This window comes from Dendrobium catenatum, unplaced genomic scaffold, assembly GCF_001605985.2.
Source record: "Dendrobium catenatum unplaced genomic scaffold, ASM160598v2 fragScaff_scaffold_191, whole genome shotgun sequence".
Taxonomy (NCBI): Eukaryota; Viridiplantae; Streptophyta; class Magnoliopsida; order Asparagales; family Orchidaceae; genus Dendrobium; species Dendrobium catenatum.
Window position 1 is genome coordinate 1 of NW_021318653.1, and position 64410 is coordinate 64410.

Genomic DNA, 64410 nt, shown 5'->3' on the forward strand with positions numbered 1-64410 from the left:
TTGTACGAACTAGGTTCATCCAGACGAACAGTTATCATAAGGTCGGTTCCAAAAACTTCAGAACTAACTCACAAAACTGTCTTAAGTCGGTTTGATCGTCTGTACGAAATTGCGATCGTCTGGACGAAATTCATCCAGAGAGCAAATTGTCCTGATGTTAATTAATTTCGTTTGGGATGAAATTCTTACAGAGAGCAAATCGTCCCGACGATAATTAATTTCGTCATGTACGAACATGACTTAGAAAATTTTCCTTGGGCAGTTTCTGTTCGTTCCATGTGCTCTTATTGAGATATAACTGACTGATCGTCCAGTACGATCCTATATCGTCCCGTACGATCAGTACAAATTTTTTATGTTCTCCTTAAGTTTGTGTGTATGTTTTTATTCACTTAATTACAATCACTCCCTCTCATTTCAAATGATAATTTTAAGCTTCAAAAACCAAAAGTATTTCTTGCTGAATTTGATTTGAAGACTTCGTGTTTGAGAGTTTGATTCACCTGAAATGTTAGTACACACAAGAGCAAATACAAATCTTCTAAAATTTTTAGGAGATAACTACACATTTGAACAATAATATTCAGAATCATCAAAACTATACAAGTTGCAAGAATATAAAACATGCAAATAGCAACTATCTTAACAATGTGTTTATTTTGGATCCATAACTTTAAAAATGTGTGACTCTTAAAGTATTTAGAATTTTTTGTGATGTGTTCATATTTACACAAGGGTTTGTTAGCCACTGATTTTGCCTAAATTTAGTCACTATAATTCCTAAAACAAATTATCAAAGCTACATATGCATTTAGCTTTCATGATTAATTTTTAAAACTATAGGGGCTTTGATGAGCCAAATTTAGTGGGTTTGAAGCACATGTACTCGTGTACCCATTTTTCAAATCTCTATATTTGGAGGCCATTTGCTCTATCATTCAGTATAAGCAAGATTTATGTGCATAAATGACCTAGGATCTTTAAAAATTTATAATAAATGAATTTTAAATCTAAAATTAACATTTAATATGTCAAAATGCTCGAAATCAAAAGCTTAATAAAAGGAAAAATAAAAGCCTCTTAAAATTCACCGAAACTTAAAATAATAATTTAATAATTCAGAAAATCCAAGAATTAATTATAAGAAATAATTACAAATATATAAAAAAATACCAAATATATTTCAAACACTTGATATCATCCTTAGGAGTCATTTTTGACCTTTAGGGAAGATTGCAAGAGGTTTGGAGCTCATTTGATACAAATATATGAAAAGCATCCTAATTAAATAAATTTAATAAATCACCAAACTTTAAAAACTTATAACTAATTCTAGAAAAATCAAAATCCAGCAAGCTCAATAAAATTTTACTCATATATAGATGAAATATGTACATAAAATATAAAAATTCTAAAATTCACTATAAATCAAAAAGCCAAAAAGTTGGTCAAACTTCTTACATAAAAATGCCTTAAACTTATAAAATACATGACTAATTCAAAAAAAAGTTATAATTAGATCTAATATTTATGAAAAATATAAATACTCCAGAAATCACTCGAAATAAAATAGTCAATAATTTGATCGAATTTAATTCATTTAAATAACCTAAAGTTATAATAAAATTCATAACAAATTGTTGAAAAATTTAAACTAGTAAACTCAAAGGCATTAAACATATAATTAAATCTACTATTTATGAAAAATATTAAAATTCTAGAAATTATATTAAATTAAAAAGTTAAGAAACGGACCCCAAAATAAATCATAAAATTAATGAATTAAATCAGGTAACAATAGTAAAAATAAATATCCAACACTTTGTTATTGAAATTTTTAAACTTGACTGCCTCGTGCTATGGGGCTATGCATGTGTCCTAAGGAGGCCTTGATCCTCATGCTTGTTATAATAATGCAACAAGTGAATTTGGTAGAATATAAAAATATAAATTTAATAAATCAAACTAAATTTAATCAAAAATTATTAATAAAATACTTAGACGTTACAGCTTCTATACACTCGTGATTGATTTCTTTTAGAAGGGCAAAGGTGTTTTTGATTGAGATGTTTAAAGGATTAAAATAATTAATTAAAATGAATGACTATGCTATTTATCTACCCCACTTTTGGAGAACTAGTAGTATTACAAATATGAGCCTAGGATTTGCTAATCAATAGCTTCTAGTACTTAGAAGTTATTAAGTGTTATATTTTATAAAATTTAAAATTAATAATTACAACAATTAAAATTCTCTTTTTAAAATAAAATTTAAAATATTTAAAGACCACCCCTTATAGTTTCTAAACAAACTAAATCAATTATAGATAATTTTAAACTAATAAAACCCATGACATATCCCAGCTACACATAACATTCTACACACATTTCGATGGTTTGCTAAAATAACTTACTTTAGCCTAAACTACACCAATGATTTGATTTGGTTTGCTTGGAGTACCTTGCTTAGAGGGTACTCATATTTGTATATTTATTTTTTGTACTTTTTATATCATATTTACTTTATGCACTTTGTATATCATATTTACTTTCTATTGGTACACAAGTGATCATAGCAAAAATTCATAGTTGTGCAACTTTATTTCAATTATTATTGCTTGTAGACAGATCAATGCTCTTGTTTATCTGCTCATTATTGTCGATTGCATAACTTTAAATCATCATTTCAACTTTTCTTTAATGACATGTCAATGGGCCCCCTCTGTAAATCAAGTTGTCGTCATACCTGACGTACTCACAACATCTCAATCATCGCTATTGTAGGTGCTATCTACACTTGTGCCCATAGGAGTTCGTTGTACTTATGATATACTCACTATTGTTATCCATATGTGCATTGTATCATCTGTCCTTGCTCATAAGGAATGATTATGTTAACTACAATCTCCCTAATGTACTTGCAGAAGAGTAATTGTACTTACATCATGTCCACCTTCATCATTCTCAAGTGGTGTGATGTATTTATTTGTAGTGACGGGTCTTGAATTATCATTTGTAAAAGACACCATTTCAACTTGTAAGTTGATTGTCGCTTGTATTAAAGCTTTCTTTGATGAAAGTAGGAGATGCCCGTGCATTTTACAGTCAGTTGCTGTCACTTATAAGTACAATATACTTAATAGTATGGGAACTATTGTAGGAGTTTATTGCATTTACATCTTGTATAAACTAGCATCATTCATTGTGTGCTTATATATTCAAGTATTGATGATCGATCTTTGTTTGTGATTGTTTAGATGCTGTGAGTTGATTATTATTCATTGCTTGAATGCACCGAGGTCCTATTCGTCACGAGTCCCCTTCTATTGACTTGATGTTTTGATATTTAATTGAATAATCAAAATTAACATTTGACATTTATGTTTTGACCATTTTTGTGCATTTTAATATTTAGGGTTATATTCCCCGCTGTTCAGTTCAAGTAATATTTCATGTTGTTCGTATAAGTCATTTGCACATTTGGCTTAAATTATGTACATTTTTGCTCAAGTACATGTCCTTTGTATTGCTGCTCAAGTTAGGTCATTATGTTGTTCAAGTTCTGTGTACTTCAGTCTGACATTCGGCAGCATCCCGACATATCCCCTATTTGGGAGAAATATAGGGAGTCATAGCCCGCCCGCCACATGAAGAAAGACGTACACGATCAATGTTTAAAGACACCACGACCCTAGTATTCAATCCCACCACGCCAAGAAAGGTATGGATGGGTCTTCAGAGGTACATGTTCTATTTTATTCAAATTCCTTATTGTTCATGTCTTGTGCATTTTACTTTGAATTTCAGCAGCATCAAGGCATATTCCCCATTTGGAGGAAATATAGGGAGTCATAGCCTGCCCGCCACATCAAGAAAGACGTGCACGGTCGGTGTTTAAAGACACTACGACTGTAGTCTTCAATCCCGGCCACCATGTTAAAAAAAGGCGTGCATGAGTCTTCAGAGCAATCTGTTTAAAATGCACAGTGATTTCCCCGCATACGGGTGCTTAAAAATTTGCCCCGCCGTGATAAAAAAAGCGCACACAAGGCTTGCCTGCTTTGTCGTAAGCATTGCACCAAGTTTTCTCCCACCATGCTAAGAAAAGAATACAAAGGGGGTCCCTTGGCGGTGCAAACATTGAAAATGGGACTTTAGTTAGGGATTACCTACCTCGTCGCGAGCATCATAACGAACTTCCTCCCACTGTGCTAAGAAAAGCGCACATAAGTGTTTGTTTGCCGCGCTACAAGTGTTGAAAATGAGTTTTCAGAGTTTGGAGAGGTTATACTTGTGTGGCGAGGATGATGGTGGTGTTGACACAATGATCGAGGCAAGAGGAGCATTTTTATTTCTTTTTCTTTTTCTTTTAACTAACTTTAATTAATTATAATTAATTAAAATATAATTAATTAATTATAACTCAAATTAATTAATTATGATTAGCATCAATTAATTATAATTAAAATAATTAATTTATAGTTAATATAATTAATTATAATTAGTTATAATTAAATTTAATTCATTATAACTAATTATGATTATTATTAATTAATTAAAATTGTAAATAATTAATAATTAATTAATTAAAATTACAAATAATTAATTATGATTAAGTAACTAAATTATACCTAATTATCATTATTATTAATTAAGTATAATCAAAGATAATTAATTTTAATTAATTAAGATAAAAAATAATAGAAAAAGAAAATACAAGATTTGAACACGATTTATGCAGGATTTGCTTCCGCATATAACAGAAGATGAGAAATCATAATGATCCAAAAAAAAAAAAAACAATTAAATGGTAGTCCCAAAAAGAATGATGAATCTGATGAACTCTCAATATATCGTAGACGATGTCAAATCAATCTTCATACTTTTCTTCGCCAAAGAATATGAAACTCTATTAATAAAAAACAAAAGTATGCTGAACATGCAATAGTATATCGAGCCTTCAAATTCATACTTCTCCCTACTTAATAATGATATGATTTCATAACTTGTGTTTCTAATGCTCCAGAGAATTATATATCCAGTGGAGTATAATCCAATAGGGAAAAGACATGAAACTTGCTATTTGCTCATAGTTAACAGTTTTGACTTTTTTTTCCTTTTCAATTTTCTTAGAAATATATTAGAAACTTGCTATTTGCTCATAGTTAACAGTTTTGACTTTTTTTTCCTTTTCAATTTTTTTAGAAATATATTACTTGCATCACGAATGGTTAAAGCAACTGAACCAATCACGTGCAAGCCTATCTTTGTGAGGGAAATCGGGGGGAGGGGGGGGGAGACTCAAACAAAATTATACAGGATTCAAAAGTATTATGAGCAGAACTTAGACTAAATCCTCTCAAAAGATTTAAGCACTGCTAAATCTCACGGTCCAATGAGATTTTGTGCTTCCCTTGTCTCTAATATTCCTTTCCTTTATGCTACACAGAGAACAGTGAAGACTTCATGAATGAAACTTCACATTTCAGATGCCACCATGCTTCTTTAATGGAGATGGCAGGTTACTTTTATCTTTTGTGATGACGGAGAATCAAGGAATCTAATTATCCAAAATTTAAAGGAAGAAATAATAAAATCTACCTTCACAACAACTGGATTTAATGCTACTCCTGATCTATAAGTTGTTAGAGACTTTTATGTGACCTACGGATTTGGGTGGACGAAGGTGCAAATCCGGTGGTGATTTCAAATCCTACAAACATGTGTGACCGCCGCTCAGCCTCTCCTTTCGTCCGGGAGAGGTTGAATCCTCTCCTAGATGGAGATCAGTGAATTCCCTCCGCTTCAGAATACTTCTATTATGGGGCCAATCCCGGCTGATACAACTGATGCCTCCTTCGCGAAGAATCTAGCAAACTCTTCCTATGCTCGAGAAGATTTTCCAGTATCCTTTGTTTGCCCGAGTCAGAAACTCACTTTTAAAGAAGACGGTCTCTCAGAGGGACTCTCTCTTTGGTCATTATCGCTAGTTAGATATTCATTATGGCCAAGGCCTTATTATGAGAAACTTCTAGCAGCAATGAAAAAGGTTTGGAACTTGAAAGGTTCACTTTCTTTACTATCTATGGCGGATGGGTTTTTCTTAATCAAGTTTACAAATCAAGAAGATTATGATTTGGTTTGATCTGGGGGGCCTTGGTTTTTTACTGGGGAAACCATTCATTCTTCAAAAATGGTCTCCTAAATTCCAACCTAAGAGGGATGAACTTTCTTCCATCTCTCTATGGATTAAAATTGTAGATCTTCCTCTAGCCCTTTGAACTTCGAAAGGAATTTCAAAAATTGCGAGTTACATTGATATACCAATTTCTGTTGATCCTCTCACAGCTAAAAGAGCGAGATTAACTTTTGCTAAGGTTTGCGTTCTTATCTCTAAAGAGTCGACATTACCGTATGAAATTCTGATAAATATAGAAGGCGAAGATTTCACACTTAAAGTTATTTATGATTGGAAGCCCACTCCTTGTGAAGGATGTGGATCTCTGGTTCATCCATATTCCTTATGCAAATCCAATCCTAATCCCATCCCTATTGTTTACCCTTCTCCTAAATCCAGGGACAGAGGAAGAAGTGCTAGCCAAAAACCTAGAAGTCAAAATCCAGATCATGCAAAACTCCCCTCTCCACACCGGACAAATTTGGAAGGTATTAACTCAGCCAATAATACCTTGCCTAATATAGCTCCACCAGTTGAAAAGGAAAAATCTATTATGGTCACTAATAATTGCATATCTAAAGTTGCAATTATTCCTAATCTCAACTTTCCTACTGAGGAAGCATCATCCTCAAGTCATCCTTCTCTTCCTCCTGTGATCCCTCCGTCCACTGTCAAGCTTTCCAATAAATTTGCTGCTCTACAATCGGATGATCCTTTAAATCAAGATATGGAGGAGAACACCTCTAAAGTTAATTCAAATGACAATACAAATGAATATTCCTCCCTCTCCAAATCCATCTGTTGAAAAAGCCCAATCTTCTCCTATTTTTATGCAAACTAGGACCAAATCTACCAGGAAGGCAAAAATTTCCAAAAACTAATGTTTTTTCAATTATAGCTTGTTGGAATTTTAGGGGTTTCAATAAACCTAAGAAGGTGATAGCTAGCAACGGTGATAAGAGGACTGTAGTTGGATGGCTTGTAATTTAGCAACAATGACCAGAGATATCATAGTGATTCATAGTGGTCCGAGGATTATAGTTGATGAGTGACAAAGGTCGAAGGGATCAAAGTTGGGCGATTGAGATTTGAGGGACCATAGCTGATGTATGACGAAAGCTAAAAGGGCCATAGTTGATTGGTGATGGAGGTTGGAAGGACCGTAGCAAGATGATAAAGGTCGGAGGGACCATTTTTGAGCGATGGAGGTCAAAGGGACACTAATTGTCGAGTGACAAAGGTTAGAAGGATTATGGCTGGTGATAGAGGTTATGGTGTTTTTTTTTTTTTGCGGGGGTGGGGGGGGGGGGGGGGGGGGGGGGGGGTGCTCATTACTGAGTGATAAAGTTTGGAGGGACCATAGTTAACTGATGGAGGCCAGGCGGAGTCCCGGGGGCTAGGGTGCCCTAACGGAGGTCCGACGGCAACAACGGTTGGGTGGAAATCTGGTGACTATTGGCCAATGAATATCTGACAATGGTGGTCGGGCGGTGAGGATATGTTGCCAATAGTGCCTGGGTGGAGTGCTCTAGGATTCTTTAAGCCTCATATATGTCTTGAATATTTAGCCCAAAGTCCTAACCTCCAAAAGTCCCGTTCACGGAGGTAGGTGGGTTCTATTATAGATTTAAGAGTGATATAACTCACAATGGTAAAGATTTAGAGCAAATTCAGAGTGCTCCATCAAGTGTTTTATATTTATTCCTTGATCATAGAGTGTTTCTTCGGCATTTATGTGCCTTAATTAAGTTGAGTAAGCTATCATAAGCTTGTTGGATTTGTTTTATCAAGCTGCACGACTCGACAACAAATATGCTATATTTGGAGATCATTTGATCATCAAATGAATGTCTTGAAGCTTTCATATATGCTTCAAGCCTTTGATTTGGTCTCATTTGAGCTAGGATTTGATCGATTTTGATACTGTTGTTTCATATTGTCCAGATATTCACTGTGACTATAAATTTACTAAAATTAAAATTCAAATGATCTAAAATTTAATCTTGAAAATTACCAACTTGAATATATGTTAAAATCCGTGTCCAACCAAAATTGTTTTTTTGGTGAGTATCAAAAGTCTATATAAGTAGCTATTTAATGCTTAAAAGCAAATTTTATCCGTTGAAAAATAAGGTAGGTTAAACTGCTTCTAAATTTTATTGGTGGTTTAGAGAGATACGAGGGTTGAGAGGGAGAAGGTTAAGAAAGCAATGCCTCTGGGAAAATATTACTGCGATTACTGCGACAAACACTTTCAGGACACGCCAGCAGCTCGGAAGCGCCACCTCTCTGGTGTCCAACACCAGCGCAATCGAGCCCTATGGTTCGACTCTGTCAAAGGTATCCTTTTCGATCTAGGGTAGACTCCACCTTTTCTCCCAATCTCGAAATTCACAAACGGTTAGATTATAATTGGCTAACCTTTGATTGGATCTGGGACAATGGCAGAAACACAGGGAGGCATTCTTCTTCATCACGATGGGAGTGTAGCTTTGGGAATCTGCCACCATTTTGTCCGCTTGGTAAGGCTCTGGAATTTTCCCCGTTGGGCTCTATAAGTGAGATTTTGAAATGAATGGAAACCTAGCTAATTCGAACTGTCATTCGACAATAGCAAATAAGTAATTGTGGATTGGGCCTGGTTGGTGCTGGCGAATTCTCTCGTTTTTTTTTTTTTTCTTTTTTTACGAATTCTTTCTGCTTATGTTTTGTCCAATTAATTAACCAGTGTCCTGAGCTTGAATAAAAGTAGCTTCTCTCGCAAGTGCCTTTAACCTTTTTAAGTTTCAATGATTTACATGATCATCTATAGCCTCTTGATAGATTTGTTGTCATTACCTCTCACTTTATAACATCTGTTGTACAAAAGACCGTTTCCTTTTTTTGTGCGTTGAACAAAATGCGAATAGTTATTTGCAAAAAACTCCTTACAATTTAGTATTGTTGTGGACTAGAATATAAGCGGCTATAGACTTAGAAAGTTTTCGTCGAATCCAGTCGCTGATTTCGCCGTTCGCTGCTTTCACCATTCGCTCGCGCCTTTAGCCGAATACATATCGCAGGCTTCTCCGCAGAATCCAGTCGGTGATTCCGCCGAGTTCGTCCGAAGGAGGTGGAGAGGATTAGAGATATGCATTTGAGGGAGCTCGCCAAGAGGATACAAATGATTCTAGTAAAGGTAAGCGATGGGGTAGGAGAGTAAGTGCTTTTAATGCAGTGGGTTGGTTGTTTTATGTTGCCGTTTTGAGCCCTGTTTTGTCGGGATTTTTTGGGTTTAATGATGAATTATGTTAGATCGTCGGGAAAATGCATCGGGATTAATAATCCTAACCCATCAGTATGCGTTGCACTATTTTGAGGTTTTTGGGTTATGTTAATTTGTTCGGGATGAGTAGGGAAATTAGTATTTCAAATGAGAGTGGGTGAAAAGAATTAACTAAAATTTAGAGGGGTTATAGGGTTTTCTTCTTTTAAATTTAGAGGGGTAAAAGCCATCTCGAGCTTTCTCTTGATTCCACCGCAGTTTGAATTGTCTCTATCAAGTGAATCTTCTTGTTATGTGACCTGATTTGCCGTCTCAATCTATTGCATGTGATCAATTAGACCATTGAGCGAGCCTTACGCCATGCTTATATTCTGATAATTGTTTCGGATTCTCGCCTGCTTGAATATAGACGAATAAAACATGCACATGATGCAAAATGAGGTGAGATTAGAATGAATAGTACATCAAAGGTTGGTTAATTTAGTGATTAGAAATGCTACGTTTATATATATCAACAAAGTGTCCATAAAAAAAGTGTCGGTAGATTTGTTCATCAGTTTAAGGGGCTGCATCTTGTCTATTTTAGGCATAGTTTAATTAGAATTAGCTTAGATGCAGAGCTTATTTTGATATGGTTGTTGGGGCTTTGGCTATTAATTTTTTTTTTTTAATTTGAAGCTTGTGCATGTGATATGTGTATAAATTTGACTTAATCAGTTCAAATGTCAAAAGTTTTTCAATATAATTTTGATATTTAAATTATGCTTTTTTAAATCCTCTTTTAGCTCTATTATTGATTAAATTATATTATTTTGATCAATTATTTCAAAAATAATCAAACAAATGAATAATGTATATGATGGGATAAGATTTATCAATTGTCATATTTCAATTGATTTAAGATAGAAGTTTGTAGATGACACATTGCTAACAATTTGGATATGAAGTATGAATATATACATGAATGTTTATAAGTGATTAGTTTGTAACATAAAGGCCTCATTGGAAGGATTTTTTATGTAGCCTGTTGATGTAGGCAAGGAATGGGTCAAAATAAGTTGAGTTGAAAATTTTATAAGTTCTACTTGAATCAGCTCATTAATGAGCCTCTTCTTATGTTTCAAGCTCATAAATGCTTTCCTCTACTATATATCAGCTCATTAATGTTTAGTAGAGAGCCTTTTTAGCTCATAAATTGAGGTTCATTTCCCCATTTGTTATCCCTTTGGTTCCTGTGAATGGCTTTTGGGTTTTCTATGCCATGGCTCCTTGGTTTCCCTAGTTGGTTGCTGGTTTTTCGTGCTGGGTGGCCTTTCCCGTGCCTTGGTGCTTCGGTTCCGTGCGGGCCTCCTTGGCTTTTGCGTCTGCCTCTTCGGATTCCGCCTGGGCTGTTTTCCCGTGGCTTATGGGGGGGGGGGCTTTTATGTGGCTTTGGTGCTTCGTTTCCTAGAGTTGGCTATTGGCTTTTCATATTCCCTATTTAAATAAGCTTTTAAATTAATGTTGAGGGGTTGTTTGTATTCCTTCTCTCTTGCCTATATATAGAGTTGTTTTGGGATGTTTAGAAAATGTTATTTGAATGATTTTTGGAAATGTAAACCTGCGGGTTTTGTTGGAAAAGCTTGCGAGCTTTGTCCACTTCTTCTCTTCTTCTCGGCTTCTAATCTCTTTCATCTCTCCGCAAGTGATCACCTCACCTGTATCCCTCTTCTCAAAAGTAAGCAAGTTTAGGGTGTCTTATTAGAGTTTTTGTTTGTAAGTCGTTCAATTTTAAGAGTTGTAAGTCTTTATTTATAAAAATATTCGTTTATATGAAATGTAAGAGTTTGTTCTAAAATTTCTAAGTTATCTATTCTTTTTGGGTATTTTGTGTCTTCTTTTATATAGGAAGTTATTTTTCCTTTGTGATTACATTACCTGTAGGGTTATTTATGAGATAAACTCAATATTTTATTGAAAAATTTGTTACAAAAAATTTTATTGACATATGAAGTATTTGAATTTGTTTGCTTTTAGGTGATCATAAAATGTCAGATTCAGTTTAATCTTTAAAAAAAGATCTAACATGTAAATATGCTATTCTGACAAATGAATCCGAAAACACCAGTGTGACATGCAATTTTTGTAGTAAAATAACAAAAGGAGGAATTACACGCTACAAACAACACCTTGCTGTGGGTTTTAGGAATGCAAGGCAGTACTCTAAGTATAGCTGTCAATGGCGCAAAATAGCGCGCACCATGGCGCACGGCGCGGCGCACCTTCGGCGCCATGTTTATGGCGAGGCGCATGTGTTTAAAATAGCGCGCGCTATTTGCGCCACATATGAGCCATGGCCCATTGCGCACGGCGCAAAATAGCGTGCCAAATTGTTTTTAAATTGGGAGATTTACATACATACCACTTAATACTATTTTATTTACATATTTAACACTTAAAACTTTAATATTACATAAATACTACCCATAGTTCATTTTCATACCAAGTATGAGTGGTAGAAATGAAATATATGAGTGGTAGGAAAGAAATATAAGTGGTATATTTGATATTAAAATAATATAGGATGGTATGCATGTAATATTAAAATTTTAGGTGTTAGATATGTAAATAGGATGTTATAAAGTGGTATGTACGTAAATTTCCCTTTTAAATTTTCGTATACTTATGAATATTTTTTATATTTAAAAACATATCTATATTTGAAGATAAACGACTATTCATTGCCCTAATTTCAAGAAATATTTTCTGTTTGCTGCATCCGCCGAACACATCCCGCAGTCCCTAAGTCGAGGTCGCTGAATCTATCCCGAAGTCGAAGGTTTTTTGTTTTCTATTTGCTGCATTCGCTACTTCCGTCGAATCCAGCCGAATATGTTCTGAAGTTGAAGTCGTTGTTTCCGCCGAATCGTCCCGCAGAGCAGTGCTTCAGCCGAATATGTTCTGAAGTTGAAGTCGTCTGTTCCAATAAAAAATCTTACCAGCTGACTCTGATTTGCAACCTCCGTCTGTTCCGCACAGCTCTATTGTTTTGCACGGCTATTTCTTACAAGAATTTAGAACTTAACAGGTATGCTCGGTACCTTTAGGTACACGCTCGGTACACACTCGGTATTGCTAAGTACATGCATGATACCGCTCGGTACCGCTATGTAAATGCTCGGTACCGCTCGGTACAGCTCGGTACAACTAGGTACCAGCTCGGTACAACTAGGTACACGCTCAGTATATACTCGGTATTACTAAGTACATGCATGATACCGCTCGGTACCGCTATGTAAATGCTCGGTACCGCTCGGTACAGCTCGGTACCGCTAGTTACATGCTTTGTACCGCTCGGTACAGCTCGGTACAATTAGGTCGAACCTCGCCAGGGGGCAGCGCCCCCTTGGACCCCCGGCAGCCCCCATATTATGTTTCTTGGACAATATTATGTTCCTTTTATCTAAATTTGTTTGCTTTTAGGTGATCATAAAATGTCAGATTCAGTTCAATCTTTAAAAAAAGATCCAGCGTGGAAATATGCTATACTAACAAATAAATCCGACAACAACAGTGTGACATACATTTTTTTTGGTAAAATAACAAAATGAGGAATTACACGCCACAAACAACACCTCGTTGGGGGTTTTAGAAATGCAAGGCCACTCTAACTGTCCCGAGCATGTGAAGTCTGAAATTAAGGCATCCATATTGAAAAAAAAGATTTAAATGAACAGTTTAATGACATATCAGATGTCAACCTTGCTGAAGAAGAAGGAGAAGACTTTGATGTGATGACAGATGATATTTTAGTTTCTAAACCATCCAAAATGTTGCGGACAAATAAATCTTAATCAATTTTCTTGTTAATTGTCCAAGAGGTAGTGCATTCATAGAATCAATTGATGCTAGTTCTTTCTCCAAGAATGCTGTGAAAATGTTTGAACTTTTTTGCAAGTATATCGAGGTTATTGGACCACATAATGTGATCCAAGTAGTCACTGATAATGCATCCGAAAATGTTCTTGCAGGTTTGTCACAACTTTTATTCTAAAGTTATGTTATTTCATGAAGAATTTGTGTACATCTTAACTTAAATTATAATGACATAGCAGGAAAATTATTGATGGACAAATATCCTCACATTTATTGGACTCCTTGTGCTGCTCACTGTTTGGATTTATTAATGGAGGACATTTTCAAAATTCAAAAGCTAAGACGATGCTTTGAGAAAGCAGTGGCAGTACACAGTTTTATATATTCTAGGCCTCGCTTACTTGAGTTAATGAGAAGGTGCACAAATCAAAGAGCACTTGTCAAACCCGCAAAGACTCTTTGTGCAACAGCTTTGTTAACTTTACAACGTTTTCATCAACAACAACTGAACTTGAAGAAAATGTTTACTTGTGAGGAATTTATCTTGGGTCCTTATGCGAAAGAGGCTAAAGCAAAATAATCCGAACATACAATCTTACAGCAATCATTTTGGAACACTATAGTGTATGCCTTAAAAATAGCTGGTCCTTTATTAAAGGTTCTTAGATTGGTTGATGGAGAGAAGAAGCCCCCAATGGCTTACATATATGAAGCAATTGATAGAGCAAAAGAGGCAATTGCTGCAAGCTTCAATAACAGTGATAAGTATGATCAAATTTTTAAAATGATTGATAGAAGATGGGAAGTGCAATTACATCGGCCTCTACATGCAGCGGGACATTTTTTAAATCCTGAATATTTCTTCAATAACCCTGATATTGCCAAGGATAAGGAAATAGCTGATGGTCTTTATCAATGTATTGGAAGATTATCTCAAGATGTAGCTGAAGAAGATAAAATCAGTAATGAATTAAGTTTATACATTAGGGGTGAATGACTTTTTGGTATTCCTCCAGCTGTAAGACAAAGAACTACCCGATCTCCAGGTATCATTATTTACAAAAAATTAAGACTGATTTGTTATATAATATTGAAAAAAAATTCATTTCTTCCAGCTGATTGGTGGTTGTCATATGGACAAGGAGCTCCCAATTTACAAAGCTTTGCTATCAAAGTCCTAAGTTTAACATGTAGTTCATCTGGATGCGAATGCAATTGGAGTATTTTTGAACATGTAAGTATTTTATAATGTATGTTTTGATTTTTTATATATGTTCATAATATAGTAATGTAATAATATTTTAATTGCAGCTTCATAGCAAACGAAGAAGCAAATTGGATCATGGTCGCTTAAAGATTTAGTTTATATGAAATATAATAGAGCACTGATTCGGAGATTCAATCATCGTGATGTCATTGATCCTATTTCTTTGACTGAGATAGATGATGCAAATGAATGGTTAACAGGAAAATTAGATGATGAGTCTGATGAAGAAAATGACTTTATTGCTGGAGAGGAAGATTTAACTTGGACAAGTGTTGCTAAAGCTACTGGTGTTTATGATAAAAGTTATAATATTCGGAAAAGATCTAAAGGGAAAGAAAAAGAATCTTCAATTAGGCATGATATTGCTATTGAGAATGATGATGAGGAGGGTGATGAAGAGGATTATGAAGTAGGAGACATTGTTGAAGAAGATAATGAAGCTTTTTTAACATTTGCTGATGATGATGATTCCCAAGAAGAGTAGATTAAATTCATATTTGATCTTTTAAAAAAAGATTGTAATATTTGAATTATAAGATAGTTGGATGTTACTTAGTCGAATTTATATATGTTATGGTTGTCTTTTATTATTATGATAGCTTGTTTTTCATTTTTAATAATATTTCATATTCATGTTTATTATTTTATATTTTTTATATAGCTTGCGCCATGCTCAAAATAGCGCACGCCGCGCCGTGCGCTATGCGCCATGGCTCCAAATGGACCTTTGCGCCATAGTGCGCCATTCGCCCTTAATAGGTAACTGTCCCGAGCACGTGAAGTTCGAAATTAAGACATCCATGTTGATGGACAAATATTCTCACATTTATTAGGCTCTTTGTGCTGCTCACTATTTGGATTTAATAATGGAGGACATTTTTAAAATTCAAAAGCTAAGGTGATGCGTTGAAAAAGTGGTGGCAATACACAATTTTATATATATTCTAGACCTCACTTGCTTGAGTTAATGAGAAGGTGCATAAATCAAAGAGCACTTGTCAAACCCGCAAAGACTCATTTTGTAACAACTTTCTTAACTTTACAACGTTTTCATCAACAACAAATGAACTTGAAGAGAATGTTTACATATGAGGAGTTTATTTTGGGTCGTTATGCGAAAGAGGCTAAAGTAAAACATTCTCAACATACAATCTTACAACAATTATTTTGGAACACTATAGTGTATGCCTTAAAAATAGCTGATCCTTTATTAAAGGTTCTTAGATTGGTTGATGGAGAGAAGAAACTCCCAATGACTTATATATATGAAGCAATGGATAAAGCAAAAGAGGGAATTGCTGCAAGCTTCAATAACAGTGATAAATGATTAAGTTTTTAAAATTATTGATAGAAGATGGGAAGTGCAATTACACCGGCCTCTACATGCAGCGAGCTATTTTTTAAATCCTGAATATTTCTTCAATAACTCTGATATTAACAAGGATAAGGAAATAGCTGATGGTATTTACCAATGTATTGAAATATTATCTCAATATGTAGCTGAAGAAGATAAAATCAGTAATGAATTAAGTTTATACATTAGAGGTGAATGACTATTTGATACAGACAAAGAATTACCCGATCTCTATGTATCGTTATTTACAAAAACATTTAGACTGATTTGCATGTATATAGTATTGAAAAAAAATCCATTTCTTATAGTTGGTTGGTGGTTGACATATGGACAAGGAGCTCCTAATTTACAAAGCTTTGCTATCAAAGTCTTAAGTCTAACATGTAGTTCATTCGAATGCGGACACAATTGGAGTATTTTTGAAAATGTAATATTTATGTAGTTTATAATTTGTGTTTCTTTTTTATATATTCATAATATAGTAATATAATAATATTTTTTTGCAGCTTCATAGCAAACGAAGAAGCAACTTGGATCATGGTCGCTTAAAGGATTTAGTTTATGTGAAATATAATAGAGCACTGATTTGGAGATTCAATCATCGTGATGTGATTGATCTTATTTCTTTAACTGAGATAGATGACGCAAATGAGTGGATAATACGAAAACTACATGATGAGTCTGATGAAGAAAATGACTTTATTGCTAGAGAGGAATATTTAACTTGGACAAGTATTGTTAAGGTTTCTACTGTTTATGATAAAAGATATAATATTCGGGAAAGATCTAAAGGGAAAGAGAAAGAATTTTCAATTAGGTATGATGTTGCTATTGAAAATGAGGATGAGGAGGGTGATGAAGAGGCTTATGAAGTAGGAGACAATGCTGATGAAGATAATGAAGCTTTTTTAACATTTGCTGATGATGATGATTCCCAAGAAGGGTAGATTAAATTCTTTTTTGACCTTTAAAAAAATATTATAATATTTTAATTATGAGATATTTGGATGTTTCTTAATCGAACTTATATATGTTATGGTTGTCTTGCATTATTATGATAGTTTGTCTTTCATTTTTAATGATATTTCATATTTTTGCTTATTATTTTATAATTCTTATTTAATTTGAGCCATGTTTAAAAAGGTGCGCCCCGCGCCGTGCTCTATGCGCCATGCTCCAAAGGGACCTTTGTGCCTTGGTGCGCCATTCACCGTTAACAGATATGGGCTGACTCGTCCTTAGAATTTAGGATGATCATATTACAATGGTTTACTTTCAGATTGAAGTCCAGTTACAAATAAGTTGTGTATTCGAGTTGAATTCAGAGTCACTTAGAATTCTGGCGTCACTTGGAAATCGGGTGGAGTTTCGACGTCACAGGAAAGTTGGGCGGAATTTCGGTGTTGAACGTCAGACAGAATTCTGGTGTCACTTGGGCAGAATTCCGGCGTCACTTGGGTGTCGGGCAGAATTCTGGCGTCACTTGGGCTTCGGGCAGAATTCCGACGGTGGTCGAGGAGTTTCTTCCCTCCCATAGCTGTTAACGGCGAATGGCGCACCATGGCGCAAAGGTCCCTTTGGAGCTATTGTGCATAGCGCACGGCGCGGCGCACGTCATTTTGAACATAGCGCAAACTATATAAAAATTATAAAATAATAAGCATGAATATGAAATATTATTAAAAATGAAAGACAACCATAACATATTTAAGTTCGACTAATTAACATTCAAATACCTCATAATTCAAATATTACAATCTTTTTTTTAAAGAACAAATAAAAATTTAATCTACTCTTTTTGACGATCATCGTCATCAACAAATGTTAAAAAAGCTTCATTATCTTCATCAACATTGTCTCCTACTTCATTATCCTCTTTATTACCCTCCTCATCCTCATTCTCAATTGCAACATCATGCCTAATTGAAGATTCATTCTCTTTTCCTTTAGATCTTTCCCGAATATTATAGCTTTTATCATAATCACCAGTAGCCTTAGCAACACTTATCCAAGTTAAATCTTCCTCTCCAGTAATAATATCATTTTCTTCATCAGACTCATCATCTAATTTTTCTGTTAGCCATTCATTTGTATCATCTATCTAAGTCAAAGAAATAGGATCGATGACATAACGATGATTGAATCTCCAAATCACTGCTCTATTATATTTCTCATAAACTAAATCTTTTAAGCGACCATGATCCAATTTGCTTTTTCGTTTGTTATGAAGTTGCAATTAAAATATTAATTCCATTAATATATTATAAACATATATAAAAAATCAACACATATATTTTCAAAAATACTCCAATTACGTTCGCATCCAGATGAACTACATATTAGACTTAGGACTTTGATAGCAAAGCTTTGTAAATTGGGAGCTCCTTGTTCATATGCCAACCACCAATCAGTTGGAAGAAATGATTTTTTTTTTCAATATTACATAGCAAATCAGTCTTAATTTATTTGTAAATAATGATACCTGGAGATCGGGTAGTTCTTTGTCTTACAGCTAGAGGAATACCAAATAGTCATTCACCCCTAATGTATAAACTTAATTCATTATTGATTTTATGTTCTTCAGCTACATCTTGAGATAATCTTCTAATACATTGGTAAAGACCATCATCTATTTCCTTTTCCTTGGCAATATAAGGGTTATTGAAGAAATATTCAGGGTTTAAAACATGTCCCGCTGCATGTAGAGGCTGGTGTAATTGCACTTCCCATTTTCTATCAATTATTTTAAAAATTTGATCATACTTATCACTGTTATTGAAGCTTGCAGCAATTGTCTCTTTTGTTCTATCAATTGCTTCATATATGTAAGCCATTGGGGGCTTCTTCTCTCCATCAACTAATTTAAGAACCTTTAATAAAGGACCAACTATTTTTAAGGCATACACTATAGTGTTCCAAAATGATTACTATAAGATTGTATGTTGAGATTGTTTTGCTTTAGCCTCTTTTGCATAAGAACCCAAGATAAATTTCTCACAAGTAAACATTTTCTTCAAGTTCAGTTGTTGTTGATGAAAACATTGTAAAGTTAAGAAAGCTGCTGCAAAATGAGTCTTTGCGGGTTTGACAAGTGCTCTTTGATTTGTGCACCTTCTTATTAACTCAATTAAGCGAGACATAGAATATATAAAACTGTGTACTGCCACTGTTTTCTCAAAGCATCGCCTTAGCTTTTGAATTTTGAAAATGTTCTCCATTATTAAATCCAAACAGTGAGCAACACAAGGAGTCCAATAAATATGAGGATATTTGTCCATCAATAATTTTCCTGTTATGTAATTATAATTTAAGTTAAGATATATATAAATTCTTTATGAAATAACACAACTTTAGAATAAAAGTTGTGACAAACCTCCAAGAACATTTTCGAATGCATTATCAGTGACCACTTGGATCACATTATGTGGTCCAATAACCTCGATGTACTTGCAAAAAAATTCAAACATTTTCACAGCATTTTTGGAGAAAGAACTAACATCAATTGATTCTATGATTGCGCTACCTCTTGGGCAATTAACAAGAAAATTGATTAAGCTCTTCCCATTCCTCGACGTCCATCCATCTGCCATTAGAGAACAACCATATCGTACACAATCTTCTTGATGGCGTCGTAATAGCTCATGTGTATATCCAACCTCTTTCTTCAAACAAGTAACTCATACCTCATGATAACTAGGAGGTTTCATATCGGGTCCAAACTGCCCAAGTGCCTCCACCATAGTAGGGAAACTATCATAGTTCACAGCATTAAATGGAATCCTAGCATCGTACATCCATCTACTGAACACTTGAATAGCCCTTCCCCTCATTTCTTTTTTAGCTGCATCCATTTCTTTGCTAAACTGACCTTTTTATGGTTTATTACATCTTCAGGATTTGGTGTAAGGAAAGTATCTAATGGACCTTTAAGTCGTAATATTTTCAAGATAGATGTAGATGTCGATCCTTGACTAGATGTGTTAGATTTATTTGTCCGCAATATTTTGGATGGTTTAGCAACTAAAATATCATCTGTCATCACATCAAAGTCTTCTTCTTCTTCAGTAAGGTTGACATTGATATGTCATTAAACTGTTCCTTTAAATCCTTTTTTTTCAACATGAATGCCTTAATTTCAGATTTCACGTGCTTGGGGCAGTTAGAGCAAGGCCTTGCATTCCTAAAACCCCCAACGAGGTGTTGTTTGTGGCGTGTAATTCCTCATTTTGTTATTTTACCACAAAAAATGCATGTCACACTATTATTGTCAGATTCATTTATTAGTATAGCATATTTCCATGCTGCATCTTTTTTTAAAGATTGAATTGAATCTGACATTTTATGATCACCTAAAAGCAAACAAATTTAGATGAAAGAAACATAATATTATCCAAGAAACATAATATACGGGCTACCGGGGGTCCAAGGGGGCGCTGCCCCCTCTCGGGGTTCGACCTAGTAATTTTGAAGTTTGTTTGTATGGAAAGATACCGAACGGTATAGAGCGTGTACCTAGCTGTACCGAGCAGTATCGAGTATGTATCGAGGGGTACCGAGATGTACCGAGCAGTACCAAGCATGTAACTAGCGGTACCGAGCATGTACCGAGCATTTACATAGCGATACCGAGCGGTATCATGCATGTACCTAGCGGTACCGGGCGTGAACCTAGCGGTACCGAGTATGTACCGAGCATTTACATAGCAGTATCGAGCGGTATCATGCATGTACCTAGCGGTACCGAGCGTGTACCTAGCAGTACCGAGCGTGTACCTAGCGGTACTGAGCAAGTGCATAGCGGTACCGAGCGGTATCCAACATATACATAGCTGCACCGAGCATGTACCTAGCGGTACCGAGCATACCTGTTAAGTTGTAAATTTTTGTAAGAAATAGCCGTGCAAAACAACAGAGCTTTGTGGAACAGACGGAGGTTGCAAATCAGAGTCAGATAGTAAGATTTTTTATTTGAACAGATGGAGGAGGGGGCAGATTTGGCGGAAGCACTGCTCTGCAGGATGATTCAGGGGAAACAATGACTTCAACTTCGGGATAGATTCGGCTGGATTCGGCAGAAGCAGCGAATGCAGCAAACTGAAAACAGAAAACCTTCGACTTCGAGACAGATTCAGCAACTTCGACTTAGGGATTGCAGGATGTGTTCGGCAGATGCAGCAAACAGAAAATCTTTCATGAAATTAGGGCAATGAATAGTCGTTTATCTTAAAATATAGATATATTTTTAAATATAAAAAATATTCATAAGTATACTGAAATTTAAAAATAGTTTGGAGCGCTATTTTGTGCCGTGCGCAATGCGCCATGGCTCACATGTGGCACAAATAGCGTGCGCTATTTTAAACACATGCGCCTTGCCATGAACATGGCGCCGTAGGTGCGCCGTGCGCCATGGCACGCACTATTTTGCGCCATTGATAGCTATGTTCCCTCCTATCATTCTCTTCTTCTTGCTTGGGTCCCCTCTTAAGAGAAATGAGGGGCAATTTATATTTTTTTGAGGATGGTATGACCCGTAAATAGGAGGATCAAGGGCAAAGGTGGAGTGGTTCAGATGGACGATCGATAATGAATCCCTTGATCGTGGACTATTTGTCAGACATTTGAAGGTCTTAACGATATCGGAATTCGACGATCTTGGGCTCGTTGGATTCGTCTCGTCGAGTCGCTCGATTCAACTATAAACATGTCATGTTTAGAAATCGTTTGGTAATCCAAATTGTAGTGTGACATATCTAGTGTGACATGTCTCGTCAAGTCGCTCAATTACCGCTTGATCGGTAGTGTGACATATCTATGTATTCTTATTATGCTTGAAAGCATTTTGTAAATTTTGGTTAAGATTATTGAGGGTGATTTAAGTCATATTATTCTCTTGCTATCTTCTGATTGTAGTAAGCTTTGGGCTCTATTATGATTTAATTTCAATGCTTTATGTCGACTAGAGTTAAATATTTAATGTTTGGCATTCTGTGCAGAGGAAGCCACCATAAGTTTTCTTCAACTCAAATTTGTAGTGGACTATTGTCCTAAGCTTGCTTCAATTTTAATACCTGAGGTAAGCTCCAAGTAGAGTTTGGATTTTGGCTTCTTTTAGGGTGGTTTTCTTACTTCTTCTTAAAGCAGTTTTTTAGTATAAATATTAAAAATTTTGTACTAAAAAACTGCTTTAAAAAGCAGTTAAAAAGTAGTACGAAATGAAGCTTTAGGTTTTGTTTCCGATGGCTTTCTTACTGCTTCTTAAAGTAATTCTTTGGTACAAAATTTTATGTAGTAAGAAGCTGTTTTAGAAAGCAATAAGAAATTTGTCCCAAAGAAAGACTTAAATTTTGTTTGGGATTATTTTTTTATTGCTTCTTAAAGCATTTTTTCAGTATAAATGTAAAAATTAAAAATTTTAAACTGAAAAGTTGTTTTAAGAAGCAATAAGAAAATCGTCCCAAATGAAGTCCTAGTCATCATAATTAATTAGTTAAGCTCAGGCTCAAATTAGAGGTGTCAAAATAAATTATTACAACAAAACCAATTTTACTTTACTTTGTTTCTACCTAACCAAACAAGAGAAATAATTCTCTTATGTTTATTTTGCAGATAATCAAACACTCTCAAAGTATTCATAGTGCACTACATCACTTTAAATTGCATTTACTTTACACTGCATTTTCTTTTCAGGCAACCAAACAACCCCTATATTTAATTTACTTTGCATTTCTTTTTCATCCAACTAAACATAAAAAATTTCAAGACCTCTGCATTTGTAATATTTTACACCTTTAGAACTTCTAACCCAAAAACCCCTTAGCATTGTTTTTTTAGGAAACCAAATGACCTCTAAATCATGGTATCACTACTCAAGTAATGCCTAATTCATATACTAGAGGCATATAACAAAAATCTAGCGGTAATCTAGAATTTATGATAGATTCTCATAGTAGTAATATGATTTTAACAAGCTAAAGAATTTAAGACAAGGTTTTATGAAATGAATGATTTACTTGTAATGGTTTGCAAAATAGGGGCATAGTATTCTTCTTGTTTGTGAAGTATTAGAATCAACCGGTTTAACTTAATATATTTATGTTATATTTGTACTAGGATATGAGGTGTAACCACTCCATTGGTTCACTTGTTCTTGAACCGTACAGTCACAGGTCTATATATTAGGACGGTACAGGACATTGTATGATAGGCTGGATAATAAGACCTCTCTAATTCTTTATCTTTATTTTCCTGTATCTCCCTGTTTCCTTAGTTTCCTCATGGTATCAGAATAGGTCTCCGGTCTTGTTCGATGGCTCATTTCGCCACCTCTACCGTCGAAGATCGCCGATCTCAGTCGACCAATGGAGACACCGATCCGGTCATCTCCTCCACCCTGAAATTTCTCGTTTCCAACATCAAACACGTCGTCTCCATACAGCTTACTCCAGAGAATTACTCTTTATGGAAATATCAAATTCTCAAAATCATCCGGGCAAATGGATTCCAAAGCTTTCTTGATCCAACTTGCTCGCCTCCCGCTCAAACTTTGACAAATCAAGACGGTTCGTCTAAGCCCTACCCTCTTTTCTCTCAATGGTTACTTATAGATCAAAATCTTTCTGCTTTGATATGTTCAACCATTTCTCCGACTGTTCTACCCTATGTTATCTGTCTTGAAATTACCTCTGTCATATGGACAACTCTTGAAACTCAGTTCCAATCTACAAACCGCTCTAAGGTCATTCAACTCAAGAATGAGCTTCACAATATCTCCCTCAAGAACTCCACCATGATACAATACCTTACCGAAATCAAGTCTCTGGTCGACAAAATAGCCGCTGCCAGCTCTGTCGTTGACACACAGGACATAATCCTTTACATTCTCAATGTCTCCCTCCGTCATACCAATCCTTTAAAACTGCAATAAGAACCATGCTTACACCAATTCATATTGATCAACTATATCCTCTCCTTCTAAGTGAGGAGCTCAATCTTGCTACCGAAGCTGCCAGGTCCAATCCAAGTCCCGATCTCAACACGGCACTATTCACTTACCGTGGACGAGGTCGTAGATCTCGCGGCATAATTTCCTATAATAACAATGGCTCATCTAGAACCATGGCTAATGCGTCTATCATCTATCAAATTTGTCTCAAAAAGGGTCACTCGACCCAATCATGCTGGCACCGCCTGAATATTCAGTACACTCCTTCGTCCAAACAAACCACCACAGCTTTGCTGGCAAATTTCGAAAACACCGACTCCAGCTGGTTTTTGGATTCCGGGGCATCCACACATCTTACGAATTAACTGGACAACCTGTGGATCTCCAAACCCTATCAAGGCTCGGACAACATCACAATTAGTGACGGTAGCTTGGTAAACATTGCCAACACCAGGTCGGGAATCCTCTCGACCCCGTCACGTAAGCTGAATCTATTTCAGATCTTGCACACTTTTGCTATTCATTTCAATTTACTTTCCATCTCCCAACTAACCAAAGATAACAATATAGCTATCGTTTTTGACCCATCTGTTTTCGTCTTGAAGGACATGAAGACTCACAGAGTTATATTCAGAGGTCCATGTAAAGCTGGCCTGTACAACTACTCAACACCAAGCGCTCGCCGTCTCCACATCGTAGACTGAGTCTTGGCACCAAAGACTTGGACACTCGCACAAACATGTTTTTTATTTGATTTCTCGTTGTAACCCCAGTCTCAATCTAGGCAAATATTCAGCTAACTGTAATTCTTGTGCCACCTCTAAATGTTATAAACTTAGATTTGAACTTTCTAAACATCATAAAGATACCCCTCTAGCTCTTATTCACTCCGACGTTTGGGCACCTGCTCCCATGATTTCAATTTAAGGTTTTAAATACTACGTCATTTTCATTGACGACTTTTCTAGATTTACTTGGTTATTTCCCCTACATCAGAAATCTGAAGTTCTTGATACGTTCATTAACTTTAAAAATCAAGTAGAAAAGTACATGTCAACTAAGATTAAAACAATAAGAACTGACGGCGGAACTCAATACGTTAATCATGCCTTTGCCACTTATCTTCGCTCTCATGGTATTCTTCATCAGATATCGTGTCCCTACACTCCAGAGCAAAACGGTTTAGCTGAGCGAAAACACCGACACATCACTGAGACAACTCGCACACTCCATACGGCGTCTATTCCATACTTATATTGGTCGGATGCTGTTTTGACTATGACTTACCTTATAAATAGAATGCCCTCTAAGACTCTCAATGATCTATCTCCTTTTGAACTCTTTCACAAAATCAAACCTGAAAACCGTCATCTCAAGACCTTCGGGTGTGCTTGCTTTCCCCTTACACCGTCGCATTCTAGACACAAACTCTAGCCAAAAGCTACACCTCACATCTTTCTTGGTTACTCGGATGTTTACAAAGGCTACAAATGCCTTGATTCTTCTAATAATAAGATCACTGTCTCCGGGCATACCACTTTCAACGAGCAAGCATTCCCATTCTCAGCAGCTGTCGGTTCTCAATCCACACCTCATGATGATCTGTCCCCTCTCCTTCTTACACCTATGTCCACATTTCAACCTAATACCTCAACTAAGTCTCCCAACCTATGCCACACTAATCCATCTACCCGTACCCCCTCATGTTCACCATCTCAACTCCCTATGTCTGAATCTTCTAATCCTTTTGAAACATCTCAGCCCGTGGCCAAAGCTAACTTACCTTCTCACCCCATGATAACTCGTAGCAAGACGGGCTTTCTTAAACCTCCCATCAGACTAAACCTGCTGCATAAACAAACACCTTCTAATCCTAATCAGGACCCAATGACTTACTATGACGCTGTCCATAATTCTGAATGGCGTCAAGCCATGGCTATGGAATTCCTCGCTCTCCAACAGCAAGGAACATGGAGCTTAGTTCCTCCTCCACCAAACGTCTCAGTCTTGGGTTGCAAATGGACGTACATGACAAAATTTCATATAGATGGTTCTATAGCTAAACATAAGGCAAGACTTATTGCCCAAGGCAACCATCAAGAGTATGGGCTGGATTATACAGAAACATTCAACCCAGTCACAAAGTTACCAACCATTAGAATACTGCTTGCGGTCTCCTTATATAATAATTGGCATGTTCAGCAACTAGACGTGGCAAACGCATTCCTTCACGGCCACCTCTCTGAGACTGTATATATGGCTCAACCGAGAGGGTTCGAAGACAACATTAACCCGGATCACGTATACCGTCTTCACAAATCTATCTACGGATTAAAAAAGGCTCCTCGCCAGTGGTACAACGCATTCACGGAATTTCTGGTAACACTCGGCTTCTCCCACAGCCAATCGGATCCATCGTTACTAGTGTACCGTCAAGCCCAGACTCGTATCTACCTGCTTGTATACGTTGATGACATACTTATATCCAGGAACAACAAGGAGGCTATTCGTGATATTCTAGCCAAACTCAACAAAGAGTTCTCTATGAAACATGTAGGGGAGGTCAATGAATTTCTTGGTGTAAAAATAACTAGACTTTCACATCAGTACTTCCTTACCCAGACGAAATATGCTTCCAAAATTCTTCAACAAGCCGACCTTCTATAGTGCAATTCTCTAGCCAATCCCACCTGCACCAAATTACCGGAGGTCTTTCACAATGACATTCTTCTCCAAGACAACAACCTTTATAGGCGTCTCACGGGCTCGTTACAATATTTAACAATAACTCGTCGTGACATTGCCTTCAGTGTCAATCAATTATCTCAACACATGCATAACCCCCAACCTCAACACATATACATGCTGAAATGTCTTCTTCGATATATCAAAGGTACGCTAAACTTTGGCATCCTGATTACAAAATCTAACCTTCTTCTCACTTCTTTTTTAGATGCCGACTGGGTGAGTGATCCTATCTCCCGTAAATCCACATCCGGCTACTGCTCTTTCCTGGGTGACACAATTATTTCCTGGATAGTTAAGAAGCAGCATACGGTAGCCCGCTCTTCCACGGAATCTGAATATAGGGCGCTTGCGGCATTAACGTCTGATATTATCTGGCTTTGACGGCTCCTTCAAGATTTCGACATCAATCAAGATCATCCAACAAAAGTATACTGCGACAACACCTCCGTCATTGCTCTCGCAAATAATCCGGTCTTCCACGCTCGCACAAAACATATCGAGATAGACCAAGGATTTATACGGGATCACATACAACAAAACAAAATATCCATCTTACCAATAAGTACGATCGATCAAGTGACTGACATACTTACAGAGTCTTAATCTACACCTCGCTTTCATAAACTACGTCACAAACTGAAGGAACCGACCGATTTAACTTAATACATTTATGTTATATTTGTATTAGGATATGAGGTGTAGCCACTCCATTTGTTCACTTGTTCTTGAACCGTACAGTCACAGGTCTATATATTAGGATGGTACAGGACATTGTATGATAGGCTGGATAATAAGACTTCTCTCTAATTCTTTATCTTTAGTTTCCTGTATCTCCCTGTTTCCTTCAGTTTCTACATGAAGTTTTAAAACTTACTTTTTAATGAAAAGGCCATGGTATAGTGAGTTTTATACAAATAGCCTAAATGTGAATAAGCCCCTTTAAAAGTAAATAGGTTAGATTTGACTGCATTTACTCAGCATTGAATTTGCAAATAAAATGAATTATCTCGTAAAAGAAAATTTTTATAGATCAAATACAAAATAATTACGAAGCATGTAAATTCCTTAAATTGTGTTTTTACCAAACCCAACTGCCTAAAATAAGGACATGTGGCTTGCAGAGAAGCTCCATCTTCTTCCAGCATGGGATTCACAATCTTTGTTTTATGTGATTTAATTATATTTTTCATTTTGCACTGATTACAAAATGAGCTCTAAGCCTCATTTCATTTGTTCAAATCAATTTTCTTCCCCAGTTTTTCTTGTTAGATTGTCGACTTTAGGATTTACAGCATGGGGTGCGCACAAACATTGTTTTCTGCACCTGTGCTTATCAAAGAATGATGTCCTTTAGTACTTTGGGAGTGTCGGGATGCCTTTTCTCTTCGTATCACTGGATACCCATTAGTACTTAATTTTTTATTCATCTAGTCCTGCCGAACTTTGGAAATTCTTAGCATGGTTTCTTATCTTTATCTTTATTATTTTGATTGGAAGTTTTCAATATTATAGGGAAGCTGTAAATATGGTGATAGATGCAAATACTATCATCCTACTCAAAATGAGACAAATGCAAATCAGATTATAACAGGTAAGTATTTTATAGAAAAACTTTGTTTTGTTTGATAATCTAAGATTGTTTTTCTTTACTTGCATAAAGCAAGCCTGTTCATGCCATTTGATTCTTAGTTATCATTGCACATGTTCAAAGCTAACAATCCATTTGATTTATTTAGATAATAACCCTTTCTCATTCTCTTAAACAATTTCGATGTATTTGTTAGATATCTATATCTGCTTAATACATAATATAAAATTTCATTTCGTTACAAATGATAGCTATGCGACTTCTATGATCAAGTAAACGCTACTATTAATTAGAATGTGTCAAGTAGGAATAGTCCAGGCATCTGAATAAGGTGCAATATTAAAAGAATTATGAAGGTGATTTTACAAGTGAATAGATGTGAATAGTGAGAGAAGCACATTGGTTTATCTATAAGTGTGATATGAAATAATGGAGCATAAAAATTGCTAGCATATGTTTTAATTTATACACACACACACACACACACACATATATATATATATAAGATTTTTACATTTTTTTATGATTAGTTTAACTTTTCTTAGAGACTTAGATAAATAGATTTTTATATTTTTAGAGGTGTTCAAGAAGAATATTTTTAATATTTCATTTGTTGAAGATCTTGAACAAATGCTCAGTTATTTAAAATTTATTAAAAAACATTTCAAGTAAGAAAATAAAGTTTGGTGATTTTGAGATTGTGACATTGACTGAGAGTGTTGCTCTTATTTTAAAGAAACTTACACAAAAGTTAAAGGATCTACGTAGTTTCACCATTCCTTGCATCGCCGGGGATAGATTTTTTGATAAGGCACTATGTTTCTATGAGCTAGTATTAATTTGTTGTCTTCTCCATCTTTAGAAATTAAACCTATGAGAGGTTCAACCTACCATTGCGTGATGTAGGACATGTATGAAATTATGATTTAGATAAGGGCTTTGCACGCTTGATGATTAAGAGCAAATTAACTAAGCTTTATGGTGAATTAAACAATAAAATAAAACATAAAAAGCGGTAAATACAAGCTTAGGCCAATTTACTTGCGAAAAGTAAAAGCCACATAACAATCAATTACTGCTGACGTTGCATATGAAATAGGTTTCAACAATAAATTCCTAATCTAACAATAAGATTAGGCATGTGAGGTTCCCTCACTGAACTCTCCTACACTTACTAGGCTTTAACGGAGTGTTTCATGACTTATATGATTCAATTAAAACCACAAATAAGGATCAACGATGAAGGAATGAGAGAAGGAAAAAAAAGTCCACCTTTGTCAAGATTAAACTTGAAATAAAGCTGTAAGGAAGAAATTTTGGAATTTGGACAGCTGTTTGATGGCTATTCTATGTAGAGACAGCACTTAGGAACCTTCCGGCCAGGTTGGGCAGCAGTTGGTGGCTGCAGGAACTTTTGGACAGCACATCTCTATGTCCAGAAAATTCTTGATAGCAAGTTACTCAATCCTGGAAAACTGGACAACAATTATAATAGCATGGACAACAGCTTGTATTGCTAGGAATCCTTGGGCAGATCACAGGACTTGCCCAAAAATTTGAACAGTATTTTGGAGGAGAAAAATTCAGACTTCACGGTCTCTGGATGCAGTGAACTAAGGAAAATTGTAGGGGGTGGGGGGGAATTCGTGAACAGCAGTAGGAATATCCTTGGGTTTGATTTGCTTGCTTAGGTGGCAAGTTACTTAGATCCCCAAATTAAAATTGGAGGTAGAAGGGATTGAAAGTTTCCTAGAATTAGGTTTCTCCTTTGGAAACAAATCAAGGGTTGGAGAGAGAGGAGGGGCGGGTAGAGAGAGAGAGAGAGGTTTTGAATTATTACCCAAGAGAGGAGCTTGCCTTTTGGAAATAATTCCATAGGAATCCAAGAGGGGGCCGGCGACATATGGAGAGGTTTGGGGAAGTTAAGCAAGTGTATTAAGACTTAAATGGAATTCCCCAATTATAAGAAGTAGAGTTATTCCAATCTAATTTAAATTTAATTTGGATTTGATTTTAGAAATTTTCCTAAAATAGAATTCTATTTTAGGAAATATTTCAAATTTCAAATTTGAATTAAATTATTGAAATTAAATAACTTTTCCAAGAGAAGAGAATCAAGAAAGGAAAGAAATCAAGTGGAAATTAGGAAATCGGAGGCAAGGGGAAGAGGGTGAAACTTGTGGCTAGGCTAGGGCTTGGTGGAGGTGGAGGGGTCGGATAGGTCACCCAATTAAGGAAACCATCTTGGGTGGCCGGCGGCTAGGTGGGGTGGGGAAGAGGGTAAGTGGGTCGGTGGTTGTGGTGGGGAACTTGGCCGACGACGAGGTGGAGTGTGGCTAGGGAATTCGGCAAAATTTGGATGGGGATGTTAGTGGCTTAAGGGGAAAGGAAATGGAACGAAAGAAAGGTAGAGGAAAAAGAACCATGAACCAGGCTGTCTTCCAAGTTGGTGGGTGATCCGATTTCCCTCCCTAGGGACAGTGGCGGAGCCAGAAACATTTATTAGAGGGGGCACAAATTCTTTAAAAAAATTTTCCCTCAACTTTTTTGCATCCGGGCTTGGGACCAACATAGGCAGTTTTAATTTTTTTTTAAAAGATTAAATACTAAATATAAGATGAGAAATACTTACAATTTATTGTGTCTTCTCTTCATATTTTGAAAAAGATTAACAATTCCATCATTTTCAATACAATCCAATATTTCCTTCTCAATATATGCGAGTAAAATATCATTCATCCACTGATCTCCAATCCTATTTCGCAGTCGAGTTTTAATGATAGCCATTGCAGAAAATACTCTTTCTACTCTTGCTGTTGCAGCCAACAAAACTAAAGTGAGTTTTAATAGCTTGAAAACAAGAGGATATAAAATATCTTTATTGTTCTGTATCATTGTCTCAGCAAGGTGTCCAATATCTTTTAACAATGAAAACTGTGGATCTGACTGCATATCCATGATATAAGTTTCCAACTGATTGTCTAGAATTTTCAACTCAACAGGAGTAAAATCACATGGATAAAGATGTGTCATTCGAATTAATCTGTCTTTACTGAATGCACAAAAAGATCTAGATGGATTCAAACAGGCAATAGATAAAAGTAACTAAGTATTCGTCCTGTAAAATGATTATTTAACTCTTGAACTTGCATAACTGTGTAGAAAATTTCAACTCTAAAGTGATGTAAATTTGTCATATCTTGAGCTCTACGACGAGGCCGTCCCCGAGCAACCCATCTATCATTCATGTCAGGAATATCTATTTTGTGTTGCTCACAAAAAGAAGTTAGCTTGATGATGAACTCTTCCCATTTGTTATCTCTCATAACTTGTAGCCTATTTTTACATATTCGAACCAAAGACATGGCATTTACAATGTTCTGTTCTTTTCTTTTCAAAGCTTGTGACAACTCAGCAGTTATACCAAGTTTATCCTTCATCAATAGTAAACATAATGAAAATTCGAATGATTGCATTGTCCCTAATAATGCGAAAGCCTCACCTTTTTGTTCAGAATTGATACCATCTTCAACAACAACTTCTAGAATATTAATAACTGAGGGGAGCATTGTAATCAATCTAATAATTGATTCATAGTGTGATCCACATCGTCTATCACCTGACCGCTTGAGAGTTATTTCTTAATTCAACCCTTGTCCAGTTACTAGTTCTCCATTATGTAATTATTAAAGTTCTCTCCCGTTGCTTATCTCGAAGTTGGTCACGTCGCTTGCATGAAACCCCAGCAATATTCATCATATTTGAAATTACTGAGAATAAGAGAGCAATTTGAACATGATTTTTTGCAACATATATTAAGGCTAATTGGAGCTGGTGTGAGAAGCAATTAATGTAATGTACTGCCTTATTCTCAGTGAGAAATAATGCCTTTAACCCATTAAACTCCCCACTCATATTACTTGCTTTATCATATCCTTGACCACGCAATTTGGATATACTTAAACCATAAGTTGAAAGAAATTCTTCTATGAATTTTTTGAGACTTATAGCCGTTGTATCAGGAATATGAATAATGCCTAGAAAACATTCAACAACCTGACCTTTTTCGTTAACGAATCGAACCACAATAGCTATTTGCTCTTTTGAGGAAATATCGCGTGCTTCATCAACCAAAAGAGAAGTAATTTTCTCCAATTTCTTTCTTTAAGAAGTCTGTGATTGCAATCGATATAGCTCTGGTGATATCCTTTTGAACTTTTGGTGCAGTTAACTTTAAATTTTCTGGAGCATTTTTTAGCACCACATTATTTATCTCATTGCTATGTTCAGCTAAAAATTATAACAGTTGAAGAAAATTTCCTTGATTTCCGGATGCGTCAGACTTGTCATGGGCTCTAAAAGCTAGCCCTTGCATTAAAAGAAAACACACACAATCAACCAATGCATTTAGACGAGTCTGATATGCAGTTGTGGCATAATATGTTTGCTTCTTAAACATTAAACCAATATGTTGACTTTGATTCATCAAGTCTTCATAGTTTTGTCGTGCAATATTGTGCGCACTATTATGACTCCCACCATGAAGTTCAAATCTATTTGATATTTTCCAATTTGAAAATCCATTCTTATTGAATGCATCATCATCCTCATTTCCTCTACCTGCTACTTTAAATTGGTAACAATATAAACAGTAAGCCTTATCTTTGCATATGTTGTATTCTAACCAATTAGAATATTTATCAAACCACACAACATTGAATCGTCTATCCTTTGCCCCAAATTTGGTTTTAGAAAATTCATGAATGCGAGGTTGGAATGGTCCTCTTTGCAAGTGAGCTCGACGAACTTTATCTTGAATATTATGAGAAAATTCATAAATAGGAATTCACAAACCAAGATCAGATGGAAGGTTCTCTAAATCTACTTCTTGATTTCTTGATGATTCAATTTCCATGCGAATTCTTTTTTGACTTTGCTCCTCATCTTTTTTGTTTGTTTCATTTGAACTCTGTGAAATCTTCTTAAAATATTTCTCCATGGCAAAAACCTAGTTATTATTTTGTAAGATCAATCGACAATCGGTTAAGAACTTTACAAATTATAAGACTTATGTTAATTAACACATAAGATCCACAATCATAATATTGACATCCAACAAGAATGCATTGAAAGAAATAATAAAAAGGTTAGTGCATGAATAACTCATAAAAGAATTCAATGTTTTTTAAATTTCATTCTAACTAATTTTTATAAGAATATTCTTATTAACAAACTTCTCAGCAGCCAATCAACTATTCCACATAGCTAAATTAAAGAAAATAAGTAGATCCAGTATAAACTTTTAAGTGTGTGGCAGATCAAATGAAGAACTTAAAAAAAACAAATATTACTACTTTGATGTAACAATTTAGGTACCAAAAATAAAAAAAATTTTAAGGAAATATTTTGATCTTAGAACAAAGACGATCATTCAAACAAGATTAAAAAACTTACAAAGATTTGACGATATTTCTTTCAGGAGAACTCTGATCACCGACACCTTCAGGTTGTAATTGCGGGAGGACCGGAGGAGAGAACTGAGAACAGGTCGGCGCCTTGGGCTCTCGACGGTCTTCTCGTCCCTTCAAGCTTCGTTCGTCAGGGCTAGGAGGAGCGAACAGAGGGCCAAACGCGTCGTCGATGGAAGGCGATTCATCTGGAGCACCAAGCACGAGCAGTCCGCAATCGGAGCGTTGGCCGTCGAACAAGCCAGGCGAATGGGCGGAGCATTGGCCGTCGAACAAGCCGGCTAGGGAGGCGAATCATGAACAAGCCACGAACAAGCCAGGCAAATATGGAGGAGCAACTGAGTCGTCCGTCGAATGGGAGGCGAATCGTGAACAAGCTGGCTAGGGAGGCAAATCGCGAACAAGCCGGGCAAATACGGAGGAACAACTGAGTCGTCCGTCGAATGGGAGGCGAATCCCTGGAGTAAGCATAGAAAATTAGTTTTTTTTCTTTGTCGGGCGAATATGAAGTATCGCCTATAGCTTTCAAATTTGCGAGGGGGGGGGGCACGTGCCCCCGTGGCCCCCCCCCCCCCCCCCCCCGTGGCCCTCCCCCCCCCCCCTCAATCCGCCACTACCTAGGGATTTCTCCAAAGCTCTCTCCTACAACTCTCACAACTCTCCAAAGACACATGTGCAGGAACTTTCTTATAATTCATTCATTAACCTTCAAAGAAGAAGAGGGAGGCTTTAAATAGCCCATACAAGGAGAAAATATAAAGTACTATAATGCCCCTTGGGCTTACACATACCTAATCCCTTAAGTAAGGGCAAAAATGGAAAAGCATAATAAAACTTCATGAAATATAAATATTACATTAATAATAAATATGAAAATTAAAAGTAGAGCGATGTAATCGTGGTCGTAGATCGACGACCACGCCTCTAGTAAACTTTCAATGTCTTGATGTCCTCATCATTCTCCCGAGGTAGGAAAGAACTCGACTCTGTCGAGTACACGTCCCGGGTGCTCTCGTAGAACTCTAGTGCGTCTGGGTCGATCTACTGAAGCTCCTCGCGCTCTAACTCAGTGTTCTCTGACTTGGGCTTGCCTCTTCACCTAATCAAATACCTTGTTCGTCCATTTTCTTTTGTGGATATGATGTCATCAATTAGAATCATGTCAACCTTCTCCGCTATAGGTGTTTTGGGGATATTTGAGAGTGGAGGTAGGCTTGGGATCTCACAAGGTGGGGTTACACAAGGCTCATTTTAAAGTGGATTTGGCGGGTTGAACACTAGACCCTCATAGGCAACTAGATCTTCTATGTTAAAGGAGGGATTAATGTTGAATTATGCATGCAGACCCATCACGTAAGCATTGTCATTGATTCTCTTGATTATTTTGAATGACCCCACACTTTTGGCATGTAATTTCTTAAGTCCCTTGTGGGAACCGTTCCGGACGAGTCCATGCCATCACTGAGTCACCAACCTCAATAGTTTTAAATATTTGTTTAAAATCAACAAGAAGCTTATAATTAATGTTGCTCTGCTCAATTTTGCATGCAATTTTCTTATGTAAGTCATGCAGATGTAATGCTAATGTGGATGCAAGAGACTCGGTGTGCATGATGATTGACATGGATTAAGAGCTCACACAAAGTTTTAAACGGAGGGAAATTTTTGACGAAAATAGACACACACAAATACTGACTCACAAGCACACATAGATAGGAATAAAGATGGACCAGTCACAAAATGAGAGGACATAAGATTTTTATGTTTAAGGGAATGGGTGTAGGAGAAGCAATGAAGACATCCTTAGCAAAAAGTGTATTCCCATAGAGAGTTTCAACTAGGGTCATAGATAGTCTCCTAGGGGCAGCAGGGTAATCTAACAAAATTATCCAACTAGGAGAGAAATGGTCCTTAACAGGGAAGGACAAGAATATGGAGGAAATAACGGAGGAATCCGGAACATGATAAGACGATAGGTCCTGACTCACAACCATAATGAGATAACCCAAGGAGTCACCAGCAGGTATGAGACTCAAAAGATGGGGTAGAGTGTCTGGAACAGATGTGGGCACAACAGTTAGAGAGGTGACATGAAAGTATGAGCTAATACTCACTCTAACATTAAAGTTGGTATGCAGAATGGTGAGATATGTCCAATCAAGATAGGCACACTCTTTCAAGTGTAAATCTAAAGGAGCAACTCCTAAAATAGAATCCAATAAAACAAAAGGATGCTCATTTTACAAATTAGGCTCAGAATAATTCAAATTCAGACTACTATCTTTCGAATTCCATTTCAATATGCTCAAGGTCAGATCTGTTTCTTTCGGGATCAAATTAGTATCATCTAGGCAGACCTTATCCAATGGGATATCCTTGATGGGATTATGATCAAGATGGATTAAGGTATCAATGTCCAAATGTTCTAAATCTCCTAAATCAGGGTTTAAGTCATGCTGGGAGTCTAATTCAATCACTTCAGTTTCATCCTCAAAGAAGTTATCGTCATCAATAATATCATTGGTATCCACGAAATAGATGCACTTAGTTTCAGGTTTAAGAGACTTTTTCTTTGTAATGCATTTTTTTTGTTGAAATTACACTTGAAGGGTCAAAGACTGGGGAGGCTAAAGGTTGGGTAGCCTCAAAATTGACATTAAATAGAAAGGTGATCAAGTCACCATGAGGTGAGGTAAATCGAGATCCACCACACAGAGAGGATTCGTGCTCAGACAAGGGGGACTGGGATGGCTAGGAGTCGGCCCAAATGGGGAGTCATATGGGACCGATCCAACAGAAGACCTAGTAGAGGTTCGACCATCAAGGCTAGGTGAGGACCTACAGAATGGGGCAACAACCCTGATGTTACTAAGGGGGATGGGTGGTCTTGACCACAGTGATATCCATGATTTGTTCCAAAAAAAGAGGCAGGGTAGTGTTCTAGATGAAGATTACTAGGTGTTGGGGTAAGGGGAGGTGGAGGTGGGAGAAGGAGATATTTTAATTTAAGTTCTCGGCTCATGTCTTTCCAATCAGAAGTAGGGTATTCACCATAAGACTCTCTATGATCTTCTACCCTTATCCAAAATTGACGAGCACGACCGTTTAGGCGAGCCTTAGCAATGCGAACCCCGTGGGACTCAAGAATATCATGTGATTCAAAATAGTTTTCTGACTGTCTAATCCATTCCTCAAAGTAGTAAGGATTCGAGAAACCATCAAAGGTGGGCAGACGGTTATGTGACTCTAAGTGAGGTTGTTGCGGCTTGGGCTCAGGACTAAGACGATAAGCTGAGTGGGTAATCTTTTGACTAACATGATTGACCGAATGGGGTACATACCTAGAGTGGGGAGAGTCAACATGCTTCTCTATCATGGTTTTAGTTATAGAGCCCACTAGGTTAACTAGGTCATCTAACTTCTTTCGAAGTCCTATCGGGTTCATGGGAAGCGCTAAGTGAAACCTAATAAAGATTAGGTGTAAGGGACAACACTTTGTCACTAAGAAACTAGCCTAACATTCGCTAGATGTGAGCAGGAATGATGTGGATAGCAAGCATAACAGTAACTTAAACTAGGTTAAATGATGATATGCATGCAACAATACATAAGAAAGGTTAGGTAAGCTCCTAGGATGACTTCTAGCACATGTAACCCATGCTAGCCATGCTCTGATACCAGATGATGTAGGACATGTATGAAATTATGATTTAGATAAAGATTTTGCACGCTTGATGATTAAGAGCAAGTTAACTAAGCTTTATGATGAATTAAACAATGAAATAAAACATTAAAAATGGTAAACGCAATCTTACGCCAAGTTACTTGCGAAAAGTAAAAACCACATAACAATCAATTACTTCCGATGTTGCATATGAAATGGGTTTCAACAAGAAATCCCTAATATAACAATAAGATTAGGCATGTGAGGTTCCTTCAACTCTCCTACATTTACTAGGTTTTAGCGGAGTGTTGTATGACTTATACGATTCAATTAAAACCATAAGGATCAACGATGAAGGAATGAGAGAAGGAAAAAAAGTCCACCTTTGTCAAGATTAAACTTGAAATAAAGCTGTAAGGAAAAAATTCTGGAATTTGGACAGCTGTTTGACGGCTGTTCTGTGTGGAGACAACACTTAGGAACCTTCTGGCCAGGTTGGGCAGCAGTTGGTGGCTGCAGGAACTTTTGGACAACACATCTAGATGTCCAGTAAATTCTGGACAGCAAGTTACTCAATCCTGGAAAGCTAGACAGGAACTATAATAGCATAGACAACAGCTTATATGGCTAGGAATCCTTGGGCAGATCACACGACTTGCCCAGAATTTTGAACAGTATTTTGGAGGAAAGAATTCAGACTTCACGATCTCTGGATGTAGTGAACTAAGGAAAATTGTAGGGGGGAATTCGTGAACAGCAGCAGGAATATTGATTTGCTTGCTTAGGTGGCAAGTTACTTAGATCCCCAAATTAAGTTGGAGGGGGAAGGGATTAAAAGTTTCTAAGAATTAGGTTTCTCCTTTGAAAACAAATCAAGGGGATTGGAGAGAGAGGAGTGGTGGGTAGAGAGAGAGAGAGAGAGAGAGAGAGAGAGAGAGAGAGAGAGGGTTTAAATTATTACCAAGAGGGGAGCTTGCCTTTTGGAAATAATTCCATAGGAATACAAGAGGGGGCCGGTGGCATATGGTGAGGTTTGGGGAAGTTAAGCAAGTGTATTAAGACTTAAATGGAATTCACCAATTAAAAGAAGTAGATTTATTCCAATCTAATTTAAATTCAATTTGGATTTGATTTTAGAAACTTTCCTACAATAGGATTCTATTTTAGGAAATGTTTCAAATTTCAAATTTGAATTAAATGATTGAAATTAAATAACTTTCCCAAGAGAAGCGAATCAAGAAAGGAAAGTAATCAAGTGGAAATTAGGAAATCAGACGCAAGGGGAAGAGGGTGAAACTGGCGGCTAGGCTAAGGCTTGGTGGAGGTGGAGGGGTCGGATGGGTCACCCAATTAATGAAATCATCTTGGGTGGCCGACGGCTAGGTGGGGTGGGGAAGAGGGTAAGTGGGCCGGTGGTTGCAGTGGGGAACTTGGCCGGCGGCGAGGTGGAGTGTGGCGAGGTGGAGTGTGGCTAGGGAATCTAACGGCTAAGAGGAAAGGGAACTGGATGGGGTTGTTGGTGGCTTAATCGGGAAGGAGGAAGGGAAAGTAAAAGGGACGAAAGAAAGGTAGAGGAAGAAGAACCACGAACCCGGCCGTCTCCAAGGTTGGTGGGTGATCTGATTTCCCTCCCTAGGGATTTCTCCAAAGCTCTCTCCTAAAACTCTCACAACTCTCCAATGACACATGTGCAGGAATTTTCTTATAATTCTTTTATTAACCCTCAAAGAAGAAGAGGGAGGCTTTAAATAGCCCATATAAGGAGAAAATACAAAGTACTATAATGCCCCTTAGGCTTACACGTACCTAAGCCCTTAAGTAAGGGAAAAAATGGAAAAACATAATAAAACTTCATAAAATAAAAATAATACATCAATAATAAATATGAAAATCAAAAGTAGAGTGATGTAATCGTGGCCGTAGATTGACGTTCACGCCTCTAGTAAACTTTCCATGTCTTGATGTCCTCATCACTACGACTCTTCAATTACCTGATAGATCTCTTACTTATCCTAGGGAGGTTATAAAAGATGTTTTGGTTATCATAGATAATTTCAACTTCCCTGCATACTTCCTAGTTCTAGATATGAGGGAAGAGGATATTCCAGTCATCTAAGGTAAGCCTTTCTTAGTCACTTGTAGAGTTATTATTGATGTTCAAAAAAAAACATTTGACATAAGAGTGCAATATCAAGAAATGACTTTTAATATGTTTAAATCCATGCAATTTTCTAATGGCTTTTTTGATTAGCAGTACTTTAAGATGGATTTGGTGGATGGCTGTGTGATGGACAATCTAGCTAAGATATTGGATACGGATTCTATAGAGCAAGCATTGATTGAGTATGTTAAAAATGATGTTCTCTTTTTTAGGAGTTGCACTTTGAGTGTTTAGGGAGAGGTTTGAACCCTTGGATTCATCAACTATAGAAGTTTTTTTGAAAACATCAATATTTGTTGCTTCTGAAGTAAAATTAAAGGTTTTACCCAAGCACCTTAAATATGCTTTCTTGGATAAATCATCAACTTTGCCCTTAATAATATCATCTGAATTGGATGATTTATATGAAGAAAAATTTATGAGGGCTTTGAGGATTTATAAGAGAACTTTTGGTTGTACTATTATAGGGGAGCTTTTGGTTGGACTATAGTAGACATAAACATTATTAGTTCCTCATTTTATAACAACAACAACAACATCAAGCCTTTACCGCACTACGTGGGGTCGGTTACATGAATTTTTTTGTCTCAATTGTGTTATTTTAAGATTAAATTCTTTTTTAAATCTAATAAATAATGAGCATTTTTATTATTATTAAAATAAAGCCTTCTTAGGTATAGATCTTCCATTCTTAACATAGGCCAGGTCTAATGCATCTAGTCTCTTTATTAGGTCATTGGATGACTGACATTTTATGTGGCCAAACAATCTAATGCGGTTCTCTCTAATCTTATTTACCACCGGAGATACTCCAACCATTTCACATATATACTTATTTCATATTCTGTCTCTAAGAATGAAGCTACTCATCCACCGAGCATCCTGATCTTTACAACACTTTACTTAATTTTATGCTTCTCTTTTAATGGCTAACATTATTGACCATAAAGTATTACAGTTCTCATCACCAACTTATAGAAATTTTCCTTAAGTTTGAGGGGTATTTTTCTTCACACAATAGGCTTGATGCATTCCTTCACTTCAACCATACAACTTTAATTCTACTATTAATATCCCTATGTATTTTTTTATCAATTTGAACAATAGATCTGAGATATCTAAAATGTGTACTCTTTTTAATGATTTAATTGCTCATTATGTATACATAAAATTTTGATGGAAGATAACCATCAACCAACCAAAAGTAGATGATTAGAAAAGATTAAACCTTGTGATGAAAGAGATAGTGAAGAAAGAGTACTAAAGTGGTTAGATGTTGGAATCATATTTCTATTTCAGATAGTGCTTGAATAAATCATATTTATTATATGTCTAAGAAATGGGGTTTGGCAGTGATATCCAATGAGAAGAATGTGTTGATTATTACTAGGACAATGACTAGATGAACAAATTGTTTCAACGATAGGAAGTTGAACAAAACAACTAATAATAACCATTTTTTTGTCGTTTATTGTTAAGATGTTAGATGTATTGACAGGGCAACCCTTTTATAGTTTGCTATGATGCACTAACACTAATCATCAAAGATGTATGCATTATCCAACACATATCAGACCCAACATGTATTAGACACGTCAAAGGTATGTCCAACAACAACAACAACAACAACAAGCCATTATCCTACTGTATCGGTGATGAATGTAAATACTGTTATGTTTTATCCTACTATGCAATTTTCTTAGGAGTGATAACTAAGGAAATTCAGGAAGTACTAAATCCACTTTATAAGAGTGTTTGATAAATTTTTGTGGAAGAAATTCTGTAATTTCAAGGAGTGTAGAGAAGATCATTGAACCCATTCGGTGATATCTTTTCTTTTGTATTTTTTTGTACAATTAATAAAAATTAGTTTGCTTTACTTCTTCATGTTTGACTAAATTCTTGAGTTTTTAATTAATGGTGTAAATAGAAAGTGGAGTACTAGTGAATTCTCTTCATCAATAAGTTAATAATATTGTCAATATACCAGATCTTCATTTAATGCATATAGTGACCATGTGTTTTTAATATCAAGTGTAATGTGGAGCTTAAGAATTGGGGTGTCAATTTTTGACACATCCCGAAACTCGACTCGGACTAGACCCAGAAAATCCTGGTTCGGGTCGACCCGTTTGTGAAATGGGTCAGGTTTGGGTTTAACAAATCAAACCGTTTCAAAAATCGGGTCGGCTTAAGGCTGACCCGACAACTGGAAAATGACCCGAAACCTGCTGCCACGCTTGCTGCTCGCCTTGCCCGATACGTCGAGTGCCCGGCTGCCGGCCCGTGTCGCGTAGCTCGGTCACAGTCGCGTGACTCACATCGCAGTCCCGTGACTCAAAAAATGAGTCGCAGTGCTCCGCTGCTTCGCTTCGCGTGTGCCGTTGTTGCCACTTCGCGTGCTGCCGTTGCTTCGCTTCGCGTGCTGCTGCTGCTTTGCCGTTACTGCCGCTTTGCTGCTGCTGCCGCTTGGCTACTGCCTAAACCCTAATTTCAAAAAATCTGGGTCGGGTCGTGTCAACCTGGCAACCCGTGCGGGTCGGGTCCTAGTTGAGAAAGCCAACCCGTTTTTAAAAAGGGGTTGGGTTCAGGTTGACCAGTTTAGAGCTGGGTCAACTATGGTTCGACCAGAAGCTGACCCGTCGACCCGAATTGACACCCCTACCTAATTAGAATAAGAAAGCAGACACAATTACATATATTAGATTGGTATGATGCAAGCATAGGCATAGTGCTTAATATATACCAAATTTATAAAGAAATTATAATGACGGGGTTTTGATAGTACACATTTTATTTACTCTTTTAGGATTTTCATAGGGTGACTGACTATGAGACTTTAAAGTGATATTGATGTTAGAAGGGTTTAATCTATCCATTGTCTTTTCAAGCTTGATTGAGTGGTCGATGATACATATGCTCTGAATAACATCAATATAAAAAAGAATTATTAATAATCATATTGTATTTGCATTACATCAATTCAATATTTTATTTAAATAATGTTTCATTAAAATTTTTTGTTGATTTTAAATTAAGTTATTGAATCTCCACCAAAACTTATTTTTATTTAGTAGAATAATTATTGTAAATATAGTAGAAAGTACTAGTATTTGCAAATAAACATTATTTCTTGTGGGATCGATATTCTTCTCTATCAATATTGTACTTGATTCGACACGTATACTTGCGTATATTAATTGTCATTTTTATAATTTTTATATGAAAGAAACCTAAGAATTGTTTAGGAATCGATAGAGCACTAAATCATTTTCATAATTCTTTAGGTTACTCCACCGACCCTATCGAATTTTTGTCGCCGTTGCAGGGGAAGATTTTGTTTTAGTTGCACTTTTACTATATTGTTGAATCAATTGCATAATCAAACCTATTCATATTATTATTATTATTATTATTATTATTATTATTATTATTATTATTGCGTATTTGATTTTTTAATTTTGTGCTTTTGTTGTTTGTATTGCATTACATTTTGTATTGAGTGTCAAGTTATTAGTATTTTTTTTAGTTTTTCATTTCATCACCTTAACACTAACTTTCACTGCGCCTAGTACTTGCCTTACATATGTATTATTCCATAAATCAAAATTTTCTGCAGCTTAAATAATCATATAAGCCAACGTCGTAGCTCTTTTCTCCCAAGTGCTGTAACGCCGGTCAAACCCAGTAAAATGAAGTTTGATAGTCATAAGCCAAAATGAATCGTACGGATTCAAATGCACATTATTGATTTTTGGGCCGCAGTACTGGAACTAGCATTGTGGCGCCACATCATTTTTATCACTGCATTGATAACACTACAACGGTCAACTGATACAATCGCTACTGCGCTGACACATGGCAAGGCAGTTGCAGTGGCTCTTTTTTGAAAAGTTGTTTCAAATTCTTAGAACCAGCGCTGCTGCGCCATGTGACTTGTACCATTGTAGCATTTGAATATGACCATTTTTTCATTTAGTGCATGCATTGAGCGTTGTGGCGCAATACCTTGCAGCGCCATAGTGTAACTTTTATAACTTTTATAAATTTGCATTCCGTTTTCATCTCATTTCATATTGCATTTTCACTCATTCTCTCTATTCCTCTTAACCCTAAGTTTTTTTTTAGCAATGGCCTCTAGGACTTTAAGATCAAGGAAGAAGAGAGCCGCCAACTATGATAAACTCAAATTTGTTTCTGGGTATATTGAGTCTATAATCACTAAACATTTGAACCCTGAGTGTGGTTTTCTTAACCCAACCAAACCAATCCTTCAAACCATTTCTGATAGAGGTTGGGCTTATTTCTATGAAAAACCATTTTTGGCTATTATAAATGTTGTGCGTATGCCAATGGAAAAGTGGCTTTCGATTTTAAATATTATGTGAGAGGGAAATTGGTACCTTTTTACTCTCTCGCTATTAATAAAATCCTTAAGCTAACAAATATAATATTTGATGAATATTTTTCTTTTAGTCATGCACTATTTTATTCCCATGAAATTTTGTGCTTATTTTGTGGATCGAATAGTGGAGCAAAGTGGAAGACTATAGAAGACAAAATCATTAATTTCCTTGTATCCTATATGACTCAAACCTCCAAGTCCTAGCTCTATTTCATTTATGCCCGCATTCTCCCTAGCAAGAACATTAGTGAGGTAACTAAAGATCGAGCCTCCTAAATTTCACAATTAAAAATGGCTGCACTAATAATATTGGAAAGTTGATCCTGTCTTCCCTTACATACATTATCAGGAGGTCTACTTATGTGGGTCTAGGCCACTCTTCTTTAGTATATGCCTTTTGTGTAACAGTAGGAATGAGGGGTGATCAAAATGAAGAACATTTATTCCCCATTGTTGCTCTCACCAGGGGAAAAATACTGAATTTTAAGCAATCAAATAGAGAAGAGGAGGATCTTAGTGAGCCTTCTGAAGGGACAGGGTGCATAAGCGGCAAGAGTGCCAGGACTCCTAAATCTTTAGGTGATCAGGTGGCAGACTTGAGTGAAAAAATGGAGAAGGTAACTCAATTTTGTAAAGATTCACGAGACTGGAAATTTGAGGTGAAAATGCAGATGGCTTATATTATGGATCAATAAGATAAATACTACTAGTACACTTCTAATTTTAATGAGTCTCTTGTTGGAGTGTTCAGAAACATTTCATTTTTTGAAAGACGAGCAATATTTCCTTCTACACCTGAGTACCGATCTTTTATTTGGCAGCCTAGAGAGAGATGAAGATGAGGAAGACGATAAGGAAGTCCCCGATTTTGAGGGGTAGGCTTGAGAGAGAGAGAAAAAATGATTTTTTTTTATTTTTTGTGTTACATTTTTATGTTTTTTTTTTTTCATTTTGCATTTACATTTATAGTTTGATTGAAGACTAAACTTAATGTTTCTGAGAGGCAACGCATGTATGTGTTATGCTAGTACTCGTTATTATTACAATCAAGGATCCCTAACTTGTGATTTTAGTGATAACAAATATTATTGATTGAAATTTTATTTCTTCTATCATATATATTGGATATTATTTTGTGTGTATACTAACGTTTTAGGTACATCATACACTACTAAAAATTAATCAAGGCTAAAGTTTGGGTAGAATAGGATGTCTTTTAAAAGTGTATTTATGTTTTCATTTTTCTTTATTTTATATTTCTTGAGTCTGGCCATGTAAGGTTGTATGCTAAATTGGTAATCGTGTGCACACAGTGGAGTGAGAAAAGTGAGCTGAGATTTTTGTAACAAATCATGCTGTACGATTATAACCCTAATGTACTATCAGTCATTTAGAAAAAGAGGGTTAACGGGTAATTATGTAATTAATGCTTATGAACTAATCGAGACTATACGATGTAGATCGTACTATATTATTCAAGAAATTCTAGCCACCAAATAATTTAAGTATTTTAAAAATTGATTTTTGATCTAATCATACTGCACGATTCTAATCATATTGTATGGTATTTGAAATCTTGCTTAAATTATTTTCCATGATTAGTTAATTAAATTAAGGTTTAATAAATATGGTTAATCGTACTGTACAATGTAGATCGTACCATATGATAGACAGATGAAATTTGGTTGTCTCGGATATCGTATTGGATGAAAACCTTGATTTTTGGACTTTTCGTATAGTACGATGTCGATCATACTGTACAAATGCTTAATATTTGAACTAAATGTATTGTACGATGTTAATCGTACCAGAAGATCGATAGAGATGATTTTTAATCGTCCTAATAATCTTCTTGTACAAATAAAAGAAAATTGAAATAATGGTACTATGCAAACTTACGATCATACTGTATAATAAGTATGCAGAATTTAAATAGTTCGTCTGAACAACTATTCCATCGTATTAGACGAACCCCTATTTTGAACTAATTGTATTGTACGAACCCAGATTGTACTGTACGAACAACGACGACCTAATTAAATATTTAAGGTTTTTTGAATTTTTGTACTTAAGCAACTCAATCAAGTCTCTAGTAAGACTTTTGGCTATTGAAGGAACTCTGAGGGAGAATTCTTGAGAGAGGTTTGGGCATAGAGAGGAAGAATGTGAGGTTGTGCGTGAGGGAGGAGTGTGAGGGGTGTTCATACGATTTCTCCAGACAAGCTTGCACCTTGCTTCCTCTAGTGGCCTTGGTGAGTTCTTCGAGTTGTTCTTGTGAGAGAAGCTTCAAAGTCAGGGTCTTGGGTTCTCTGGCTTCACCAAGAGAGTAAAAAAACATTGAAGGTTCTCTACCATCACCAGGAGGGTAAAAAAGATTTCATCGGTTCTTTACCTTCACCAGGAGGGTGATAAATGATTGAATGTTCAGTGCCATCACCAGGAGGGTGACATTGCTTCGGTTATCCGCCGCACCGGATTTGGTTGAAGTGATTTGTACATGGTTCTCCCTTATCGTGGGGGCAAAAGGAGAGTCACTATAATGTTAGTGAAATACCCGAAGAGGACTCTAGGGAGTGGACGTCCACTATAAAATTTATGGTGTGCTCTTTCTGATTTTTCCTTTTATTTTTTTTTTTAATTTCTGCACTTTAAATTTCCTACATCAGTTTAATTTTTTATTGCAAGTTGCCGTTAGATTTAATTTGTATTAGAAAAAAATTATATATTACTCTTAATTTATTTTTGCTTCAAAACTTTGAAAAAGAAATTAAGTTTTAAATTTCTTCCGTTTGTGCTAGTTAGTAGACTAGAAGATATCTTTAAAAGTTGTTATATTGTATAAAACAAAAAAAAGGAGATTTTGTGTTATTCTTTTCTAAAGTACCAATTCACTTTCCTTTTTGCGCTAAGGGATAGTTTAACGAGGTCTTACAACTTCCCCAAACTTTGAGTTATGTTATAAATGTTATGTCATTTTGTATTCAACATAGGTTTTATGCATCTTTTATCATTCTTATGAAAGCATATATTTGTAGTGTTTGTTTATATGTTTATTTATATATTGACAAATTCTCATCGTGCTTAAATTGATATTTTCCTCTAATTACTTTTATATTTTGATTATTTAATTAACTGTTATAAAAATGATAATTAAAAATTATGTAAAATTAGGATAATAATAAAACCATAGATCCTAGTTTGAATAAACTTTTTTTATATTTCATAAGTTGGAAAAACTAATATTTAACTCATTCAATCATTTAAGTTATTATTCTTATTTGAATTTATAGACTATACATTTATTAAATTAACTTTTAAATTGAAAGATGAATAATTAGTACTAAAAATTAGATATGAGTAGATTAAAATATGAAATCATAGCTAACCTGAAGATAAACTTAGTAATGTCGTCAAGCCCTTATATTAAAATATTAAGATTATATGAAAGTTTAAACAGAAGCTGATATTCAAAACCATTAATTATGTACTCCACAAAAGAAAAAAAAAAACTATAAAATTGTTCTCAAAAGAAAAGGAAAAGAAAAAGAAAAGAATCAAAAGAGAAATATGAGTACATTCAAAAATTAGTATCAGTGAAAGCTTAAAAATAAAAATGCAATCTTACATAGAAACTATAAAGAATAAGATGAGAGAGCAAATACAATAGATGATGAACTATTAAAAATACAATTTTAACTGTTGATCAAGACTTATTCATCGGATTTGAAATCAATTTTTCCTAGAGGTGATTTTCCATTGATCAGGATAAAACATTTATATCCAAAGATACGCAATTGGGAAAGGTTGAGTGTCTTACCCTTAAAGAGCTCATAAGGTGTTTTATTTAACGTGGATCTAACATTCACCCTATTTAAAACATAACAAGCAGTATTTACTGCTTCTGCCAAAAAGTATGTAGGCAGAGAATATTCAGCTAACATAGTCTTAGTAGCTTCTACTAAAGTTATTTTCTTTCTTTCAGCTATTTCATTTTGCTAACGGATCCTAGAGGTAGAAAAGTTATGCTTTATCCCTATCTCTTAACAAAAGTATTCAAATTTATCTTTCTCAAACTCTCCATCATGATCACTATAAATGGTTGATATTTTATATCTTAACTTTCTTTATATCTAGGTGGAGAAAGTTCTAAATTTTTCTGATGATTCACTCTTTTATGTTAGGAATCTAACCTAGGTGAATCTAGTATAGTCATCAACGATTGCAAATCCATATGATTTCCCTCCTAGATTGTACTAACAGGTCCAAATAAGTCTAAAATCTCCAAGTTCTTAAAACTTAAAATTATTTCATGTAAAATTTACCTCTTATAACTTGAAGTAAAAAAATCCATTTATCCTCGATAATTATGTTTTGAGGGTGATAAATTTGATAATAATCTTAACTCATAAATGGTTAATATTTTTGTTGAGTGAATTGTTATGATTCATTCTCAAATGAAATCACTAATAAACAATTATGATCGGGGTTCTCTAATCATGTGGTTTCATTGCAAAATGACTCCATTCAATTATAGTTATGACCAAAGCCTGCGAGTTCCTGAATAACTAAAATTATGGTTTTGTTGTTAATGACATAATAGATAAATAATTAAACATATAAATTGTTATGATTGAGACCCTCTAATTAGGTAACTTTGTAATAAAATGACAATTAAATTACACTTACTGCCAGGCCCTACAAATTTTCTAATAATTGAATATTTTTATGTAGTGAATCATATATGTTCCCAAGTTTATATGATCATCTTAGATGAAGTAACCTAGGCTATCATAAGGATCTTTTGATTAGGTTGAGTCGAGTAATTCTTCTAAGTAGATTAGAGAATATGATAACCCAACATGATGGAACTATGAGATCGGATTCATCATAATTCCCATCTCCATCCACTTTGTGTAGGACGGTAAATTTTAAATTCCGATATCAAATTAATTGCAATTATACACTTTGAATTTAGAGCCTATTTAAGGTCTAGTTTTAATTTTAAGTTTTCTCTCGTCATCGAGAGAGATAATTAACCATGCGGACTTGAGTATGTAAAAAAGCTAAAACTAGATTATAAGTTTCTCATAAAATGATGATAAAATCTATAGGTAATGTCTTGTTCTATTGAACATAATCTTCCTTTTAAAAATTTGACCCCAAAAAACCTAAAATCTGCCATCAGAGGTCAGGGCATGAATTTTTGTGGCTCACAGTTGAAACCTTAGTGAATTTCAATTTTAGCTCTTTGATTATACTCATTGTTTGATTTTTATCTTAAATTTTCAATGTATTTGTTGCGAAGTTAATGTTGGAATCTCTTCCAAATAATAATCAGCCGAAAAAATGAGAAAACTGCAGTAAGTAGATTCAATCATAGTTACCTTCAACTATTCTAAGCAGGTCTCAAATTCAGCTCTGCCATTTTTTATAGTTTTTGTGTCCAATTTGTCACGTTAGAATAATCAAATGTTAATTGAACTTCTGTTCTCTTTTCATGTTTATTCCTGATAGTTTGTAATTACAATTGTACTTGCATCTGAATGAATTTCGGTGGGATGATGACTACATTTTGTTATATTTATAGGAAATGTGACTGTAGGTCACATGGGAATATCATGGGGTCACTTACCTCCATCTTTGAGACCTCCTGAAGGTGGTTACCCTTCCCTCCCTTTTGTCGACTGGGGATAACTCATGCTGAGAACTCCATAATTGCCTCAAAATTCCCCTATATATCTACTTCTTGTATGAGTTTCGCATGTTCTTCAGCATCCTCTGTGCATGATCTGCAAAAAGCAGATAAATTAAGCTTCGAGAAAATTCCAGCTTATTTGGGTATTTGGTTACTGTTAAATGATTGCTTTGTAATGTTAAAGCAAGGTTTGTATCGTGAAATTTTTTTGCCTAGTAGTCCTTATGCTAAAGATAAATTTGATTTGTTCACTAAAGCTGTTTAATCAGCGATTTGCACAAATTTTCATTTTTTTATTTATGCCCATTTCTTGCTCTCAATTTTGCATTATTGTAAAACGACGCGACTGTTTGATTGAAGCTCTACTCTTCCCAGAAAAGCCTAAAAGCTGTGCCCAATTAGATTTCATGTAAACAAACTGGTAAAAGATGCACTTTTGATGGCTTTTGCATAGTTAAAACGTAGAACCGTGCAAATTGCACTGGTTAGGTCTGGGTGTTTTTATTTTTTTATTTTTATTTTGTCTTCTTTACTTTGGAATAGGTCTGGGTGATTGATTACGTTAACTGATGAAATTGTAGGATTATTATTATTATTTTTTCCATCAGCAGACTGTTATCATGTGTATGCTAGAAAATAAAGCATGCTTACTGAACTTCTTATCTCGGTGTAGATGACGCACTTTTCTACACTTATTATGTTGATTACCTTACTGATGAGGATGCTATCATATATTTTTTCTATTTCTCATCTTGGATTATTGAATATATTCTGATAAGTATGATATAATTTTAATTTATTTTTAATATTTTGTTGTTATGTTTTATAATAATGATAGCTATAGTGAGTGTTTAATTTCTTAGTAATGTATGGATATTTAGACAAAAAAAAAAAACGTTACAAGAGATATTAATGATGGTTATGACGTTATGTAAAGTTTAAAGATGTGGTGGCTGTGGCATGGAGGGTTCAGGTGTTAGTTGTGTTCAAAATTTAAAAATAAATTGTGTCAAATCAAACATATTTCCATACCATAAAAATCACAACATTAATAAAAAATTGAATTAAAAAAAAACAAAGAATGCAAGTTATGGATATTAGATTTGACCCCTATCTATATCTACATTTTGTAAAACGGGCATATTTTAAAAAAGATCATTATTAATGATTAAATTAGGAGAAGGAACATAATTAAAAAAAAAAGTTAAAAAGGATCATACACCCTAAGCAACTCTTCGTTTTCAAATTGAGAGATGGAGAGAGAATTGAATAGTCATGTCAAGCAAAGAGAAAATAAAAAGAGAGAGTTGGACTTTAAATTTAATAATCTTTTTAGATAGAGAGAATGAGAGGAAGGCTAAGAGAAACTAAGAGAGAGAGGGAAATTAATTAAAGTTTAAATAATTTAATTTTTTATTTTTAATATTTAATTAAGTTTTAATTAATTTTAAATTTTTAAGTAGAATTTTAATAATATATCAAATATCTAATATTAAATTTTTTGTATAATATATCTAAGACAATATTTAAAATAATTTTATTATAAAAATTGTATATTTATAACGTTATTATAACAATTTAAATAAAAAAATTAAATAAATATAACTCAATTTTAAAAAATATATCGTTATTATTCTTTGTAAAAACATTTTTTAATTATATATTAACTAATGTTAATATAACGATATTTGTAAAAATAATTTAAATAAATATTGACGAAGCGCCGTCGGAGAATATCTAATTTATTTCTCCAATTTTTTTAATATTTATTTTAGTTTTCAATATTTATTTTAGTTAAATAAATAAAAAATTTTAAAGTAAAATTATTTGTAATATATTTAAATAATTTAAAAAAAGTTAAAAATATGATTATTTGTTTAAAAAAATATATATTTTTTAATATTAAACTAAGAACTTTATATCTCCCATTCTCCCTCTTCATACTTGTTAGGGGCTAGAATATACGCGGCGATAGAGTTAGAAAATTTCATCTCAGTATTGTACAGATATCTAGCGCGCAAACATGTGAGAAATAGAAACACCAGGATTTTTACGTGGAAAACCCTTAAAGGGGAAAAACCACGGGGCCACGCTTAGTAGAAAGAGTTCTACTAGTATTTGTTTGAAATACCAGATGCTAACTCTTCCTTGAAATTTAGGACAATCAGATTACAATGAATCCCTTTTTAGATTGAAATCTAGTTACGATGTCGGGCAAAGTTCCGATGACACTTGGGCATTGAGTAGAACTCTGACGTCACTCGGGCGTCGAGCAGAACTTAGATGTCACTCGAACAAAATTTCGATGTCGTTTGGGCAGAATTCCGGCCTTCTTTCAGAAATCGAGCCGAATTCTGACGTCGTTCGGATATCAGGCAGAATTCCGGCATCGTTCGTACAGAATTCCGGTGGCGGTGGTCGAGGTGTTCTTCCCTCCTAATCTTCTTCTCTTCTCTTCTCATTCTTCTCTTCTTACTCTTTCTTGGGTCCCCTCTCAAGATAAATGAGGGGTCAATTTATAGATTTTGTGGAGTGGCATGGCCTGTAAATAGGAGGAGGATCAAGGGCAAAGGTGGAGTGATTCGGATTGACGGCCGATATTGTATCCCTTGATCTTGTACCGTTTGTCAGACATTTAAATGTCTTAATGATGTTGGAATTCGGCGATCTTGGGCTCGTTGGATTCATCTCGTCGAGCTGCTCGATTCGACTATAAGCACGTTATGTTCGGAAACCGTTTGGTAACTCAAATTGTGGTTCGAACTTTCCAACAGCAGTTCAGGTCCTTGATTTGGACTCATTTGGGCTCGGATTGAGTTGAATTTGGTGTCGTTAGGTTCGTATTTCTGAGATGCTTGGTTTGACTATAATTTTTCTGAAATCGGAGTTTTGGTGATCTTAGATTTAATTTTTGAAGTTTATGGCTTGATTTTGTCTCAGGATTCGTGCCCGATCAAGAAAATTTTTTGATGATGTATCAGTTGCCTCCCTATTTTTGGATGTTGAATATCCATGAGTCTGAAAATAGCTGTCACAGACTTTGGAGAACTTTTCATGTGATTTAAAATCCAATCTTGCATATAGAAGCACCAAATAGCTTTAAAAGTGTTGAAATTAAGTCAGGAATGTTGAAAAACAGTCCCCGGACCCCAAAAATTTTCAATTTTGCATTTTTAAGGTGAAAATTTGACCCAGAATTGAGTGGGTAGCCAAACCGGCAGAACGCCGCCGCATCCGCTGGCAGTGCGAAACTATATACAGGGCCTACTGGCCCGTGCAGCAGACCGCCCGTGACCTGCTTGGCTCCGCCTAATGCTGACTTGCCCGCGACCTGCTCTGTTGACCCGCCGTGGCCCTCTTGGCCTTCTTGGCCCTCATGGACGGCCCGATCGCAGCCTGACTGGCCAGTCCGCGCACGACGCTTGGCTACCTAATGCTGGCGGTTAAGAAAACCGCCAGCCATTAATTAGTATTTTTTTCTTTTTCAACTCATAAAAATTCAAAAAAATCTCAAAAAATTTTAAAAAATTTTGAATTTTTTTTTTAAATTTCAGAAATTTTTGGAAGCTTCTGCCCTCTCCAAAAAATTATAAATACCCCCATAGGGCTAGAGAAAAACCTGTACATTCTCCTCTTCTCCCTCTGGCTTTTTGACAGTTGAGGCTTTTCGCTGTTTCTTAGTAGGTGATTTTCGCTACTTAACTCAGTGCCCCTCATCTTGTACATAATTTGGAGGTTTCCTCTCCTCTTCATTCTTTCTCCCCCATTTTTCTTTCTACTTTAGAGGCTTTATGTTATCTTTTGTAGGTGATTTTTCCTACTCAAATTTAGCGCTCCTCTTTAATATTGAAGTTGAAATAGGTGATCACACATATGAAAGAAATCCTCCAGCTAAAGAAGATCATCATGTGCACCGATCTGATGGTTCAAAGAAGACTCACAAGGTGCCGAAGACTGATGATGTTATTTCCACTATTACTGATGATTCTTTCATCTCCTTTAGGAAAAAAATTCATTTTCCTAATGATCTGGTGATGAAGGTTCAGACAATATCTGATCGCACCCATTTTCCTCCCTCGGGATATATGATGGTGTATGAATTCAGTTTGCGAGTGGGGCCACGGTTTCCACCATCTCCTAAATTGATTAATATTTTGATGATCTGTGGAGTGAGTTTTTCTCAACTTTCTTACAGGGCCATATTGATCATAATGGGATTAGTCATACTTTTTAGAGATCGTGGAGTGGTGATACCTTCAGAATGCCTTTCAAGGATGGGGCATCTCATTAGTGATACGCAGGGTCGTATTTCTTTCAGATCCAAGTGGTTGTATATTCGTACTCGAGACCCATCGAATTGTTGGATTATCAACTTCTTTTATGTGCAAAATGATTGGAATCTTTAAGAAAAAAGGGGGAAAGTTGAAGGAGTTACCTGTTCCCCTTCATATTGGAGCAAAAAATTTATTGAAGATATAGTAAAGGTTTTCATATATCTCCATCAAAGTTATATATTCAGAATATGTTTTAAAACATCAGTCTGTTGGTCTTCAATGGGTTGAGGAATTGGTGAGTTCACCTTTTCTTCTTTAATTTTGTATTTTTTTTTCAAAGGATATGGCTCTTACAAAGTTTTATTTTTGTTGCTTTAGTTGGAGCAACATTTGAATTTCAAGCTTAAGATGACCAAGACCTTGAATGATTGGAACAACAAATTTGTAAAGGTCAAATACCTTCAAGGAGAATACAATAAGAAATACGATGGTAAAGTCAAAGAGATGCAGACGGTGGAGAAGCAGTTGGCAGAGTGTAGAGTAGAATTGACAAACAGGATAACTTCAGCCTCCTCACCGAATGAGCAGATGGATCGCCTACATATAGAGTTGGTGGATGCAAAGGCGATGATCAACTAGCAAATGTAAGATCAGCAAATATTTAAAACTGAGAATATGAGGCTCCAGAGCATGCTGTCAGAGAAAGAAGCCCAGCAACTATCGTCTAAAGTCACCGGATGGATCACTTACATATAGAGTTGGTGGACACACGAGCGACAATCAACCAGCAGATGAAAGATCAGTAGATCCTTGAAATTGAGAATAAGAGGCTCTTGAGCATGTTGTCAGAGAAAAAAGCCCAGCAGCTATCGTCTACAATCATAGAAGAATTCAAGAAGTCTTTTGCCTTCAAGATAATTGTTGAGGATCATGTTCGGGAAGCTCGCAATCATATCTATGACGTGGAGGTGAAGGTTTTAGAAGCAGTGTGCATGGAGGATGACTTCATCAAAGATTTTTTGAAGGGCGTGCGTGTAGTGCAGCGTAAGATTGGAGCAGAGATCGAGGGGTTGACACCTAGCGAGGCTTATGGTGATCCTTCTTCAGACTCTGGTGGTGAAGAATTAGAGAGTGAGTTGCATAAGGCTTTTCCCTAAAGGAGGATGAGGATGAGATTGAGATCCTGTAGGATGGATTTGATGTTATTTTGTACCACTTTATTTTCTTTCTAGTGATTATGTGGATTTGGTGTTGATGCTTTTATATGATGTACTCGATGTTCAGTGATATATGAAGAAATTATTGGTATTTCTCTTTTTCTCACATGCATATGGAATAGACTCAGTTTTATTTCAATGAGAATTATTTTGACGTTATTTTTTGACTTTAGTTAATGTGAGAGATATCCTCCTTGGATATCCTGACCTATCCGAGGTTATTAATCAACGTATTTGCTTGATGATTTTAACCTGTATGTAAGAGGTTAGATCAAATTCCCCTAGGATTGATCATCTGGTGATTGAGATACAATGTAAATTATATATTTCTCAAATCACGAAAAAAGAATTTGAGAAGAAGAGATAGTATCATAATAAAGTGAACATCACATTATTGTATTATATAAGACAACATAACAATTCCCTAGTATAACTTAGGGATATAAAAAAAGAGTTCTCCCACAATCAACACACAAGGAGTGTACAAAACGTTAGCATAAAATTTGAAAGATACAAAGCATAACCACTTGAGGGGACATAACACAAGACAAATACTACCAACAACATAATACGAGATAAATAGTATTATCAACTCCTACTGATAGAACTTGCGAAGGTTGCTGACATTCCAAGTGAAAGATTGACAGGGATGTTAAGCCCTAATGAATTAGTCCCAAGGCTAAACAAGAGGGGGGTGAATTAGTATTTTAAAAAAATCTTTAAGTAAAAGTGTTGTAATCCATAACCCCGAGTTTGAGATTTTGATGATGATAAATAATGTCGTCTGAACTATTATTCATTAAATATCTCTGATTTCTGCTATTGTCTGTGAGTACTAACATTTCAGGAAGATCACAAGTTACTCAGGACAACAGGAAGACTCAAGACTGGGTAAAGTAGGAGTATGAGTCAGTATCATTGTAATTATTTATTTATTTTATTTTCTTTTTTCTTGATTCTGGCCACAAACTGCATGTAAGTCTGAGCAACCATGCAAACACACAGGGGAGAAGGTTTTAAAAGAAAAATATATATTTTCTTATGTTGATCGTACTGTACGAATTTATATCATACTGTACGATATGATTTGGTTGAATCGTATTCATTGAATAGGTCATACTGTATGATTTGTATCATACTATACGAGGTGTTACTAATCTAAAACCCTAGCATTCAGATTAGTTTAAGCAAGTTTATTAGCCGTTCGTACTGTATGAAGTAATTTGTACTGTACAATTTATTTTGAATACTTACTTAAATTAACTCGTGATTAGCAGAGTAAATCAAGGTTGTAATCACTGATCGGTACTCATACTATACGAACATGTTCGTACTATACGATGAACAGAGATGAGTTTTGATCATCCTGGACTTTGTCCTAGACGATCTCTTATTTTTGCTTAATCTTACCGTACGATGTATATCGTACCATATGATGTACAGAGATGAGTTTTGATCATCCCAAACTTCATCCTAGACAATGCCTTGATTTTGACTATTTGTACTGTACGAAGTAGGTCGTACCCTACGATGCACAGAGACGAGTATTGATTGTCCTAGCTATCATCCTGTACGAACATAATCGTTTATAATCATATCGTATGATTATAAATCGTACTGTATGACTATATTTAAAAGTTTTTGAAATGTTCGTAAATCTTCTTACTAAGATGAAGCTGTTATACAAATCGTATGTACGATGGTAAATCGTACTGTACGATGGTAACAGCTACTTTGAAATTTTCAGCGATTTTGGAGCCTATTTTTAGTATCAAAATAGTAATATTTTTGAATGTGACAGAAGAGAGGGGAACATGATTAGAGAGAGAATCCTTGGGAGAGAGCTCTTGAGAAGTTTTTGGGGTTTGAGAGAGAAAGGAGAGGGTGAACTTGGTGAGGGAGTAGTAGTGTGAGGGAGATCACACGGTTGCTCCGTTCTTGCTGCATCTTACTGCTCCTATGACCCGAGAAGAACTTGTGGGAGTCTCTCTGAGGGGGAGACTCTTCTACATCAATGTCCTCGAAGGTACTCTGCCTTTTCTAGGAGGGAGAAAAATGAGAAGGTACTCTGCCATCGTCAAGAGGGTGAGAAAAGTGCTTGGCACTCCACCACGCCGGGTTGATGAAACAGAGGGGACAAAAGGAGAACTATAGTTTTGTAGTGAAATCCCTGGAGTGGGGACTCTGGGGAGTAGACATAAGTCATGGTTTGACCGAACCACAATAAAACTCTGGTGTGATTTTTCCTTATCGCTTTTTATTTTTGCTTACACTTTATTTTCATTATATTTGCTTGGTGATAATTGTGAAGAAAAAGAATTTCATTGTTGCAAATTATTTTCAAATAATTGCTTTCGCGTTAGATAAATTTTCCTTGTTAAAAATTTAAAAACAAAAAAAAATTATTAGAATTCTTATTTAGAATTTTTTAGTGCAATAATTTTTTCACAATTCACCCCCCTCTTGGCGCATCTAGTAACTTCAATAACAAAAGCACAAACTTAAAACCAAAGTTCACCACAAAAATTAAAGAGCAAAAATTAAATGCGGAAGCAATAAAGAATATAGAAATTTATTGTGGTTCGGTCAACTTGACCTACGTCCACTCCCTGGAGCCTCTCCTCTGAGTTTTGCCATAAATACATTATCTCTCCTTTTGCCCCCACAGCAAGGCGGAGAAGCCTTTACAAACTTCCTTTTGACTGACCCTGGTGAGGCAGAAAACTCAACTACTTTTGCTTCCTCCAAAAGCAGGCAGAGAACCTGACTCTTTTTACTTCCTCCTGAAGTAGGCACAGAATCTTGATCAGATGCTGAAGTAGACCTCTCTAGAGCCCCCAATGAACTAGGAAAAGACGATGACAGATCCTTGCTTGGAGAAGCCTTTATGAAACCCCTCACAAACTTCCCCTCACAAGATCCTCTATCTCTCTCTCCCTTGCTGTCCCTCTCCTCTTGGCTCTCTCAGGTCAGAACAATAGCAAAAGATGCTCTCTTGGGTAGAATAAAAGGTCTTAAATAGAAGAGCTTCGGAATAGCTCTTAATTACAACAATCTGACTTTATCTTCTAGGACAATATAAATATTATCATGTACGATCAGTATAAATTTAGCTTAGTTAGTCAGGACGATTTGGGACGTTCAAAAAGTTTTTTATTCATATCGTCTATGCCGATAGCATATCGTCCTGTACGATTAATACAAATTATTGAATATCATCCAGAACATCGCACTGAATGGATGTTTGGACGATATAAAAATAACTTGATTGTCCAGGCTAATCTCACGATCATCTTAGATGATTAGTTTAATTAAGCATATATCATTAAGAACATTGCCCTGAATAGAAGTAGGCTGATGTTTGATCGTCCAGGAACAACTAAGGTTTTTGAACTGATCGTCTCGGTCGATCCTGCGATCGTTTAGGATGATATGATCGAGCAATCAAACCTTAATTGCTTTCGTTAATTACCAGATTAATTTAGGCATAATTGCATTGCATCGTCTAGGATAATTGTACTGGAAGATGTCCAAAAATAAAAGATACCTAAATAGATCTAGTGGCAGATTCTTTCTAATTTGAGCCAATCATCGTGGCTGATATAAATATTATCTAGGACGATGCGCTTAATGATGACTGCCTTAACTAGGATGCCCTAGTTAGGGTTTCTATTTTTAACAGATCATCCAAGTCAATTTTTGATTTCAGAAAAATATCTTATAGAATAATGTATCAAAGTAATTTGTCACAATCACGAAATTTGAAATCAAGCCTTTGAAAATATTAAGTGACACATGAATTTTTCTAAGTTTTAAGAGTTTGAAAGAGAATATAACTTGCTTTTTAGTGCGCTAATTTTATGCCTCTTGTCAATTTGAATGGTGCACTTTGTGCATCTTTTGATTTTTGATACACTGTGTATATTTATCAATTTAGCATCATTACACATCATTTGATTTGGCGTCATTGACCACTTTTTTGTAAGCTAGATCTCTTTTCAAAACTCTTAAATACTATCAGTTATGAGTATATATTCTAGATATTAGAGAAGAAAAACTCACTCTCTAATATGAGGAAGAACAAACAACAAAACAGAATAAAAATTTTTATGATAAATGCAATAACAGGATGATGAGAAAACTTGAAAGTAATATAATGACTTTGAACATTATAAATATAAGATAAATTACTGTAACAAAAAGATTTTAATTGCAAAGTCCAGTTGTTAATTTGAGATAGACTTTTGTTTAAAAAAGAAAATTACATCGCTAGAAGTGGTTAGAGGGAGGGAAACAATTAACGATGTTTCTCCTTTTAACTGATTTAATGATGTCAAAATATTGACTACAAATTATTAAAAAAAAAATATCATTTCAACTATGAAAAAAAAAATAAACAAAAATAAAAACAACATAAATAAAATAACTACAAAATAACAGAAAATATAAAAAGCTAACTCAAAACTAAGATAAAAAAAAGAAAATAATAACAATCAAGAGAGTAGTAAACATGCAATTCATAATTTATTAAGCAACAGGTTTATACAATTAAGAGCTAAGAGCCTCCCCTGTCCAAGTAACACATTCTCTCATGAGGTACTTGGTGAGAACACACCTACAAAATCATCAAATGTTAGATTTAGGAACCAAAATAAGTTTGGGTCCCTTCTTATGAACAGAAGAATACAATGCATGTGTGTTATGCTATGAATCATGTAATTTGGGTCTCCATACCCAATGTGTACTACAGTGAACAGTGCAAGTGTGTGAAATGTATCATAGTATGCCACATGAAAAATATTTAACTCCAAGAAAAAGATTCACTAATCTGTTTGGATTATAATACATCTTCCCAGGTTTTGGCTATATATCAAGTGTGGATGTATTTCAATTTCTCTCAAGTGCATTCAATTTAGCTTTAAATATCAAGTTAGCACTTTCTAAAATATCATTATCAACATTTAAGTAGTGCTCCTTATGCTCAGATTCTTTAATATAAGTTTTAAAATTAGATTCAAGTGAGGTATAAGATGCTTTCAAAGAATCATGCTCAATAATTAGTTCATATTACTTTTTATTCAATTCATCAAACTCATCAAGTTAAGACATGAGATTCCTATCAAGTTGAGTGTGATCTTTACTTAAAATTTCATGCTCTTTTTTCAAATTTGAAAGTTCCAATTTCATACTAGCATGAGTTTTCTTATGTTTCCTATATGATGCATGAGTGTTCTCACAAACTTCAAATAATTGATCATATGTTGGTTCACATACATCTTCTGAATCAGACTGACCAAGATGATCACTCATTAAGCACATATTTGTTGTCTCCTCTTCAGCTTCAGTCTCAGATGAGTCAGATGAAGAATCTGCCCAAAAAGCCTTTTGGAATTGCTTCTTGTCCATGTCTTTTCTGAACTTGGGTTTCTCCTCACTCTTCTCCTTGTTTGGGTGATCCTTAAGTGTAAAACAATTAGCTTTGACATGTCCAGGCTTCCTGCATTCAAAACAAATAACCTAAGAAGAACTTTTATAATTTTTGCTACTCTTAGCTTTGTTCCATTTCTGATGGTGCTTGTGATTCTTCCTTAGAAAGCTTTTAAATTGCCTCGTGATTAAGACAACATCATCACTTTCAGACCCAGAAGAATTAGTGTCCATGTTATTGGCCTTCAGTGCCACAATTTTCTCCTTGTTTCGCTCACCTACATCAAGTTGTATTTTGTTCACCTCTTGCTCGTAAGCAATGAGTGATCCAAGTAAGTCATCAACAGAATAAGTATTCAAAATTTTTAATTCAGTAATTGTAGTGATCTTAGCATCAAAAGAAGAAAAGCATCTCAAAATCTTATCCACCCTTTCATAGTTAGTTAGCTATCTTCCTAAAGCATGCAATGAAGTGACAATTTGAGTAAACTTAGTTAACATGTTAGAAATTAATTCAATATGTTTCATACGAAAAAATTCGTAGTCATGCAATAAAATATTCAACCTAGATTATTTAACTTCATTGGTTCTTTCATAAATAATACACAATCTATCCCAAATTTCTTTACCAGTAGCACAAGTTGAAACATGCATATAATCTTCCAATTTTAAAGTATTGAAAAAATAGTTCAAGCATTTTGAATTAGGTTGCGCTAAATCCCGTTCATCAAAAGTCCATTCAGTAAAAGGAAGTTCAGTTTTAATGCCATTAATTTCATGTGACGGAGGTGTATAATCATCCTTAACAAGCATCCACATGCGATAGTCAATCGATTGTAAAAAAGTAGACACGCGACTTTTCCAAAAACCAAAAGGAATATTGTTAAACAAAGGTGGTCATTTAATAGAATATCCTTCCATAGTATTATGATTACCAAAGTTAGTCATTGATTGAAATTCAAAAGTTCTCAAAAACTAAATTAAATGAATCCCGCTCTGATACCACATAAAAGTTTGACAGGGATGTTAAGCCCTAATGAACTAATCCCAAGACTAACCAAGAGGGGGGTGTATTAGATCCGAGGCTAACCAAGGGGGGGGGGGGGGTGAATTGGTATTTTAAAAAAAAATTTAAGCAAAAGCTCAAACTTAAAACCAAAGTTCACCATAAAAATTAGTAAAGAATACAAAAATTTATAGTAGTTTGGTAAACTTGACCTATGTCCACTCCCTAAAGCCTCTCCTCTGAGTATTGCACTAAACACTGTCTCTCCTTTTGCCCCCACCACAATGCGGAGAAGCCTTTACAAACCTCCTTTTCACCAACCCCGGCGAGGTAGAGAACCCAACTCCTTTTGCTTCTTCTAGAAGCAGTCAAAGAACCTAACTCCTTTTGCTTCCTCCTAAAGTAGACAGAGAACCTTGATTATATGCTAAACTAGACCTCTCTAGAGCCCTAAAAGAACTACGGACGATGACCGGAGAGGACGATGGCGGATCCTTGCTTGGAGCAATCTTTGTGAAAACCCTCACAAATTCCCCCTCATAAGATCCGTTCTCTCTCTCCCTTTCTCTCCCTCTCCTATTGACTCTCTCAGGTCAGAAGAACAGCAAAAGATGCTCTCTTAGGTAGAATAAGAGGTCTTAAATAAAAGAGCTTCAGAATAGCTCTTAATTGCAACAAACCAACTTTATCATCTAGGATGATATAAATATCATCCTATAAAATATCATCCTGTACGATCAGTACAAATTTAGCTTAGTCAGCTAGGATGATTTGAGATGATTAGAAGGTTTTTTGTTAATATTGTCCAGCCCGATAACATATCGTCCTGTACGATTAGTAAAAATCATTGAATATGATCTAGAACATGTTTCACACTGAATGGATGTCTGGACGATGTAAAAATCACTTGACCGTCCATGCCGATCTCACGATTATCCCGGACGATTAATTCAATTCAGCACATATAGTCTAGAATATCACCCTAAATACGAGCAGGTCGATGTTTGATCATCCAGAAACAACTAAGGTTTTTGAACTGATCATCCTAGCCGATCCTGCGATCTTCGAGGACGATTTGATTGAGCAATCAAACCTTAATTACTTTCCTTAATTACCATATTAATTTAAGCATAATTGCATTGCATCGTCTAGGACGATGTCCAAAAATAAATGATACCTAAATAAATCTAGTGGGATATTTATTCTGATTTGAGCCTATCGTCCTGGCCGATATGAATATCATTCAGGATGATTCCCTTAATGATGGTTGCCTTAACCAGGAAACCCTAATTTGGGTTTTTATTTTTAACAGATCATCCAGGCCGATTTTTTGATCATCCCGGACGATGTGACCAAAAACAGAAAACTCTAAAACAATCAGAAAATTTCTCCCAAGTGTGTGTGTACAAGGTTACTTAGCATCAAGAATCACATTGTTTATAATTGACTCAAGAAAAGGAAAAATATTACAAACTGACTCAAACTTAGTCTACCCAATATTGAGATGGTTCAAATTGTAATTTTTATCTTGTGGACCTAAAATGTTAGTAGGCAAGGCAATCATAGAGAAACAAAAGTGTTTTATATCATCAAAATTATATTCCCTGAAACCAGATTCGCAACACCAAGTTCGGGGGAGCATTTTTCCACTAGCTTCCTTTAGTTTGAAGGTTCCAGGCTTATCCATGGATGCTACCAAATAAAGGCCCTCCTAGAGGGGAGAGAGTTTGTTACGCTGAGGGCCTTTTCCAACGGCTTCGGTGCTTCGTAGTGAAATTACTAGATGCGCCAAGAGGGGGGGGGGGGGGTGAATTCGATGATTAAGAACTTCTTTAATGAAAAGAAATATCTTTTTATGACTTTATATGGAAGTGAATTTCATTCATAATAAAAAGATATGTAATCAACTTCATCCACGCAATTAATCATAATAAAAATAAATGCGGAAATAAAGTGCAGAAAAAAAATAGAAAGAACACACCAATTTATAGTGGTTCGGTCAAACCATGACCTATGTCCACTCCCCGAAGGCACCCTCCGAGTATTACACTAAACCTTTAGTGATTCTCCTTTAGCTCCCACAGCTAGGCGGAAAAGCCCATACACAATCACTTCCACCTTCCCTGGTGCGGCAGAGGAGCCGGGTCCATTGACACCAATGAGATATTCTTCTTCCCAAAACTTCCTTCAAGACGAACCTTGAATCCAATGGTACTGAGGTGCAAGATCGCCGGAGCAACTGTGTGATCTCCTTCACACTCCCTTGAAACCCCCTCCAAGGATCTTCTCCCTCTCTCAAACTTCACCCTTTCCTCTCTCCCTTTCAAGTCCTCTCTTCAAGTTTTCTCCAAAAGAATGAAGACACAATGGCTGCCAAAGACTCTTACAAAGTCTTATGAGAGTGCTTAAATAGAGGGCTCAAAAAACCCTAAAAATACTCAATTCAGCCATTATTATCGTACAGTACGATTCTATAATCGTACAGTACGATCTTCATAAATAGACTTCATCCTGGTACGAAGTGGTATGAATAGTTCAAAAATGTTCGTACAGTACGATACTAAATCGTACGGTACAATCCATGACACCATAGTTTGTACAAGACGATAGCCGGGACGATCAAGCATCGTCTCTTTTCATCGTATGGTACGATGTACATCGTATAGTACGATTAGACACTAAACAAAAACATATAATTATTAAACAAGTTAAACATACAAGATAGAAAAAAACAAACAAAACACATAAAAAAGACACATAAATAAAACACACAAACAAACCTTAACATACTTATATCTCATCATCTTGCTCCTGTTCTGATGAATTAGAAACTAGTCTGCCCAGGAGACTTTTTGATTTTTATCTTTTCCCCATATTACAAACGGTTTGTTTT

General features: G+C 35.6%; 1 protein-coding gene across 1 annotated transcript; it reads left to right on the forward strand.

The window, feature by feature from the left end:
* The first annotated feature begins 8314 nt into the window (after positions 1-8314).
* LOC110093570 (zinc finger CCCH domain-containing protein 3) lies at positions 8315-50026 on the forward strand. Its single transcript, XM_020818498.2, has 4 exons — positions 8315-8518; positions 8627-8700; positions 28125-28203; positions 49486-50026. Exons 1-4 carry the CDS (start codon positions 8389-8391, stop codon positions 49590-49592), a joined length of 390 nt encoding a protein of 129 aa, XP_020674157.1. The 5' UTR covers positions 8315-8388; the 3' UTR covers positions 49593-50026.
* Positions 50027-64410: the final 14384 nt, after the last annotated feature.

Bases quoted from the DNA above. Each gene is read 5' to 3' on its own strand.
- LOC110093570 (XM_020818498.2), top strand. From the start codon at position 8,389: ATGCCTCTGGGAAAATATTACTGCGATTACTGCGACAAACACTTTCAG. The intron at 8,519-8,626 runs GTATCCTTTTCG...GGACAATGGCAG, and splicing joins ATGGTTCGACTCTGTCAAAG to AAACACAGGGAGGCATTCTT. The intron at 8,701-28,124 runs GTAAGGCTCTGG...TCAATATTATAG, and splicing joins GCCACCATTTTGTCCGCTTG to GGAAGCTGTAAATATGGTGA.